Below are 60,948 nucleotides of genomic sequence, written 5' to 3' on the forward strand. Positions count from 1 at the left end.
CCAGTTAGAGTTATTAAAAATAAAGCTCTAAGAACAATTTGGGTATAAGTCTTTGTATGAACATAAGATTTTACTTCTCTTGTGTTAATAGCTAAGATTGGGATGACTGGATCATACAGTAGGTGTTGTTTAAGTAACCACCAAACTTTTGGGGGGTTTTCTGGGGCTTTTTCAGTGGTTGTACCATTTTACATTTCTACCAGCTGTGCATGAGAGTTCTGGTTGTTCCACATTCACACCAACACATGGTAGAATCAGTCATTTTATATTTACACATTCTAATAAACAATGTAATGGTATCTCAATGTAATTTTAATTTGTATTTTCCTAAGACTAACGGTGTTGAGCACATTGTCATGTGCTTATTTGTCATCCATATATCTTTTTTGGTGAAACGAGTGTCCAAGTCTTTTACTCATTTTTTAACCCAGTTGTTTGTTTTCTTATTATTTTTTCTTATTATTAAGAGAGTTCTTTATATAGATCTTCCTCAACTTATAATGTGGTTATGTTCTGATAAACCCATCCTAAGTTGAAAATACTGTTAAATTGAAAATGCATTTAAAACGGATTTTGCTAAGCTTTCTTAGCCCAGCTGCCTTAAACATTCTCAGAACACTTATATTGGCCTTCAGTTGAGAAAATCATTAAACACAAAGACTATTTTAAAATAAAGTATTGAATTTCATGTAATTTATTAAATACTGTACTGAAAGTGAAAAATAGGATGGTTGTCTGGGTACAGACTGGTTGTAAGTTTATCAGTTGTTGACCCTGGTGATCATGTGGTTGACAGAGCTGTAGCTCACTGCACTTCCCAGCATCATGAGGGAGTATCATCACTAGCAAGCAAAAAATCAAAACTCAAAATTCAAAGTATAGTTTCAGCTGAATACATATCTCTTCATACCATCATAAAGTGGAAACATTGAAAGTCAAACCATCCTAAGTCTGGGACCATCTGTACATTCTTGATACATACAAATCCTTTGTCAGATATATAATTTGCAATTATTTCCTCCCAATAATTGGTTTGTCTTTTCATTCTCTTAACATTGTCTTTTGAAGAGCAGAAGTTCTTAATTCTAATCCAGTACATTTTCATTTGCTCTCTTATGAATCATGTTTTTGATGTTGTCTCTAAGAAGTCTTTGCCTATCTTAAGGCCAGAAAGATTTTTGTCCCATGTTTTCTTCTAGAAGTTTTTTTTTCAGTTTTAGGTTTTACATTAATGTCTGTTGTCCATTTTGATCCAATTAATTGAATAAATTTTTATATAGGATGTCACGGCTTTCTTTTTCATATTCTATTGTGACAAAATCATTTGTTAAAAGGAGTACCTTTCTGGGGGTGCATGGGTGGCTCAGTAGGCTGAGCGTCAGACCTTGGCTCAGGTCATGATCTCATGGTTCATGGGTTTGAGTCCCACATCGGGCTCTGTGCTGACAGCTCAGAGCCTGGAGGCTGCTTCTGATTCTGTGTCTCCCTCTCTCTCTGCCCCTCCCTGGCTCACACTGTCTCTTTCTGTCTCCCAGAAATAAATAAACATAAATTTTATTTTTTTAAAAAGGAGTTCCTTTCTCCATTGAAATGTCTTTGCTACCTTCTCAAAAGTCAGTTGACTCTATATCTATGGGTCAATTTCTGGACTCTCTAGTATGTTCCATTGATTTATTTGTCCATTTTTATGCCAATACCACTATTGACCTGATTACCGTAGCTGTATAGTAAGTCTTAAAATCAGGTAGCATTAGCCTCCAACTTAATTCTTTTGGAAGTTGTTTGGCTATTCTAGTCCCTTTGCATTTTCATATGAATTTTAGAACCAGCTTATCAATTTATATTTAAAACCTATGGGAATCTAGATTTGGGTTGCATTGAATCTATGAGTCAATTTGGGAAGAATTGAAATCTTTAAAATTGTGAGTCTTCCAATCCATGAAGACAGTGTATCTCTCCATGGTTTTGGTCATCTTTAATCCTTCTCATCAATATTTTGTAGTTTTCAATGCAGGGTCTCACCCATACTTTTGATGCTGTTGTAAATGGTATTTTTAAAATTCAATTTCACATTGCTTGCTGCTGGTATATAGAAATACAGTTCTATTTATATATTGATCTTGTAACCTACAACCTTGCAAGCTCACTTACTAGTTTTAACAGCTTTTTTGTACAGTCCATAGGATCGTCCGTAAGACTTGGAAATGTGAATAAATGTACAATCCAAAGGATTTTCCATGAGACATGATCTGTGAATAAAGGCAATTTTACTTCTTCTTTTTTAATCTAGATGTTTTTTATTTCTTATTCTTGCCTTATTGCACTGACTGGAACATCCAGTTGTAGAGAAGTGTGATCCAGTTGTGTAGAAGTAAGATAACAACTTTGTTGCTTATCTTAGAAAGAATTTTGCATTTTTGTATATAAGTATGATATTAGTTCTATATTGTTCATAAATGTCCTTAATTGGTTGAGGAAGTTCCTCTTCTATACCTACTTTGCTAACAGGCTATTTTTATTGTTGTTGTTATTGTTACTGTTTTTAATCAGGAATGGACATTGAACTTTGTCAAAGCTTTTTCTGCATCTTTTGAAATGATTGTATGGTTATTTTTTTAATTTTTTAAAAATGTTTATTTCTGAAATAGAGAAAGAGTGGGGTAGGGGCAGAAACAGAGTCAAACGCTCACCTGGTTACTGCAGGGGCGCCTGGATGGCTCAGTCAGGTGAGCGTTTGACTTCGACTCAGGTCATGATCTGGCAGTCTGTGGCTTCTAGCCCCGCATCGGGCTCTGTGCTGACAGTTCAGAGCCTGGAGCCTGCTTTGGATTCTGGATTCTGTGTCTCCCTCTATCAAAAGATGCAGAAAAAGCTTGGACAAAATTCAATGTCCATTCCTGAATAAAAGCAACAACAACAAAAATAACTAGTTTGCATCTGGGAGTAGTTTGCATCTGGGTGCCCCTTATATGGTTAATTTTAAGGTTGTTATTATAGTAAAATATATTGATTATATTAGTGTTCAAATATTAAACTTACTTTGCATTCCTGATATGATGTATAATCATTTTTTATATTGCAGGGTTTGATTTGCTAAAATTCTGTTAAGAATCTGCATCTATGTTCATGAAGGATATTAGTTTTAAGAGCTGAACTGAGCTGGAGGGAGCTTAGCTGCCAGGTGTCAACTAAGAAAAGCCAGAATGAAAGTCATAGTCAAGCCTGTAAATCAATTACTGTTAGCAAACGGCTAAACAGGAGAAAATGCCAGCTTCTTCAGTGTTCCACTTTTTTCCCCAGGAACATGGCCAGTGAGGGTCAGATTTATCAGCACAAACTGAGAGAATGGTCTCACTGCTGAGGGAGCCCCATACAAAAGACTGCTGCCATTTTATGGACCCAGAGAGTGGGGTTGAGGGAGGAGGGAAGGGCCAGGAGTGGAAAAGTACGGAGTACTAAGTCAGAGTGGAGAAAAAATTCCTTAAGTCTTCCCCTTCCTCTTTCCATCCCAGTAAAAAGAGTGATGTTGGCAGAGATACCTGAAGAAGGCCTTGGCCAAAGGACCCTAATAAAGAGGCCCTAAGTGGAGGCACCTGGGTTAGGAACGCATCTATGATTAAGAGTTTGGTCAGCGAGGGGAGTCTGAGTCCTTGATTGCAACTTCCTTCAGGGACTGCCGTGTCCTGTGGAGGTGGCAGCTTGTTTCCATAATGCCTGTGAGGTAAAGCCTTTGTAATTACCTATGGTCAGAGCTGGAAGATCTGGAATTCTGGTCAGGAGCCAAACCTTAGGTTTGTGATTTTTTTTTTCTTGTAATATTTTTGCTAGATTTTGATGTCAGAGCAATGCTGGTCCCATGAAATGAGTGGAAATATTCTCTCCTTTTCAATGTTCTGGAAGAGTTTGTGTAGGTTTGGACTGTTTTTGTCTTAAATGTTTGGTAGAATTTACCAGTGAGGTTATCTGGGCCTGGAGTTTTCTTTCTGAGATTTATATACTACAGACCTGATTTTAGTGGCTTATAGGGATATTAGGCTATCTATTGTTTTCTTGAGGGAACTTTGATAATTTGTGTTTTTTAAGAAATTTGTCCATGTAATCTATTGTTGACTTTACTGTCAAAAACCTATTCATGCTTTTCCCTTATCCTTTTACTGTTTCTACAATCTGTAGTGATGTCGCCTCTCTCAATCCTGATCACTCTGGCTGTACGGTTATCAATTTTATTGATGCTAATCAGGTTTTTGCTTCATTCATTTTTCTCTATTATTTTTCTCTTTTTTTTCTTGTCATTTCGTTTACTCTTGTTTTACAAGATTCTTAAGGTGGACATTAAGGTCATTGATATGAGACCTTTCTTCTGTTCTAACATAGTTAATTAGTGCTATATATTTCCTTTTGAATCCTGCTTAAACTGCATCCCACAGATTTCGATATGTCATATTTTCATTTTCTTCAGTTGAAAATGCTTTGTAGTTTCTTTTTTAATTTCTTCTTCTTGTTATGGCTTCAAATTCATTACTTCTGTAGTAGCTAATCTGCCATTAATATGATCTAGTATATTTTTCATATTATTGGTTTTTTCACCTCTAGAATTTCAATTTGGGTCTTTTTAAATATATTTCATGTTTCTACTTAATATGTTCAATCTTTCACTTAGCCTTTTGAATATATAGCATATAGCTATTGCTATTTTAATGTCCTTTTCTACCAGTTCCATTATTTGTGCCATTTTTGGTCCATTTCTTTTGATAAATTTTTTATGGGTATTTTATTTTATTTTATTTTCAATATATGAAATTTATTGTCAAATTGGTTTCCATACAACACCCAGTGCTCATCCCAAAAGGTGCCCTCCTCAGTACCCATCACCCACCCTCCCCTCCCTCCCACCCCCCTTGATAAATTTTTTAACCTTATGAGTTGTATTTCCCTCCTTCTTTGATGCTCTTGTTACCAGATGCCAAGTATTTACCATGTTGTTTAGCTTTGCTCTGGAATGTAGTCCAGTTACTTGTACACTTCAGGTCTTACTTTAAGGTTTTATTAGGCAGGACCAAACCAACATTTAGAACAGAACTAATTTTGTTCTGCTACTGAGAGAAAACGTCTCTGAGTACTTCATCTGATGCCCCAGGAATTACGTTTTCTACCCCTACTGGTGAAAACAGGCATGATTCCCTATGCTGGGTGAGCCAGAGAGATTGCTGCCTCTACCTGTTTTGAGTGGTTCTTCCCTCCATCACAATTGGTTTGTACATCTGCATGGGTGGGCCAGTACTCCACTAATCCTCAAGGAGACCCTGAGCAGACCTCTAAATTTCTGTGTGCATCTCCCGCTTTTCTGGTACTCTGTCCCTTGAATTCTTAACCATCTGGCCTTCCTGGACTTCTGTATTCAGCCCCTTATATTCAGGGAGTCTGCTCACCTCTGGTCTGGGTTCCCCTCCCTGCACCATACATAACCTAGAAACTATCTTAAGACGCTAAGTTGGGCCAATTATAGGACTCATGTTGCTTCTGTATCATCTCTCAGAGATAACTGTTTTTCATTATCTAATGTCTAGTATCTTGATAACCATTCTTTCATGTATTTTGTTCCGCTTGTCAGTTATTTCAGGTAAGAGGGTAAATCTAATCATTATCACCCCATTTGGGCCAGAAACAAAGGTCCAAAAAATAGGTAAATATCGTAATATCAGCAAAATAGCTTTTTTTTTTAAGTTAAAGTATTTAAAAATAAACTTCCATTACACAAACATTTACTTTTTCCTCCAAGATGGCAGGTAAACCAGATTTTAATATAAATTGTCATTCATCATGAAATTGTCCAGCTGTAAACACCAGGAAATAATGGACTTTGCACTAAGAGTTTTATAGATCGTGATGCACATTTTCAAGGAGCAACAGGAAGAGATCAATAAACAATTAACTTATTTGAGAAGTCAACCTTTGAGATGTTACCAGACTGTTGAGCTTTGAATGTCTTCTCTAGATGGTGCCTAATAAACACGAAGGAAGCCTCCGCACCTGGACGCACACCCCTTGTGAGCACCTCCTTGTGAGGTGCCTTTCACCTATTCAATAAATATTTACTGAGTTCCTTCTATCTGTCAGCGACTTTTCAAGGCTATGAAGATAAAGTAGGGAACAAAACAAAGGTCTCAACCTTCATGGAACTTGGTAGATAAAACAGACTCTACACCAACAAAAAATAGTTCCATTGAGAAAAATGAAATCGGGGTAAGGGGTTAGAGAGCTTCAGTTTTAGCTTGGGTTGTCAGGGAAAGCCTCTCTGAGCAGGTTACATTGGATGTGAATGAAGTGAGAGGATGCCATGTGAAACTCTACAGAAGAACATTCTGGAGAAAGGGAACAAGTGTAAATATCCTGAGGTACAAATGAGTTGGGCTGATTTAAGGATTCTGGTAGTAACCTAATCTAAAATCAGCACAAGGAGGAATCCCTTAGTTTTGTTTACCCACATCTATTCATTCATTTATACATATAAACTACATATCAAGCACTCTGCTGTATGTTTGAATGCAAGGATGAGCTTCCAAAAAAAATCATAAACACAACTTAATAGGAGATAATCTGATACATAAATAACAAGAATGGTCATAATAATTGATGTAATTGGGCTTCAAGTTTAAGGGTCTAAAATGTATACTAATTGTAAGAGATCTGCCTACTTGGCTATGTGTGACTGTCCCACAGGGCCCTATTTTCATGAAATGCAAAAGTGTGTGCTAAGCATGGGAGATTTGGAGGACATGATCTGTGTAAAGACGAGAAGCAGCTGTTCAAAGAGAAGAACAATTTTGACCAGAGCAAAGGGCATGCTAGTCAGAGCCCTTTGCCTCTCTGGGTCCATGCCCAAGTTCTTGAGAAGAGAGATAAAGAGCTTTATTGCTGAAATCTCTGTAAGAAACCAGAGCATGAAGCCATGCTGCATGAGGAATAGTTCACACTGGACCCCCTTCACTGGAGTGGCTGCTTCAGAAATGGGGACAGGGATGAGGCAGCCAGAACCACCATGGACAGAGACCCATACCAGCCAGGGCCAAGAGTCAGAGCAGCCCCATGGGGCCACTATCTGGGAGAGGAAATGCTTTTGTAGCCAGTAGGGCTGTGCTTCTGAGGATCAGAGGACATTCCTGGGGACTCCTTAAATTAGTCCCTGAATTTTTCCTGATGCAAATATGTGACTTTGGGATTATAAAATCTTTGGTTATAATCTTACAACAGCCACTTCTCACTTATTAGCTGTGTTATCTTGGACAAATTACTAACCATCTCCAGACTGCATTTTTTCATTTGTTAAGTATGGATAATAGTATCTGTTAGGTGTTAGGATTGCTATGAGGTTTAAAAAGCATGTGGTTGGGGTGCCTGGCTGGCTACGTCAGTAGGGCACACGATTCTTGATCGCGTTGAAAATTCAAGCTCAGTGTTAGGTGTAGAGATTACTTAAAAATAATAAAAAATTCTTAAAAATAAAATAAAAAGCATGTGGTAAGTGTTAAAATAATGTTGGCTGTGCTTTTATTATAATTGCTATTATTAGTAGTAGTATTAGTATTACTAAATTTTAGGAAACCTGGAATCCCCAAAAGTTGGTGAGTAAAGATTAAATTAATACTACTTAAAGACTACTATTAGGATCCAGTTCTCCCCTCAGGCTCTTGTGCCCTGGGAAGCATGGGATAACATTACAAGTAAGTACATGGCTTGGGCAATTTATTTAAGCCCCTTGAGCTCACTTTCTATGTAACAGAGTATTAGTAATATCTGCCCTTTGTCCCTCCTGGGGTTGTTGTGAGGTCCCCTTCCAACAATGGGCACGGAAAGCATTTTGTAAAGAGCTGTTCAAATATCACTGATGTCCAGCTGTCGTCTCTCTCACCAGCTCTGCCTTATGTAGCTCTTGGGACAGAGAAAACTCATTTTCAGGCTATTTTCAGGTCTGCAAGCTGCAGCTGCTCAGAGTCAATCACTATATGGCTAGAAGGTTCTATAAGCCACCTGTTAAGGCTGCTGCATGCAGAAGCCTTGGGACAATCTTCCCTTAGCTCCTGACTCGTGTTGCTCAAGGGACCAAAGGTAAATATCTTTTTCCTACTGTTTTGTTGTATTTACTTCTTGTTGCCTGACTACTTGCCTCTAGCATCAGTAATAGCCTCTAGGCCCTTGAGTATATTTATTTTCCATCCTCTCCTTCCTTGCTAGCAGCAGCATTAAGGTGCCCCTAAAGATCCACATTCTGGAAATTATAGCCCAGAAAAGCACTCAAAATACTAGAGTGATAATTTTCTCCCTTGGGTTCTCATACACTGAATAGTGTGACTCCAGCCCTCAGGACCCAGAAAAACCAACTTGATATCACTGGGCTCACTTTTCTTGCTCAGATGCATACATGCAAAAGGGACAATACTGATTCCCTGAGAAGAAAATTAAATCCAAGTCAAAGGAAAAAAAAAAACACTTGAACTTTAAATAACATTTAAATTTTGAATTTGTAGAAGAAGGAACATGTGAAGAAGTAAAAAATGCAAGAAGGGAGGTTGTAAGAACTTACAAAATTTGAAATATGAGTTAGGGAACAGTAAACCAAAAAAGATGTGTGTTTATATAATTAGAAGGAAACACTGAAGATGATGCATAGCTATTCGAGGGCTTAAAAAAATTACAAGAAGGAAGAACCAGAATGATAGAAATCGTGGTCAGAGGTGCTGAGAATAGCTGAGAATTTGGAATGGAATACAGATTTGGGACAGGGAGGGCAGACTCAGAAGTTCCTTCCAATCTTTCATGAAACTGAAAGAAACAGCAGACAGCTGGTGTCCACGCAAGGAGGGGCTTAACTTTCAATAGGAGGGATTTAGGATAGACGTTAGAAAATATCTGGGTATAAGAATTGTGAGAAAAATGTGAAAACTCCATCTCTGAGGGTGTTAAGAATTAATAAGGGTAGCCACTGTCTTTTAGTATTGGCTTAAGGGCAAACCTGGATACCTGAGCTTTCACCGATACCTCCATCCATATGCAACCATGATTCTGTGTTAGGTTTTCTGCACTCCAGTTCCTTCTTTATCATAGTATAATATAAGGAGAGTCTCTTAGAAGTCTTTGCTATTTTCTGAGTTTATCTGTCCTGAATCAGCTTTTAAGTCTAGTCTGCTTCGCTGACCATCATCTCAAGTTCTCCTTAAAAATGTTTCCCATAGATCTTCAAGGGCAAGAGTCTGTATTTCACTCTGTATCCCTGGTCCACACTGTGCCTGGCACACAGATAGTACTTGATAAAGAGCCCCCAAACAACTTTCGACTCTGAGAAGTAAAGAAAATCACTACAATAAAATAAAATAAGGGTCATGGAAACAACAGCAACAGCAAAGAGAAATGGATTGATTCCTGCCTCCTCCACAGAAAGTTGGCTGAAAAGAGCCCTTGACTTTCACCCATAAAAAGGCTGCAGGGCAGAGATCCCAGTAATTCTGCCTAAGTCTTTATGACTGCCCATCCTGAAGGGGAGAACTGACACATCAGGGGCCCGGTTTTCTGATTCAGACAACTTTATTGCATTCTTGAACACTCCAATCTGGAATAACTGAAGTTGCAAGAAGACTGCTAAAGTCCCAGAAAGTGAGTGAGCACTGATCCAACAATAATTGGCACAGACCAGCACATACCTCTGGCCTTACCTCTAGACCTCAGGCCCGGCAGGGACCCCGTCTCCCCAGTGCCAACTGCTCACATATCATCTTCAAGATTTTGTCTTTTCTTGGGGTGCCTGGGTAACTCAGTTGGTTGAGTGTCCGACTCTTGATTTCGACTCAGCTCATGATCCCAGGATTGTGGGATTGACCCCATGTCAGGTTCCACGCTGAGTATGGAGCCTGCTTGAGATTCTCTCTCTCTCTCTCTGTCTCTCTGTCTCTCTGTCTCTCTCTCTCTGCCTCTCCTCCTGCTCACACGCTTTCTCTAAATAAATAAATAAGATTTTGCCTTATCTTCATAATACCTGTTCCTGTTCCTTACTCCATATTCATTACTTAACATTTGTCTTTACATTGTCTTTAAGTCAATCACCTCTGGGTTTTGGCTTCTACTGATCCTATGTAATAAGAAATTGTGGCTTTATATACTGATCACAGTTTTTTTTTTAATGTACCTTAAATTAAACACATAATTTTTAAAATAAAAATATATATGAATGCACTACCCAGTATTTTCCCCAGTGGTAGGAAATTCAAACAGGGCTAAATTTTACACTATAGCCTAGCCCTTCTCAATTCTTTTTTCCCACCAAGATATCCGTAGGTGCTATTCACAAGCCCACCATACTCCCACATGAGTGCCTGAACTTCTGGGTAACTTCTAACAGAAAATCTGGAGCACCACTCTATTTTTCTCTCATTCAAGGAAGTGTATTAGAATGCAAGTGAATAAAACACAATTATACAGATAACCATGAAATCACAAGTGTCTTCCTCACAGAGCTGTTGAGAGGCTAGAATAGAACAATGAGCATTTAGCATTGTGCTTAGCACATAGTAGATACTCAATAATTTGTTCCTATTTGTTTACATGAATTATTCATCAATTTTGATGATTTTTATTCAATTAAAAAAAATTGAGATGACCTCATTGTTCATGGTCACCGTGTCTGAACCCTGGCCACCACTCACACCAACAGGAGTTGCTCCAAAACGAGTGGTCACAACCCCTGTAAAGAGCACTTTCTGCTAGTCTCCAGGAAATTATTTTTCTATTAATTCATGAGCATCATGAATCCAGATTTATTTTCTGCTTACATTTGAGTTGAGAAAATTGAGATCCTTATAGTATCTTTTCCTTCTAGAACTTTATCTTATGTCTCCATGTAGAATTATTCTGGCTCTGACATGCTAGTGGTTTCTTTTTCTTTTTTAAAAAATGTTTATTTATTCTGAGGGCTCGAACCCCACAAACCATGAGACCATGATGTGAGCAGAAGTCAAGAGTTGGACGATCAACCGGCTGAGCCACCCAGGTGCCCCAGACATTGCTAGTGGTTTCTAAAGAAATCAACAATCACATCATTAAGAAAAATAGGTGCTTATGTTGGAGATTTACAAGGGATAAAATAGTTACCTCAGCTGCTATTACCACTTGTAATATATGGAATAGGGAAAGATAAACCCCAAAATTGTTATTGTAAATGAAGCTGCTCTGAGACACAAGCAAACTGTGACCAAGTCTAAAATAGTCATTGTATTCCAAAAGAATATCCATTTATTCTTTTACTAGTTCATTTGTTGAATATGTCATTTTTGGACCAATATGTATTAAAGGCACTGTGATAAAAGCAATAGGGAATACAGAAACATTCTTTTTTATCAAATCATTTACAATTAGCAGGGAAGACAATACGTGTGTAATATGAAGCAACATTAGATAAATGTCTTAACATCTGGCTTCTAACATCCCATCATGAAGATACCCTCAGAGCTTTGGGTTTCTGTGTTTGTGCACCCCCTAGGAATTTTTACTGACTGCTCTAAAGTACCCATGGTTAAGTACTAGTGAGCCAATTAAATTTTGTCTTGGCACAAGGCATCTTCAGACATAAAGCCAACATATCTCACCTGAGTTTTTTTTACAATTTTAAATATGTTGAAGAAAAACAAAATTAAAGAAAATAACATAACAGGCACCCATATTGCCATATTTGCATTAGACTTGTCTTTTCAAAAATAATTAAATAAAACATTACCGATACAGCTAAAGCCTCCCTCTGAACCTTCTCCATCCCTTTCTCTCTCCCCACAGGAGGTAACTACTACAGGGCAGCTGGAATCATTCTCATGTATTTTTCATATTTGTGCCACATATGCCTAAATCTATAAACAATCTGTGCTATTGTTTTAAGCTTCAATTTTTACGTGAGGGATATCGTACCTTGCATATCATTTTGCACCTTGATTTTTTTCTCAACAATATTTAAGTTTTATGCAGGTAGACCCCAGTTCATTTGTTATAATTACTTCAGATTATTCCACCATATGAAAAACCGTAGTTTATTCAGCCATTTCCCTACCAAGGGACAGCTGTTTCCACTTTTGTTCTGTACAAGCATTGCTCCCTGAATGTCCATGTGCTTTTCTCCTGACACACGTGTGCATGTGTTTCTCTAGAGTAGCTACACCACAGTGGGTGCTGTATTACAGGACATAAACATCTTCAAATATACCCAGTATTGCCAAAGTTGCCGCCCAAGGTGACCCTAGCAATTTATACTCCCACTTACAATATAAATAGTAACAATAATAACTCTTTCCTTACATTCTTGCTAACATTAGTGCTATCAGGGTAATTCATTTCTGTGAGTCAGTGGGTGTGAAATAAATTTTGTAATTTTACTTTGCATTGCCCTATTGCAGAGATGGGCATCATCTTTTTATATGCTCATTACCTTTTGGGAATTTCTTCTATGAATCGCCTGATCATACCATTTGCCCATCTATCCAACAGGCTATTGTTTTAAAACCTGATTTACAGGAAGCCTTTTTTTTTTTTTTTACATATTCTGATTACTTATTTTTATATTAGTTACATACTTAACAAATATCTTCTCCAAGTCTGTGGCTTGTCATTTAATCTTGTTTACGGTCTCATTTATCATAGACTTAGTCCTTAAGTCTAATATAGGCAGAAAGGTCAACCTTTTCCTTTATGATTTGTGCTTTTCCTCCTGATTGTAACCCCTTCCCTAATCCCAAGTTCCTTAAAAATATTCTTTTACTTGTACCAAAAGCAGCTGAGTTTTTAAACCCTGCTTGTTAATGGTTACCATTCTTGGATTGCAGTAGTCCATCATATGAAGGGCTTGGTCTAGAAAGGGGGGAAAGAATAATTCTATATTTCTTGACACGAGCCTCCGCCAGAACCTGGAAATGTAGGGGGTGCTGCACAGCCCACCCTAGCCCATAGGATTCCCCCTGCCCATGTCTCTTTGAGTTGTGTTCCTAGACTCACGATCATTACAAAGAATGTGCAGCAGAAAACAGAGCCAGGCTCATGTGAGCAGTATTTATTGGGGGGGGGGGGGGAGGTACTTCACAGATTCTTACAAAAAACAAGGACCTGCTCAACTCCAGGAAGAGACTGTCCAAGGAACCCTGCTAAATCCACTAAGGCTGCAGCATGGGCATGTGCTTTGTTACAGTAGCATAATCAGTGGAAATTTCTAGACTCAGCTTTACCAGACTCCTAGGTATCTGCCTTTGTAGCAAGGGGCATAATGTCTCCAAATGAAATTTCATCTGTTAAGCAGTTGGGCTACACTGCCTACATCAATGGTTGTTGGGGAAATGGAAGGAGACGGCGTTTAAAACTTCTTTCCATTTGGTGGCCTCAACTTCCTCAAGATGATTAGATTCTCAACAGTGAAGATAAAATGCCATGAAGGCAAGATGTTTCCTGAATTTGCAGGTCTGTTGGAAGCACCACTCAGGGAAGGACATTATTATTTCAGGTTCCTCAGTTATATCACAACCTTCCTCATCTGCACAGCTGAGAAACAGTAGTACTGCTAAGGTGTGTTCCATTGACCAGAGACACGTGGTACCAATATTCTCTGGTTCCGAGACAAGCCCACATGAGCAAGATGTCCTCTCAACCCGCCTTGTGGAAAAACCATCCATTCTCCTACGAGAGAGAAGAGGTACCTCATCAGGGAAACTGAGCAGGCCCACTAAAGAATATTATTCTTTGAATTCCTAAATTCCTGATACTTTGGAAAGTATAAAGTGCTCTGCAGGTGTGAGTCACATATTAGGATTTCAGGACACAACGGAATGGAGAGATCATGTCCTCAGAGGACAGCTTCCAGCATACTCCAGAGCAGGCTGGCCTCACTAACGCCATCATTCCTCCATCACTCCTCACTAATGCCATCATTCCTCCTCCATTCTGTAGTGACACAGCCTTGCCTAAAGAGATTAAGGACAGACTGTACTACACCCAAGGCTGGTCCTAAAATAAAACTCAGTGACAAAAGCATTGGAAACCAGTGCTGGTGTGAATGTCTTCAGTCTGAGTTGTTGAAAGACTTGTATTCTTTCACTGGGTTCGGGAGAGACAGTGGACTGGAGTATTGGGATTTGATTAATTTTAAGAACACTGGGGATTTTTTTCTCTGAGTATAACCAAGCAAGACTTTATTGCATCATTTAGGATGGGAAACAATTTTATGTACTTAAACAAAGAAACGTTGCAGGTCCTGCTTTCTTCTTCAGCTGTTTTGCAGTGAACATAATTTTCTTTTTTTTTTTTTTAATTTTTTTTTCAACGTTTTTTATTTATTTTTGGGACAGAGAGAGACAGAGCATGAATGGGGGAGGGGCAGAGAGAGAGGGAGACACAGAATCAGAAACAGGCTCCAGGCTCTGAGCCATCAGCCCAGAGCCTGACGCGGGGCTCGAACTCACGGACCGCGAGATCGTGACCTGGCTGAAGTCGGACGCTTAACCGACTGCGCCACCCAGGCGCCCCTACAGTGAACATAATTTTCTTGCTGTGCTTATCAGCCTCTAATTTTGTGCTGCTTGAGATGTGTCTTTCTGGCTTCTTTGTCTGGGAACCAGCTTGAAAGGGCGTCACAGGACAAGTGAAGAAGAGATGTTTTAAAACCTTATTAGGATTCTCTGAGTATAGTTGCCCTTCCTAAAATCCCTTTTTCCCAATTTAGAATCAATCATTGCTTCCCTCTAGGAGAAGGTGTGTTTTTTCATTCTGACCTGTCTAGAATGTAAAGCTTTATGACGGCTGTCAGAATCCTCCCCCTTGTTGAGGAAAGGAATGATTCCTTCTTCATGTACACCACAGCCTCAGGGCCTCTAATGAATGTAAGGTGAGAAAAGCAACTTCCTGAGAGTGCTTAATATCACATTTTTCATCCTAAATTCTAAAGTTACATCTTCTCCATTGCTCCAAATGTACTATTTTGGTTAATGAACTTTACTTTTTTTTTTTTTTTTTTTTTTTTTTTCCTGATAGTAATCGAGAGATGAGGCTTTGGCCAGAGCCCTGGAAGTGGAGTCAGAACATCTGGGTTCCAGCCTTGGTTCTTCCACTTATCTGTTGGCAACAGCCCAATTTACAGCGGTGAGGCAGGAGGTGCTGGTGTCCTGCCTGCTTGCCTGACTCTCCTGCAGGTGGAAAGTAGATGCAGTGGTCAAAAGCACGCAGCATGTAGAGCACCATACGTATAAGAGACGAGAGACGCAGGATGCTTGAGAGTGAGAAGCACGGGGCCTACAGCCAGGTGCTTGGGTTTGAATCCCATCCCGGCTACTCACCAGCTGTGTGATAGGACGCAACTTACATCCCTGCTCTGTGTCTTTGTTTCCTCGCCTGTGCCAAGGAGATGCCGATGATGACGGGATCCATACCATAGGGTTGTTGTGAGAACTCACTGAGTTAGTATCTGGGAAGTACTTTGAACTGTGCCTAGATACACAGTCGTTGCTCAGTAAAGGTCAGCATGATAGCAGAGGCTTCCTTCTCCTTTCTTCCGAGTAGTAAATCAATCATCAAATCTTACCAACTCTCTCAAAAATAGCTTTCTTCCCATTCCCACTACCCCCAGTTCAGACCTCTATTGTCCGATTCTTGGGCCATTGCAATGACAATGCTGGGCTCTCTCCTCTCCCTTGTTCTAATCTCTCCTGCACCTGGCACCAGATCACCTCTCCCCAAATGTCACTTTGAATCAATTATGCCATGTTTCAAATTCTCAGTGACTCTCAAATACTTACAGAATAATTTTAACACTTTAGACTGTAATTTAAGACATCGTACAAATGAAGCCCACCTTTCTGTCTCTTTCAGCACTCTTAGACATAACCCTCCACCTGAGCAAACCAGTTTTCTCTCATTCTTGGATAGAGCTCTGGATCCATGCCTCCATGGTGTTGCTTATCCCTTTTCTCTTGCATGAAACAGCCTCCCTCCTTGGCCAACTAATGAGAGGCCATGTGCTTGGTGGTTAAGAGCCCCAGCCTGGATGTCTGTCAGACCTCTCCTGGCTCCCCAAGTTCCTGGCCAGGTGACCTTGAGCAACTTTTATTCCTATTCTGCGTGTTTGGCAAGAGCACTCTTACTACCGTTAGAGGAAAATCCATTTTACAACGATAATCTATTGATTCAGGAGGTGTTTCATTACTTTTTACTTAATTGATGTTTTACTGTAATGTGCGAACCAGAACTCAAAACAGAATTAAAGTTTTTCTTATCTCTGTTGTCCCAATACATTTTCTGTTTTGTGCTAAAGAACATCAGACTCATCAGGAACTTCATCAGGAATTGACAACCTTCTTCTACTTACTTTCAAGGCTAATTACTTTATGCTCTTACTCTGCACAAAGCTAATCTAATTACTCTTCCTCAGGTCACCTGAGAACAATGACCCAGCTTTCAGATTAGCCAAAGCAGGACACAGGTGACTCCGCTATGGGAGGGCGAGGGCTCTGCACCAGTGAGGTTAGGAGTGTCAGCCTCAGGAAACCAGCAAAAGCAAAAGTAGAATAAAAGCAAAGAGAAATGACCTAGGCCAGAGAATTGTCAACAAATCAGTCAAGGGGAACATGGAAAGTTTGCTTTACTCCCCTTCGAATGGAAATGTAACACGGGTAAGACACCACAACAAAGTGGGCCTCAGCCTCGTTCCCCTGCTCTGTTCTCCCTGATAAGTTCCTTATGAGCACTGAAAGAGCTTTTTGGCAAAGTTAGCCTCAGTTTAAATGCACTGAAACATGTTTGCCTCAAAGTCTGCCTGTCTTCATGGCTCTGAACCTAGAGTCCCATGACAAGAGAACATGGGTCACCCTCAGAGACACTCTCCATCACCCATCGGTTCCTCCATTCACCTCTCTACTCACCCATATTCTCTACTCTCTTCCTCCAAACTGGTCCCCCCTTTTTTATGGTTACTACACGATGTTGTATTAGTTTCAGGTATATACAACATAGTGATTTGACAATTCTACGCATTACGAAATGTTCACCACAATAAGTATAGTCACCATCTGTGTCCATACAATGGTATTACAGTAGTATTGACTATATTCCCTATGAGGTACTACTCATCTCTGTAGATGGAATGGGAACTTTGTACTTTTGAATCCTCTTCATCTGTTTTACCCACCCCCCCCACCCACCCACCCACCTCCCTTCTGGCAACCACCAGTTCTCTGTATTTAAGAGCCTGTTTCTGTTTTGTTTTGGTTTTTTATTTGTTGGTTGGTTTTGTTTTTTAGATTCCACATATAAGTCAAATCCTATATTTGTCTTTCTCTGACTGATTTCACTTATAATACACTCCAGTCCAACCGTGTTGTTGCAAATGACAAGATCTCTTTCTTTTCGTGGCTAAGTAGTATTCCATTGTATATGCATACCACCTCGTCTTTATCCGTTCCTCTATCAAAGGACATTTAGGTGGCTTCCATATCTTGGCTCTTATAAGCCTTGTTGCAATAAAAATCAGGATGCATATATATTTTTGAATTAGTGTTCTTGTTTTCCTCACGTAAATACTTAGAAGTGGAATTGCTGGATCATATGGTACTTTTATTTTAGTTTTTTGAGGAGCCTCTGTACTGTTTTCCAGAGTGACTGTACCAATTTACATTCCCATCAACAGGGCACAAGGGTTGACTTGTCTCCACATCCTCACCAACACTTGTTTCTTGTCTTTTTGATACTAGCCATTCTGACTGGTGTGAGGTGGTACCTCATTTTGGTTTTGATTAGCATTTCCCTGATAGTCAGTGATAATGAGCACCTTTTTATGTGTCTGCTAGCCCTCTGTATGTCTTCTTTGGGAAAATGTCTTTCTAGGTTCTCTGCCCTTTTTTTATTGGGATGATTTGTGTTTTGGGGTATTGAGTTGTATGAGTTCTTTATGTATTTTGGATATGAATGTATTATCAGATTGAGTTGTATGAGTTCTTTATGTATTTTGGATATGAATGTATTATCAGATTGAGTTGTATGAGTTCTTTATGTATTTTGGATATGATGTACTATCAGATACATCACTTGCAAATATCTTCTCCCATTCGGTAAGTTTCCTTTTCATTTTATTGACAACTTCCTTTCACTGTGCAAAAGCTTTTTAGTTTGATGTAGTCCTAATTGTTTTGTGTTGCTTTTGTTTCCCTTGCCTAGGGTCACTTATCCAGAAAAATATTGCTAAGGTTGATTTCTGAGAGACTACTGTCTATTTTCGTTTAGGAGTTTTATTCTGTCAGATCTTACATTTAGATCTTTAATCTATTTTGATTTTATTTTTGTGCATGGTATAAGATAGTGGTCCAATGTCTTTCTTTTGCATGTAGCTGGCCAGTGTTCATGGGTTGAAAGAATTAATATGGTTAAAATGTCCACACTCCCAAAGCAATCTACAGATTCAATGCAATCCCTATCAAAATACTGATAGTATCTTTCACAGAACTAGAGAAAAAAAAATCAAAAAATCTGTATGGAACCACAAAGACCTGGAACAGCCAGATCTTGAGAAAGAAGAACAAAGCTGGATGTATCACAATCCCAGATTCTAAAATATATTCCAAAGCTGTAGTAATCAAAACAGTATGTTACTGGCACACAGAAGAGTACATCAATCAATGAAATGGAATTGGAAGCCCCAAAATGAACGATTATGGCTGATTAACCTATGAGAAAGGAGACGAAAATATACAATGGGGAAAAGATAGTCTCTTCAATAAACGGTATTGGGAAAACCGAGCTCCCCTTCTTTTTTCTCCCCTCCCTCTTAACCCTTGCCGTTATAACTCCCATTCCAGTGTCTACAAAACACTTCCCAACACCTTCAAATATTTTGCTCTATCTTAGCTCAACCAATGACTTTCAATCCTGGCTGCACATTAAAAGAACTTAAAAGAAAAAATGCCTGAACTTCACCCACTGCAGAGGCTGATTCAGTCAGTCTGGGGTCTAGCCCTGGAACAATTGGCATGTTTGTCATAATCTCCCTAGGTGACTTCAGTGTGCATCCAAGCTTGAGAATAAACAGCCTTAACTGAAACCTGGATCTTCCTCTGCACCCCTTTATCCCCACCCTTATCTGCCTGAATAACTTCCATTATCCATCAAGATTCAACTAAAACCACCACCTCCAAGAAGGCTGCCCTGGGAGGCTTAGTGATCTAGGTACCACCCTATCTTCCTACTATGCCCTGTGTATGCTCTGTCATAGCCTTTATGTCCCTGTTCATAGTAACTTCTTACTTTCATGTCTGTCTACCTCAATAAGCTCTGAATTCCTTACGAGTAGGAACTATATCTTCTTCATCTCTGTGTCCCCACAGTGTAACTTATGCAGTGCTTAGCACATGGTTGTCATCCAGAGATCCTTGTGAGAGAGCAGGCAGGAGGGAAGAGATTGAGAAGGGAATTTGAGAATGACGGTGGAAAGAAAAATCTCTCTCCCTGTACTGTCAGCCTCCGGCTTCCAAGGATAAAATTGATTTTATTTAGCATGCTTTGGGGACTATAAGGTAGAGGCAAAGCACACAAAGTAAAAATAGAAGACAACTTTCCATTTTTAGAAAAAAAGTAAATTACATGAAAGCTAGCCCATATATGGAAAGTATTTTTAAAATATATTTTTGGTGATCTACTAAGGACATTATCATTCATCCCCAATTTCTGTGCAGTTGGTGACCCAAATCTTCTTTGACATTCTCATTCTGTTTATGGTGGCTATATGGTGGGCATAATAATGCCTTAATAATGCCTCTCAAACCTGTGCGTATCCCCAAACCCCAACCTTTGAATATGTTACCTTACCTAGCAGAATGGAATGTGCAGATGAAATTAAGGATCTTGAGATGTGGAGAATATCCTGGATTATCCAGGTGGACCCAATGTAATCACAAGGGTCCTTATGAGTGAAAGAGGGAGTCAGGAGTCTCAGTTATCTGTGTCACTGATACAGCATGAGAATAACTTGACCATCTGTTACTGGCTTTGAAGTTAGAGGAAAAGCCAAGAAACACGTCTGCAGAAGCTGGAAAGGGCAAGAAAACAGATTTTTCCCTTAGAGCTTTTAGAAGGAACACAACCCTGTTGATACCTTGACTGTAGCCCAGTGAGGCCTGTTCAGACTGATACCACCGCCAGAATAGTAAGATAATTTGTGTTGTTATTTTAAGCTGCTAAATTTGTGGTGGTTTGTTACAGCAGCAATAGGAAACTAATACAGTGGATGTAAAATGTTTCCAGAATACACTCACACCTGTCTTGCATGTTTTCCGTTTTGAATTAATGTCACCTCTGCCACAGCTGTTGTGAAATAATCACTGCAAGTCTTGATGATGACCTTGAGTCATTACTAGACCATCAATCATAAGTGAAAGAATAAGCAGTTGTCACCCCAGAAGTCCACATGGCTCGTTCATGGAAGACATACAGCCCATGCCCCAAACAGACACTGTGATCTAGCACAAAACAGGAGCCTGGAAAAATTCACAAAATGGTTCCTAACTTTGGATTCCAGCTGCACTTGAGCAGCTCAGAGACCACAGACCCCAGACCTCCAGTACGTTGGTCATCACCCCTTTCACTCTCCCAGGTCTCCTGCCAAAAGGACATCAGGCTTTGTTCTAAGTGCAGACCTTGAGGGTGAGGGCAGAGGAGAAGGCGACAGAATGAGGATTTTCCAGTGCTCGTTCCCAGAGATAGATGCAAGATAATCAGATTTGCTCCATTGTCCAAATTGATCATCCAACAGGCATCTCCTGAAGGTCATTATGCTAAAAAGGTGTCTGTGCCTTGTTCCAGACTGTCTGGAGGAGGAGGAAGGGAGAAGGAAAAGAAAAACTCGCCTATCGGTGGTGAGCTCATACATATTTTAGAATGATTCATTAAATTTTAAAAGGGAATTTGGGTTAACCCTAAAGTAGCCAGAAATTTTATAGAATCAGTATTCCCCATTTTCTGAACCTTCTGATGGACCAGTATGTTAGCAGACATGCTGTCTGCTAACATCCTGTTTTGGTTTGAAAGACTTTTTCTTTTAGCTTCTGTAATACACCCTTCCTTCTCTTCATGCAGGCGCAGAACCGAGTGAGGGTCCTAGGGATTAAAATGTCACCTTTATTACTGATGAACTTTTCTGGAGGATAGCCTTTCTGAATGGGGCAACAGTAAGCTTTCTTTTATAGCACCTCTGAATTCAGCAAAATGACCTCCTCAGCTACAGCCAGCTAGTACGAATGATCCGGCCCCAGGAGCAGCGCTGCCCGCAGTCACAACCAGCAAGAGTCCAAAAGGGGCAGAGATAGGCTTGCCTGCCATCTCCCCCACTCAATGATTCCAAGGAGGGTTGTCCCAGGGAGGAGGAAGTGAGGGGCAGAGGGGCCAGGAGCGCTATGCTAGTAAGAGCTCTTCAGCACGGATTCGTGAAGAATAGGGAGTGAACACGCTCCACCTGATAGCTTCTTCTAAATGTTAGCAAGTAAGTTATGCTGTCATTAAGCTAACTAAGAAATTATATCTAGGGAAATCCCGAAAGCAAAATGAGCAAGAGCTGACGAGAGATCCATCACCGCAAAGCATGCGTGGAAGCAGCAGCCTTCCACTCAGTGTGGCACATAGTGTGAGGTGTGTTGCTGGTAATAAATTAAGTACGGACATGACACTGTCTTTAGAAATTAGAACCTGTTCAAAATGTTCCCTCTAAATGCCTGGGTGGCTCAGTAGGTCAAGCGTCCGACTTGAGCTCAGGTCATGATCTGGCACTCCATGAGTTCGAGCCCCGTGTGGGGCTCTGTGCTGACAGCTCAGAGCCTGGAGCCTGCTTCTGATTCTGTGTCTCCCTCTCTCTCTGCCCCTCCCCAGCTCGTGCTCTGTCTCTGTCTCTCAAAAATAAATAAACATTAAATTCTTTTTTTAATTTTGCCTATAATAATGTTATTCCCACTCACCTCATTTCAGATCTACTTTCTTGAATGACAGAAAAAGGTGAGGAGTTACAGATACCATTCCAGAAATTACACATAGCCTAGTCTATCTTATCTGTGAGGAAGCTTATAGTGAAGGATTTTTTATAGTAGCATTAATAGTTGTGCAGTTGTGAACTATTGAAATACCTGTGAGTTGCAATTTTTATAGTTGCTTCTGTTTATTTTTTGTTTTATCCAGGAATGAATTTGATTAAGAAGGTGAGATTTTTTTTTTAAGCACAAATATCAGCAGAACACATGAACAAGAGTGACCCTACACTTTTGGTTAACAATGACAGAAGAACTACAGTATCAGGTAAAGACCACAGCATGTACTTAAATGTGTGAAATTTTCAAGAATGTTATTAACATCATTATAAAAATTGAATGCACATTTTCACATATAATAATTTAAATCGTAAAATAGGGAAGTTTTTGTTTAATTTTTTTGTACTTAGTTGCTCATAAGGAGTTGGGAGTCAGATACATTTTAGTTAGGATTCATTTTTAAATTAATTTCTAAAAGGAGATTAGCTATACATATTTTTATTATACAATCATCACTTCAAGGTTTTTAATGGCTTATTGTTCATTTGCTTATAAAATGACTTAATGAAAACTTTTACAGAGATTCTCCCATAAAAGGCTCACGGTTCTTTTTCCTTTATTTCCCTGCTACCAACTCCCTGGTTTGATGAGATTTGTCCAATTCTGAAAATATTGTGTTATGCTTGTAAACTGCCAAGAAAAAACGTAGGAAAAATGAGCACTCTTTTCTGCCCTGAAGCCAACCTCAATCCTTCTCCAACACTCTGTCCTCTTAGGAAAGCTTTAGGTTGGCCAAGAACAAGATTTTCCCTTAACAACAAATCAGGCTGTTGCTAGGTGATTGTGACATAGGAAGAGTAACCTCCAATCAAAAAGCAGCCCCCAAAGTGTGATAGTGGCATATCAATATAAATATGAGAGCTCTCCCCAGCTCTTAGGCCCTTCTCCTCTCCACTCATAACTGATAAGGAGACCAACATCTGCAATGGCCAGATCCACCAGCAAAAAGAACAAGTGCTCCAGAGGACTTCAAAGCCCAATCTCCAGAAAGAAATTACATTCCAGCACCGACTTTGGCCATAGAAATTATTCACTCTACGTAAACAGGGTCCTAAAGGAAGTGATTCCCCAGAGGGGCATATCATCTCACACCTTGGACATCATGAACACCCTGATCAACGACATCTTTGAGCGCATTTCTATGGAAGCCTGCAGTGTGATGTGTTTCCGAAATCGCTGTACCCTCACCCTTGAAGATATCCAGAAGGCAGTGTACTTGCTGTTACCTGAGAAACTAGCTAAGTATGCAGTGACTTTTGGAAGTGAAGCTGTCCAAAGATATGTCCAGTCCTAAACTTTACATGCCTGCTTAATTAAATCTTGGGGAAAGTAAATCAAACTTACTACCCAAATGATCACTTCACTATAGAATTCGCTCTTTTTTATAGCATGGCAATATTTCCTGGTTATTTCCCCCATCCCTCTTATCTCTAGAGAAGAATTACTCTCTCACTATTTTATCTTTGAACAATTTGATTATTTAGGATTTCCCAAAACCTGCTCCCTGCCCAAGTCCCACCCACTCTTATTTTTCCTGTGACTGCGTAAATCTCATTATATAAATTCAACGTTTATTGTATTGTTAAGGTATCGTTAACTATGTATGGGATGATTTAAACTAGTTCTTCTGACCACCCCCCCCCCAGCTCACATGGACTAAATTTATGAAAACAAACATTTTACTCAGAAGTATACCGGCATTGATAAATTTTCATCAAAAAAGTATTTTCTAGACCCAACTACAACGAATTCAGTTCCTTAATGAAGTCTCTATACAGCATGTTAACGATTTCCTTTGCTTTAATTCTTATTTCTTGACTTTCAACAAGTTTGGTTCACATCCGTGTAAATTTTATCTTTATGTGTAATTGTCCTTCACATTCAGATTTGGTTCTCTAGGATTTACTGTTCTACATTTGTGCTGTAATAAGAACAATACCCAGGAAACTATACTCAATTTATAAACTTCAAGAACTTTACAAATGTCACTGGAGGTGTTTCCCATCTCCCTGTCCACTATCCCGAGTTTTGTTTCCTTCCTGTTCCCTTGCTTTTCTGTGTGCTTTTTGTAAACATCTCTACATTATAAGCTTAACTTTGCTTGTTTCATAACATGGGGGTATACTATCTGTGTTCTTCTGTGCCTGCCTCTTTCTTTTAAACTTATTTCTAAGGTATATACCTGTTGATATATGTATAGCTCCAACCCATTCTTTTCACTGATAGGTTGTATAATATTCAGTAATATGAATATACCATGGTGTACTTTGCTATGTCCCCAGCATTTTATGTAAGTCAACTTACTGAATCCCTACAACCTTGTGATCATTAATAATTATCCTGTTCTACAGATGAGGGAAATGGGGCACAGGGACAGAGAAACCAGCAACTTGTCTGTGGTCACACTGCTGTGTAAGTGGCAGAGCTGACCAGGTTAACAAGAGTCCACTGTGAGCACGTATTATCTGCTGTGAGCATTCTTTTTTTTTTTTAATTTTTTTTAATGTTTATTTATTTTTGAGACAGAGAGAGACAGAGCATGAACGGGGGAGGGGCAGAGAGAGAGGGAGACACAGAATCGGAAGCAGGCTCCAGGCTCTGAACCATCAGCCCAGAGCCCCACGCGGGGCTCAAACTCACGGATCGCGAGATCGTGACCTGAGCTGAAGTTGGACGCTTAACCGACTGAGCCACCCAGGCGCCCCTGCTGTGAGCATTCTTATGTACATATCTTCTGTTACAAACGTACGAGAATTTCTCTAGGTAAAATACCCAACCATGGAATTGCTGGGTCATTGATTTGCTTATATTCAACATTATTAGATATTACCAGACCGTCTTCCAAAGTGTTTGTACCAATTTACATTTGCAGTAAATGAGAGTAACTCAGGTTCTTCTGGTTACAAGGATCACTTAAATTTCGTCAAGGAAAGGGGATTTCTTGTATGTAAAGCTAGGATGGGAATAGTGAGACTATTCTCGGTGTCTTACTGTTAACACCCACTCTGTTTCTCCTAGGTTGCTCATTTCTAAATGCTTCCTTCTCAGAGTTCCCGCCAGGTCCGTTGGATTCCACTTACATGAAATACCACAGTAAGATTTTACCACAATAAAAAAATGGTTTTAAAAAAATTTAAGTGGGTATTTTATACACATGCATTTATATCATCAGACTTGAAACTACCCGGTTTGAGTTAGGCCCAGAAGGAAGTTGCTGACCTCGCTAAAGATTAGCTGACCATGATTATATAGCTGCCCACATCTGCCACTCTGCTCTGGGTTGGACCCAGAAGGACCTCAAAGGTCTACCACAGGTCAGCAAATTAGAGCCATTGGGCCAAGTCTGGAAGCAGCTCTTTTTGGTATGTCCTCACAAGCTAAGAAGGTTTTTAAAAATGTATAGGGATGTTTTAAAAGAAAAAAAAAAACACAAGATTATTCAACAAGCCTAATGTGCCCCACAAAGCCTAAAATACTTATTGTCTGGCTCTTTGTAGAAAAAGTCTCCACCTGTGGTCTGTACAGTGCTGCTTCTCTTGCAGGTTGTGATAAGGCAGGTTTTCTATGGCTTTGCTTGGGATGCGCTTGTCTGTATAAAAAAACTCACAAATATGAAAAGTTCATCGTTGGCTTTTCAAATCATTCCAGTAAGGATAGTACCTACAAATGGTACTCAACAACTGGGGCAAGGGAATAACCATTCACAGAAACAGTCTTCTAAATTGAGGTGTTTTAAAGATGGGTTAAGGGAACAAAAGTGTTCTTTATGTGTTATTCTCTTTGCCTCTGTATGTTTTTGAAATATTTTAAAATGATTTCAAAAGAAGGTCAAGATGCTTGGCAAAAACTCTCTGACACTGGTTTTAAGTCGCATTATATAAAGGCATGTACGTAAAAATACCCATATTTTCAAAAGACTTTAACCATCTTTATTGTGGCAAAAAATATATATAACATAAAACTGCCATTTTAATCACTTTTACGTGTACAGCCAGCCACACTAAGTCCATCCACGTTGTTATGTGGCCATCACCACCATCCATCTCTAGTACTTTTTCATCTTCCCAAACTGAAACTTTATAAACATTAAATAATAATTCCACATTTCCTCCTCCCCAACCCTTTCTTTTTTTTTTTTTTTAATTTTTTTAGCGTTTATTTATTTTTGAGACAGAGAGAGACAGAGCATGAACGGGGGAGGGTCAGAGACAGAGGGAGACACAGAATCCAAAACAGGCCCCAGGCTCTGAGCTGTCAGCACAGAGCTGGACACGGGGCTCGAACTCACGGACCGTGAGATCGTAACTCACGGACCGTGAGATCGTGACCTGAGCCGAAGTCGGACGCTTAACCGACTGAGCCACTCAGGCGCCCCTCCCCAACCCTTTCTAAGTGTGATTCTGCTTTCTGTCTCTTCTGTCTTAGAATGTGACTATTCTAAGCACTTCGTTTCAGTTGAGTTCAACAGTATTGGTCCTTTTGTGACTGGCTTATTTCACTTAGCATAAAGCCTTCAAGATTCGTCCATATCGTAACACGTGCCAGAATTTCCTCTTTTTAAGGCTGAATAATATTCAGTATATGAATTTATCACATTTCATTTATTCATTCATCCATTGGTGGTCACTGGGGTTGCTTCTACCTTTTAGCTATTGAAAATAATGCCACTATGAACATGGGTATACAAATATCTCTTCAAGTCCATGCTTTCAATTCTTTCAGGCATATATCCAGATGTGGAATTGCTGGATCATATGGTAATTCTAATTTTTTGAGAAACCACCATATCATTTTCCACAGTGACTGTTCCATTTTACTGCCTCACCAGCAATGCACAAAAGTTCCAATGTCTCCACATCCTCATCAACCTTTGTTATTTTCTGTTTTATGTTATACATGTGTATATATATATGTATATATATATATATATATGTGAGATATATATCATATGTTATATACATATATGATATATATGTATGATATATGGTAGCCATCCTAATAGATATAATGTGGTTTTGATTTGTGTTTCCTCAATGATTAGAGATGTTGAGCATCTTTTCATGTGTTCACTGACTGTTTGTACTTTTTCCTTAGATGAATGTCTTTTGTCTATTTTTAAATTGTTTTTTGTTGCTGTTGAGTTGAAGGAGTTATTTACATATTCTGGATATTAATCCCTTCCTCCAGATATATGATTTGTAAATATTTTTCTCCCATTCCATGGGTTGTCTCCTCGATGTGTTGATAGTGTCCTTTGACACACAGAAGTTACTAATTTTGATAAATCCAATTTGTCTATTTTGTGTCATATGCCACTTAATATTTTTATTGTTCCTTTATGAGAAAGTTATTTGCAACATTATACATATATGTATATATACATATACATGTATGTATTATATGTATATATGTAATGTTTATTTGTTTATTTTGAAAGAGAGAAAGTCAGCCAGGGAGGGGCAGAGTGAGAGGGAAAGAGAGAGAGAATCCCAGCAGGCTCTGTGCTGTCAGTGGAGAGCCTGAAATCAAGAGTCAAATGCTTAACCGACTGAGCCACCCAGGCACCCCTCTATATATTCTTAATTTTGGAGTCAATTCATAGTGTCAACATGGCTTCTAAAATTTGAAAATAGTCTCAAACTAGCTAACACATTAAAAAGGGTTAAAAATATCTCAAGGCATAATTTTGCCATCAATAGGACCATTTTACCAGTTTTTCAGTCTTGTGCCCTAGTTACCTGAGACAGTTAAATGACAGTAAGACAAAAAGTAGTACACACTGCTGGTAGTCCTCAATATATATTTACCCCTTCTTCTCTGAAATAGGGCCCCAATTTTTAGCTGAGCTCATAGCCACCCTGTACAAAGGCTACATTTCCAACCCTTCCTTTGGCGAATGTGTCCATGTGACCAAGTGCCGATGAATGGGAGTGTATACACAACCTCTGAAAAGTTACCTTAAGTATCATCAAAGTGCTCTTTTCCCTTTTCCTCTCTCCTGCTGACTGGACTGAGGATGTGGAAGCCGGGGCTGGAGCGGCCACCTCAAACTAGGAGCTGAAACCTGTATATTAAGGATAATAGAGCAGAAAAGTGAAAGAGCTTTGGTCTCTGATGATTGAACTCCTGGGCAGCCTAGCACTGCCTGTGTTTATGTGAGAGCGAAATCAATTTCTAATTTGTTTCAGCCAGTATTATTTTGGTTTTCTATCATTCATAGTCAAATCTAATTCTAATGTAGACATCCAGAAGATAACTGGCTGCTACACAATGTGGTTAGTCTCAAAATGATTGTACACTTATTAAATAAAAACATAATAAACTATAAATGGAGGATGACGAATGCCTTGTGTATTTACCAGAAGGTGTTTCTGTGCAATGAAATCTCATGCGATGTAGCAGCCCTTTCTTAGAAATGTGTAATGCAGATGGCAAAAGCTTGCCTGTTGTTAGTCTGTTGGACACATGATGTGATTTTGAAACACTACTTAAAATACAAAAACAGTAAGATATTCAAAGAAGATAGGAAAAGCATTTCCCACTAAGCCAACAACATGACCAACCTACCAATTCTGTGGTAATTTCCGGATAGTGATATACAGTATCATAAAAGATGTCTCCCACCCCCAAGAAAGAATAGTGCTGATTTTGTAATACAAATTACCCAAATGATAAATTCCTAGCAAACTTAGATTATTCTTCTCTGAGTTTAGAAACCTTGTTTTGGAATTGAATAGTGTAATCTCATACAAACATATATTGTCCCTATAATTATTTAAAGTCTTGCTGTGCACACCGCTAGCTTGTTCCCATAGGAACTAAATGTGTTGGAAATTACCAGAGGATAGAAAAATACCATTAAGTGTAATACCTTGCATGTGGCACTTATAGTTCATTTATATGTTCACAGAAATCCCTTCTTTGCAATAGATGCTGAGAAAACAAAGGTGAGGTCCATCCCATTAAAAACTTAAAATCTTATGGAATAATCCAAAACTAAAACTATTGGGAACAGCTGACAACAATAAGTCTAAGCTGTGAACTAGGCATTACTCTAAATACACCATCTATGTCAACTCAATACAAAAAGCCAAGACAACATGAGAGAGGCACTGTTACCATTTTAGTCAGGGAAACTGAGGCATTAAATAGGCTAAAAAACTTGCCAGAGGTCACATACCTAGTAAGAAAAGAAATGTGATGAGTATGGTACTGACACAAAAACAGACACTCAGACCAATGGAACAGAATAAAGAACCCAGAAATGGACCCACAAATGTATGGCCAACTAATCTTTGACAAAGCAGGAAAGAATATCCAATGGAATAAAGACAGTCTCTTCAGCAAGTGGTGCTGGGAAAACTGGACAGCAACATGCAGAAGAATGAACCTGGACCACTTTTTTACACCATACACAAAAATAAGCTCAAAATGGATGAAAGACCTAAATGTAAGACTGAAGCCATCAAAATCCTTGAGGAGAAAGCAGGAAAAAAACCTCTTTGGCCTTGGCCGCAGCAACTTCTTACTCAACACGTCTCTGGAGGCAAGGGAAACAAAAGCAAAATTGAACTATTGGGACCTCATCAAAATAAAAAGCTTCTGCACAGCGAAGGAAACAATCAGCAAAACTAAAAGGCAACCGACAGAATGGGAGAAGATATTTGCAAGTGACATATCAGATAAAGGCTTAGTATCCAAAATCTATAAAGAACTTATCAAACTCAACACCCAAAAAACAAATAATCCAGTGAAGAAATGGGCAAAAGACATGAATAGACGCTTCTCCAAAGAAGACATCCAGATGGCCAACCGACACATGAGAAAATGCTCCACATCACTCATCACCTGGGAAATACAAATCAAAACCACAATGAGATACCACCTCACACCTGTCAGAATGGCCAAAATGAACAACTCAGGTGACAACAGATGTTGGCGAGGCTGCGGAGAAAGAGGATCTCTTTTGCATTCCTGGTGGGAATGCAAGCTGGTGCAGCCACTCTGGAAAACAGTACGGAGGTTCCTCAAAAAACTGAAAATAGAACTACCCTACGACCCAGCAATTGCACTACTAGGAGACATGCCTGTATCCCTAGGCATTACAAGGGATACAGGTGTGCTGTTTTGAAGGGACACATGCACCCCCATGTTTATAGCAGCACTATCAACAATAGCCAAAGTATGGAAAGAGCCCAAATGTCCATCGATGGATGAATGGATAAAGAAGATGTGGTGTATATATATGGAGTATTACTCAGCGATCAAAAAGAATGAAATCTTGCCATTTGCAACTAAGTGGATGGAACTGGAGGGTATTATGCTAAGTGAAATTAGAGAAAGACAAATATATGACTTCACTCATATGAGGACTTTAAAACACAGAACAGATTAAAATAAGGGAAGAGAAGCAAAAATAATATAAAAACAGGGAGGGGGACAAAACATAAGAGACTCTTAAATATAGAGAACAGAGGGTTACTGGAGGGGTTGTGGGAGGGGGGATGGGCTAAATGGGTAAGAGGCATTAAAGAATCTACCTACTCCTGAAATCACTATTGCAGCATATACTAACTAATTTGGATGTAAACTTGAAAAAAAAAAAAGAGAGAGAGAAAAAGGAAACAAATGTGATGAAACCCACTTATTCTGGCTCCAGAGTCTATAACTTAAAGCACAATGCATACTGCATCTCACATGGAGAAAGACATGTGGAATATCATGTGGAACATGGGAGGGGCATCTAATCCAGAACAGAAAGGGGTCTTACAGGAGATAAAACCTGCCTGGGTCTTGAAGTATGAATAGGAAATGCACATAACATAGAAGGAATGATACTTGCAAAAGCACAGGGCATCAAACAGTATACATTTAAGATAACTGCAAGTTGAATGACGGCCAAGAGCACAGGAGGAGGGATGGTGGAAATGAGGTCAGAGAGAATGGCAAAAATCTGTGGGCTGACTTATAACCTGAATGTGATGCTAGAACCTGTGAGGAGACCCATGGAGAAACTTTTATTTTATTTTATTTTATTTTATTTTATTTTATTTTATTTTATATTTTATTTTATTTTTAGAGAGAGATAGCCTGAGTGGGGGAGAGGGGCAGAGGGAGGGAGAGAGAGCGAGAGAGAAAGAGAGGGAGGGAGAATCCCAAGCAGGCTCCATGCTTAGCTCAGAGCCCAACACAGGGCTCAATCCCACAACCCTGGGATCACGACCTAAGCCGAAGTCAAGAGTTGGACACTCAATCAATTGAGCCACCCAGGCACCCTGGAGAGATACGTACCCAGGAGAAAGATACGCTAGCATTTGTATTTAGAAAGATTATCCTACCAGCAGAGATGAGGAGAATGGATTAAAACAGGGAAAGACACATTTACATATTGATTGGAGTGATCCATGAAAGACATGTTGAGGAGTTGAACAGAGTCCGTGGCAGTGGAGAAAAGGAAGAAGCGATGGATGCAGAAAGTACTTAGGAGACAGAATTCTCAGAAGATATGTGGGATTTCCAGGGCCCTGGCCCAGGAGACTTGATATAGCCAAGACATGAAGCTCAGTTAATTTAGTACTGACACATAAAACATCTAGATAATACGTTAAGTGCTTGCTGTAAATGGTGCCATATGTGGGGCATCACAAGAATGCTCAAAGTGCAGAGGATCTAGCAAAAGTCAAAACAACCTTGGGAAGGATGTTTAGCACTTGTTTAAAGCTTAGCTAGAAGAGGACAGCTTAAATTTTAATACTTGAGATCAGTTTTTATCACAACCTTGCGCTATGCCACACATCATGTGTTGACAGATTTGCTTAGCTCTGACAGCTGATTTTTTGGAAGACATTTGGCAATACGGGGAGAACCCAGCAGACTATGTAAATCATGGGGAGACAGTAGCAGCCTGTAAATACAAGGTGAAAGGTTAATTATATTCAAGATGAAGAGAGCAGAAGAATAAAACTGCTGCTTGTCCTTGTGTGCGCTTGGAGGAGAATTACTCTGAGGCAAAGAGGACCTGTTTTCATGAAAGACTCTGTGATGGTCAGGGTACAGGCTGTGGGGCCACAGGGCCCTGGCAATGCATTGGGACATAACAGGTAGAGAAAAGGCCGTTCCTCCCCCCCACGCCGCCACCCCCTGCCCTGGGACCAGAATCCCAAAGTGGAAGCTGCAGATAGAGCCTGCAAGAAGCTTGTGGGGAATAAGGAGAATAAAGCAGGGTCCTGTGAAGCTTATTCCCAATAGGCTGGTTTGTGGGCACGTGTGAAGCCAGGCCTCCTTGTAAGAATCACAGACATTTCTGTGGGGAACTTTGCCAAAGGGTGAGTCACAGGAACTTTGAGTTACTAAGGTGTTAACTGAAGAGAACTTAGGGTTTTACCCCACATAACTCCTTCCAAGGGCCATCTCTTTTTTTTTTTTTTTTTTTTTTTGGTCATCTTGTGGTGGTTGCAGCAGAGAAGGCAGAAAAGTCACTTGACATCAAATGAATCTTTGCAGAGTTGTATGCTGATTCCCAATGAAGTCACCCTTTTAGAATATTATTATTAAAGCGAGTATACCTTGTCCCAGTCTGATATATTTTCATTTGGGCTACTCCACAGTTAAAAGACTTTCAAGAAAAATAACCAGCACTACTTAATGTGTCAGTCAGTCTCCAAGATGGCTCCTTACTGATTCTCTTCTGATGCGCATGCTCTGTACAGTCCCCTCCCACAGTCTATTAGAGTTGGTCTGTGTCACCAATAGAATACAGTAAGTGACAGTGTGTGACTTTCAGTGCTGCTTCATTAAAAAAAAAAAAAAAGGAAAACAGTGCCGCTTCAATGTTTTCTCTTGGATTACTCACTCTGGGGAAACCAGCTACCCTGTCATGACGACATCAAAGCAGCCCCATGGAAAAATGCAAGTGGTAAGGAACTCAGGTCTCCCTCCAACAGCCAGCGTTGACTTGCCAGCCATCTGAGCATGCTACCTTTAAAGTAAATCTTCCCGCCCCAGTCAAACTTTCTGAGGATGACAGCTCTGGCCAATCTCTTCACTGAAAACTCCCAAGAGATTCTGAGGCAGAAACACTCAACTTAGCTGCTCCAAAATTCCTGAGCCTCAAAAATGTTAGGAAGTAAAAATTGGTATTATTGCTTCAAGTTTGGGATAATTTGTTAAGCAGCAATATTTAACCCACAGACTTAATTTATGCCCACGTGAACAAGACACCTCACCAAGGTAATCCCACCAAAACAAAGAGATTGCCCCAACAACAGGATTTACCTTCTACCTTTAGGCAACTAAAGCAAATTTCTGGTATTTTTCAAATACAGTCATGTTTTTGTCTCCACTTAGAGACAATAATGTTCAGAAATATTAAAGCGTAAGTCCAAACCACCCATTATAGCACCATGTGGATAGCTACCTAGGCTGCAGAGTCTGCTAAATCAGTTTCAAAAAAGCCGGCAAAAAATTAGTCTAGACAGTATCTATGGATAAACAACATCATTGCATTCAATTATCTGACTGGAGAGAAAAGGAAAAAAAAAATTCTGACAGTAATTTGATTTTAGGAAAAGGGAACTATGATAAAATGCTATTATTAAAGAAAAACTGAATGGTGCATTTTCCAAAGCAAAGTCCCTACAGCAACATGAACACATTCAAAATCTGTGATTGAAACCCCAAGGAAAATGCTGGCCTCTACATAAGGTGAGGAGGAACTCTGATCTCAGAGGCCTACTTGTAATGTTGTAAGCAAATTCAAGCAAAAATTCAAGCAAAACAAATCCAGACATTTCAATTAGCACAAAAAATAATAATAATAACCATAACTGGAGACAACTACCCAAGTTTGGGAAGATCTCAAAGATGAGATTGTATGTTGTTGTGCACAGCTTTGTACTGTGGTTCATGCTTTCTGTATCAGTCTCTTGACCTGAACTGTAAGTTCCTAGAAGGTATGGGCTCAGTAACTCTCTCAAGTCACTGCCTAGAGTTAGCGCATTAGTCTGAGTTCCCTAGGAAAAAAAATTTATTCTGAAGCAAGGCTTCCTTGGCAAGTTCAATCACTGAGAAGCGAGAGTGAAAGAAAAGACAATTGAGTCAGAGGAGTATGGGAAGGAAAAGCAAGGTAATGCACTGACCACGCTGGCTACTGTTCCATAACAAGCAATTGCCTGACTGGTGTTGCAGCGTGACCATGCAGGACATGTCTGGACAGATTAAATGGAAAAACCATGACTCAGAACAGTCTCTGGTCGTGGAGAAAAAATGGAGAAGGAATTTATCCCCTGGCTTCACTTTTTACTAATCAAAGTTTGTTCCATGAGGAGTTTATGCCTCTAAACACCAAGGCTGTGGCCCCTTCAGCAACCAGTAGGGAAACTACATCCTATGACCTCTGGCATAGGACTTCGTACAAATCTGGAAAGGTAAGAGGGACCGGAGATCCTGGGCATTCGTCTTGGGTAACAGAAAGGCAAGACCCCACAGAAAGTCCTTCATCACAGTGGCTGTGGTGAAGACATACAACCCTGAGGTGTCAGGGGTCAGGTGAGCTGGAAACATGTATTCGATATAGCCAGTGTTGGTCGATACTCGTGGATAAAAACTTCTTGTAGTCTGAAGGACAAACGGGAGAGTAACAAGTATCCATTAGAGCTATAAAATCAGCGTCACCCAATTTCGTATGTAAATTTAGCTTATCTCTTCAGCCCTAGCCTTTTTCCTCCAACACCAGCAAAGCACTGTTGTCTCAGAGACAGGGCTAGGCAATGAAGGGTTCTTACTGTCAGTGCTCCTTCTAGGCTGATCTCTGCAGGAAGAATTATTAGGTTTGGGCCAAACTGCTCTTCTTAAGCCTTCCTCATGATCCACGCTGGCCTCAGAATCCCCAAACTGCAGTCCTCTTTTGGGTAGCAGCCCGGGTTAATTCATTTGCTTCTATTTTATACAAATTTCAAGTACGTGACTTTGAAAAATAAATAAGGGAAAACTTTGTGCATAAAATCTGAAATAGTTCAAATGTACTGATTGTTGATAATTGCCTACTTTTGAAGCTGGTGAACTATGCTTATACTATCGTCACTTATTGGAACTACTTTAGGGTCATAAACAAGCAAGCGCATGATCATTTTTCAGAATGAGTCATGGACTATGTGAGATCTTTCAGGAAAAAATACTCACAAAAGGCATCTGCCTGGTCCTTTTACCAGTGTTATTATTATTTTGCAGATGAGGAAACTGAGTCATTACATGATTGAATTTGGGGACTCAAAGCCAAGTCCTCAGTCTTCAATCCCCATATCCTTTCCATTGTTCTAGCCCTCCCAACTTTGTGTTACCATCAAATGTAATAAGAAAACTTTACTTTCATGCATGGTGTCAGTAAAAATATTGGCTGAGCCCACTATACTGTACCTAACATGTTCCTTTAGGTTGACATAAAGCTTTTAATGGATATTCTTTTTACAGTGTGGTTCGATCACCCATCCACTTAGCTACTTTAAATGCAACAAGCCACAATTGACCATTTATCCCCAAGAAAGTAGTAATAGCAGTAACAACCACAAGAATACTAATATTTACCATTTTCTAGCACCAGGTACTGTCTGAGAGTCTTCACATATGTTATTTCACATCATTCTCACAGTAGCCCTGTCAGGCACTACTGTCATTTTTCTTATTATACAAATAAGGAAACTAGGCTCCTAACAATAGGAGAAAATGGTATTTAACTCCTGTTAGTCAGATGTTAACTAATTTGGCCAAAGTTACACAGCTAGCAAGTACACACTTAGTTCTGAGCCCAGATTGTTTTCCACTGACCCGAAATCCTTTACATTGGCAAAGTACACTATAAAGCTGACAGAGACATGTTCTTTTTACGTGTGCATTAGCACTTTTCGTCTTGATCACTACTTACTTTATAGATAAGGAAATTGAGGCTCAAGAAGTTGAGATATTTTTCCAAGTTCACATAGCTATTAACTGTCAGAGCTGGGAGTCAAAGCTTAGTTGGAGTTTTTTCTATTCTCTGCTTCTCACGGGAGACTATCAGATGCTTGATTAAATTGACAACTGCCTGCATTCAATTGGTGTTTGCTAATTTATCATCATAGACACACTAAAAATTAGTTTCCACAAATCCTATTAAATAAAAAAAAATCACTTAGAACAATTGTTGTCGTGAGTTCCTACCCTCTGAATTAATGAGAAACTTCTATGTTCATTGATGGAAGTGTAATTTGACGCTGGGGCCTCATGAGGACTTCAGAGAAGAGACAGAGGAGAACTAAGGAAATTGTAATACCCATACAAAGATACTGAAAATAGGAGTATAGCGAAACAAAAGAAAAGAAAACAAAACAAAAAAAGAGCCTCAAAGCAGCTCTCATCTTAACAGGGAACCTAAAAGATTATCGAAGGAGGGAAGATAGGACCAAAAAGCCGGAGATGAACAGCAACAAAACGCCACACAATGGAAGTACCTTAATACATGGATAGATAGAGTTTTCTTGAAAAGTTTCTGTTACTTTCTTAGAATACTTCTTAGAATTGGGCTTGGCTGCGTATAACGAAGATGCAAACTGACAGCAGAAATAAGGAAAAAGTTTTCATCTCTTTCATGTAATGACCAGAAATTGGCCATTCAAGACTACTATGGAGGCTGTACATTGTTAGGGACCCAGTCTCTTTTTTTGTAGCTGCTTTGCCATTCATAGCTTCCATTTGCAAAGCCACCTCACAGCCCAAACCAGCTGCTGGAGCTCCAGCGTTTGTATTTGCATTCCAGGCTACAGGAAGAAGGAAGAGGGGGCAAATGGGGTCTCCTTCCTCCCTCTTAATGAGATTTTCCAGAAATAACTCACGACACTTCCACTTCTATATCATTGAGCAGAATTTCATCACATAATCACACTGACACCTAGTTGCAAGGAAGGCTCTTTTAGCTGGGTATATTGTTCCCATCTAAATGCAGAGTTCTGTTACTGAGGTGGAGACAGAATAGATATTGGGGTGTGCCATGAGCAGATTCTGCCACAAATGGATAAATGATTAATATAATTATAACAACAACAACAATAAAAGTAATAAACTCTTTCACTCTACCTCCTCAAAGACACCCACAACAGGATATTCCAAATGCCTTAGGTAAGTTGGCACCATTGGACAATTTTCTATTTAGAAAATTTTTAAAGCGAAATCAATTTAGATACTTTTATAGCAAGAACAATGGGAATGGATTGACTATAAAGCCAAAAGTGAGAAAGCTTGAGTTTTGTATTATACTAAAATCATAATATTCCTCTAATCTGGCGGTTGGCTTTTGTCCTTAGGCTGTGATGGCTGGAAGCCTATGATAAGAAACCCTTTTACATTCAATGTCATCTATATTCTCACGTTGTTACACTGCAGATTGCTTACATTGAATTTGCAGCAGCCCTGTATCCTGCTTAACTATATTCATATTTCAAGCAAACACCACTCACATTTCAAAGGAAAATTCTATCGAAAATGGTATTTAACTCCTATACATTCAAAATACTCTGGGGGTGCCTGGATGGCTCAGTCTGTTGAGTGTCCCACTTTGGCTACAGTCATGATCTCATGGCTTGTGAGTTAGAGCCCTGCGTCCAGCTCTGTACCGACAGCTCAAAGTCTGGAGCCTGCTTCAGATTTTGTGTGTCCCTCTCTCTGCCCCTCCCCCACTTGTGCTCTGCCTCTCTGTCTCTCTGTCTCTCTGTCTCTCTCTCAAAAATAAAACATTAAAAAAAATACCACAGAGAAACTAAATGCTCACCTCTTTCTAAAACTGTATAGAAATAAGCAATCAAAGTAAAGGACATTATGAAAAAAATAAGATGTCTGATGCATTCCTGTGCAAAAATAAGTGTTCTCTTAAATGTATTTTTATTTCCAGTAATGATAATAATAGCTAACATTTACTGAGTAATTATTATGTGTCACAAGCAGAGGTGAGTACATTATTTTATTCATTCATACACTGTAAGAAAAGCGTCAGTGTATTTTCTTAAACTTTGGCTCCTTAGGCACTATCATTCATTCATCCTTCCATTAACATTTGCCAAACATTTGTTATATATCTAGCACTATGCTAAAAGATAGGGAGACAGAGATTTAAAAAATACAGATACTATCCTAAGGAAATTCACATTTTTAAAAAGTGAACAAAGGGAGAAGTAAAATGAGTACATTTTAATTCCTACGTGCACGGATTCTGGAACAGGCCTTTGGGATTCACATCCTGACTCTGAACGCCTAGCTGTGGGACTTCAAGCAAATCATATAACTTCTCCAAGTTTGAGTTTCCTCACCTGAAAAATGGGAATACCAAAGTACTGAATGAGATAAACCATTTAAGTACTTAATTCACTGTTTGGCACACTGTAAGCAGTCAATAAATGTTATTATTATTTGTGTAATAGCACCCAGGGTGTCGAAGGAACAGTAAGAAAGATGCTGAACTCAGACACCAGGCTGAGCAAGCCTTATGAAGATACCTGAGTTGAGTGTTTAAGACTATACAACTCAGGGGTACCTGGGTGGCTCTGTCAGTTAAGGTCTGACTCTTGATCTCAGCTCAGGTCTTGATCTCAGAGTCATGAGTTCAAGCCCTGCACTGAGTTCCATGCTGGTGTGGAGCCTACTTAAAAATAAAAAATAAAAAAAGACTATACAACTCAGACACTCTCCTAAATTCTCAGCTCTTTGGGGTCAAACTTCTCTTATGCCCAAATAACTCTGACACACATGCCTATAAAAGCAGAAAGTCTCATCTTTCACTGGGCTACCCCTCAGGGGTAGCAGTGAAAACTTGAGGAATAAAGACATATTCCACAAATCCTCAGGCTCCCCCAGCCAAACACTCTCTCTAGACTATTGCTCTACTTTGTGCACAGGTTATCTGCTCACACCTAACCATCTTCCCCCCCCCCCCCCCGCCCTGGGCAGTTTCTGCTTTCAGGTTTTACTTCCTCCCTAAGTGTGGACAGAGCTGCCTCCATCAATGTTTCAAAGCACATCTCAAAGAAGCTGTCCCTTTAAATAAGCCTTCGCTGAAAGATGAGGGAGAACAGAAATACAGTAAAACCTTGGGTTACAAGCAACTTGTTTTATAAGTGTTGCACAAGATGAGCAAACCTTCTAATAACTTTTAATTTGATAAATGAGCAATGTCTTGAAATAAGAGTAGTACCTGACACCGTAGGTCACATAATCACAAGTGAGACACTGGTTATTGAAATTCACTTTGATGTACAAGTCCTTTGGATTACAAGCATGTTTCCAGAATGAATTAGGCTCACAAAGCAAGGTTTTACTTACCCCAAAAGATAGCCCACAACTAGGACTACAGATGGTTGCCCTGAAAGTCACAGCCCAAACCTAAGTTGACTATCCCTGCCTTGCTGGCCCCCACAGGTCTTTTCCCGATGTGGGGAGGAGCCAGCTGCACCCTTTCCGCAGGAATTTTCGGGTACCTCTATATTCCAGCATCCAAGCTCAATCCCCTTTTTGCCCCCAGGGAAGATGCAAAGCCTCTCTTCCCAGGCTAAGCTCCTCTTTCCCACCTCAAGATGGCAGGTGCACACTCAAGGTGCTGAGGCTCTCATCTCTGGGACAATCATGTGAATCCTCAAACGTTGCCCCAAATCAAGGTTATCCATCTTAACTCTTGGGTAGGACACCAGTGGTCCAGTCCATCTAGTGCTGCTTCTTGCTGATCTACACCCACATCATAGACTTCCCTTGGCCTTCAGGTGAAAGAAGGTCCAGGCCTGCATGACCTTCCTGGTGGTTCCCAGGCTTGAATGGACACTGCTTGGATAAAAATACACATAACTTCACCAAGGCATCATTTCTAGGCAAAGGACAGTACAAGTTCACATTTAGGAATGTTTTCATTATCTTGCAAATATACTACATTTACATTATTAAACAGAACATTTAGTAAGTTACTCTGAAGGTTTTGCATTTGGGGTTATTACACTACTTTCTGGGCTTCCCTAAGAAAAAATGGATAGGTATTTGCCTTACAAATACATTACTAAAAGGATTCATTCAACTGGTCCATTCTCAAACAAAGGGAAGTCTCACCCCAAAGACAAATGTTTACCTGTCAGATGTCTCATTTCCTCAGAGTTCTGCTCTCAACCCGATTATCTGTTAGGTATACTTTGCTTTATATAAGTGTATTCCATCGTTCAGAATGGAAATAGCCCAGAGCACTTTACAAGCAATAAAGAAATGTCTTATTAAAAGGCATTTTAGTGTTCTATGACTATTGAACATAATAATACCTCTTGGCCAGACACTCTTTTAGGGATATTAGACCTATAAGGTAAAGTCCCTATCTAGAAACCAAGGAGAACGACTTTTTAAATAGTCAAGAATCCTTTGGCATTTGAACATGTACACAAAAAGATTTTTATTAATATTACTCAAGCAATCACTTAAAAGTTAGTGACTCTAGGGGCGCCTGGGTGGCTCAGTTGGTTAAGTGTCTGACTTCAGCTCAGGTCATGATCTTGTGGTTCGTGGGTTCGAGCCCTGCATCAGGCTCTGCACTGATGGCTCAGAGCCTGGAGCCTGCTTGGGATTCTGTGTCTCCCTCTCTCTTTCTGCCCCTCTCCGACTTGTATTCTGTCTCTCTCTCTCTCTCTCAAAAATAAATAAATATTAAAACATAACTTAAAAAATAATAATAAAAGTTAGTGACTCTTACATTCCTAGAATCATAGCACCCAGGGCACAATTCAAACTGTCTTCCATCGTCTGTTCCCTGACATCTCCCCTCTGCTTTACACAGGCAAGTTTAGACAAGCTTAGCCTTTCCCACCAATCTGTCCAGTTTCTGTCTTTCCTTTCTGCAGAAGGGAATTTTAAAAATATTTTTGTTACTATTAAGTGTTACTATTTAACAGAAATTTTAAAAAGAGTGTTTTGCCAGGTATTTCAATGGATTGTTGGAAAAATCAGCTTAAGGAATAGGGTAACGCATAGAACAATTTTTCAGAAACTGTAGACCATGTATAAATAATTATCATTATTGCTGTGTTAAGTTAGGAGGAGGGTAGATAAGTCTTAATTGTACAGATGGCATTTAATACATGGCCTAGAGAGATGAAAGGAAGAGGAGCTAACTCATACCTAGACCAACTTTGTAATCACTTAGTCTTTCTTAATCCTCACAACCAATCTCTGAATTAAATATTTCTATTTTACTATAAAGGAAACTGAGAATAAGAGGGGTTAAGTGATTTGCCACACAACTAGTAAAAGCCTGAGTGGGACTTAAACTCAAAAGGGAAGTCTCACAAAGTGTTAACAGAAAAGTAGCAAGAATGGAATTGTCCAACCTGAGTCTCACTATTGCCAGGTCCAACCTCACCTGATTTCCCTCGTAAGTGAGGAATGTGATGGCCTTCCTTCTCCAGCCTTTCCTGCTTAGCCTCAGCCCCTAAGATCACCCAACCAGTCAACAGTGAGAGGAGGACCAGCACATGGAATTGGCGTGTGGAGTGTCTGGTGGGCTTGTTCTCAAACCCCGAGCATCCACAAACCCTATATTGCTATAGTTGTCTCCTGCTTCCACCATATTGTCCAGGTTGTAGAACTGAGGTTCTTCCAGACTTTCCTACCTTCCCATTTCCCTGCTGAGGTTAGAATCTCGTCCTGAGTTTCAGTACCCTAACTTCTCACAGGTTGAGAACTTTTCCTTTGGGTTCCAAGGCAAGTAGATGGGCCATCTTGAACCCATGCATGGCCCCTTACCAGATTTTTAATACTGCCACCAACCAGAAACTCCCGTTATGCTGCCTTATCCATTACAGCATTTCTCTGGGCAAGGATTCCTGGTTATATCAGTTCTGAATTGTTTGCTTTGGCTTTTTCGATGTTGCATGTTGGCCAACAGCTAACTCCTTGGGGTCCAGGCCAACCCTGCCCTTCCTTTACTCTCTCCCCCGGCTCAAGAAGACTCAATGTGCCTCATGGCTAAGCCATCTGAGTTAGGGAAGGATGAGGCATTGCCTCACCATGACGTCCCTATAAGGCTTTGCCATAAATGAAAAGTGCCCAAGCTGAAAACAGGTGACCTGCTGAAAACACCCAGGAGTGTCACAATTTGTCCAGACATAGCTTGACTGGAGAGTCACAGATTAAGAACAGACATCTGAAAACAAGTAGGAATGAGAAGTTTGTTCCACTTACAAGCTCTGTGACCTTTAGCCCGTGTCATTAATGTCACTGTGCCTTGTTTTCTTTATAACATAAGGGCAAGGATACCTGAGTCAGTAGGTTTTTATAAGGATTAATTGAGAAGGGTCCCTGAGTGGCTCTGTCAGTTAAGTGTCTGACTTCGGCTCAGGTCATGATCTTGCAGTCTGTGGGTTTGAGCCCCACATCGGGCTCTGCACTGATGGTGTTGAGTCTCCTTGCGATTCTCTCTCTCTCTCTCTCTCTCTCTCTCTCTCTCTCTCTCCCCCTCCCCCACTTGTGTGTGTGTGTGCACTCTCTCTCTCTCTCTTAATAAATAAATAAACTTAAAAAAAAAGAATTAATTGAGAAAATGTTTGTCAAGGCGGGAATAGAACCTGGTATACAGTAGACACTCAATAAAGGCCATATGCAATCTACTCTAAAATGCACATTCAGTTTCACATTTTAACAGTCTGAAACTGGAATGAACCTTATATTGTGTCACAGTTTAATCAACAGGGGCTTTTGTCTTCTTTTTTAATGGTACATAAAATAACAGTACGTCTTACAGTCAATGACATCTTAAGTTCTATGAAATGCAGTACAGATGGTTCCCAACTTACAATGGTTCAGCTTACAATTTTTTGACTTCATAATGGTGTGAAAGCAATACGCATTCAGTAGAAACTGTACTTTGAATTCTGAGTTTTGATCTGTCCCCTGGCTGGCAACAGGCAGGGAAACTCTCCCGTGATGCTAGGTGGCCGCAGCTCTGTCAGCCCGAGAGCACAGTGACAGCCACTCTGTTTCTCACTTTCAGCGCAGTATTCAGTGAATTACATGAGATACTCAATACTTGATTATAAAATAGGCCTTGTGTTAGATGATTTGCCTAACTGTAGGCTAACGTAAGTGCTCTGCCTGTTAGTAAGGCAGGCCAAGCTAAGCTGTGATGTTCCGTAGGTTAGATGTAGTAAGCGCATTTTCAACTTACCTTGGGTTTATCAGGATGGAACCCCATCACACGCTAAGGAAGATCTGCAATATCTCTCTCTTACCACAGTATCCACAACCACATTTTACTCCTTCCCAGACCTGACAAGTCACGTAGCAAAAATAAAAGCAGGGCTGTAATGGATGGTGCCTTATAACCATTGAGAACAATTTTTTCCCCATTTCGCCTGGCAATTCCACTGTGAAAAGAGTAACTGAAATTTTTGTGAAATAACACGATCTTTAAAGAGGGCTCTTCATTTTTGCGTTTTTCACAGACAGGCTTTGGTTTTCCAAAAGTTTTAATTGCTACCTCTGGATAATGTAACTCTATGAGACGAAATACGCTCTCCTTGTTTAAAAATGTTGCACTTAGACTGTCCTGGTAGGTTCTGTCAAATCATCAAACATTTCTAAACAGATCGAATTGTTTTTGTCCAAGTTCTGGTTTTAAAACTGATTCAGCCATGAGCAAATGAGCCCCGCAAATGCACCCACTCTCTCACTGGTTACCGATCCCTTTCTTCTTGGGAAGCCCTTTCTCCTTGCCTCCCCTTCTGCTGAATTCATACTCAGAGCCAACTAATGAAATAAGAAACCACAGAACTTTAGAGTTGAACTGAAGCATTCGCAGCTATCCCCAACTCAAAGCCAACTGTTCTTCTACTGGGTTTCCTAAACACTTCAGCCTTATTTCCACACCACTACTTATCTGCCACAATTATATTTTTAGGAAGTCTGTGTCTCTTTTCGTTTCTCCTCATTGGCTTTGAAAGTCTTCAAGGGCAGGGGCGCCTGGGTGGCTTAGTCGGCTAAGCATCTGACTTAGGCTCAGGTCATTATCTCACAGTTCGTGGGTTCAAGCCCCAGAAGCAGAGCCTGTTTTGAGTTCTGTGCTTCCCTTTCCCTCTTTCTCTTCCCCTCCCCCACTTACACTCTGTCTCTCTTTCTCTCTCAAAAATAAATAAACATTAAAAAAATTTTTTTCTCCACATCCTCACCAGCATCTGTAGTCTCCTGATTTGTTCATTTTAGCCACTCTGACTGGCTTGAGGTGGTATTTCAGTGTGGTTTTGATTTGTATTTCCCTGATGAAGAGTGATGTTGAGCATCTTTTCATGTGTCTGTTGGCCATCTGGATGTCTTCTTTAGAAAAGTGTCGATTCATGTCTTCTGCCCACTTCTTTGCTGGATTATTTGTTTTTCGGGTGTGGGTTTGGTGAGTTCTTTATAGATTTTAGATACTAGCCCTTTATCTGATATGTCATTTGCAAACATCTTTTCCCATTCCATCGGTTGCTTTTAGTTTTGTTGATTGTTTCCTTTGCAGTGCAGAAGCTTTTTATCTTCATGAGGTCCCAATGGTTCATTTTTGCTTTTAATTTTCTTGCCTTTGGGGCTGTGTCGAGTAAGAAATTGCTGCAGCTGAAGTCAAAGAGGTTTTTTCCTGCTTTCTCCTCTAGGGTTTTGATGGTTTCCTGTCTCACATTCAGGTCCTTTATCCATTTTGAGTTTATTTTTGTGAATGGTGTAAGAAAATGGTCTAGTTTCATTCTTCTACATGTTGCTGTCCAGTTCTTCCAGCACCATTTGTTAAAGAGACTGTCTTTTTTCCATTGGATGTTCTTTCCTGCCTTGTCAAAGATTAGTTGGCCATACATTTGTGGGCCCAATTCTGGGGTCTCTATTCTATTCTATTGGTCTATGTGTCTGTTTTTATGCCAATGCCATACTGTCTTGATGATTACAGCCTTGTACTAGAGGCTAAAGTCTGGATTGTGATGCCTCCCGCTTTGGTTTTCTTCTTCAATATTACTTTGGCTATTCGGGGTCTTGTTTGGTTCCATACAAATTTTAGGATTGCTTGTTCTAGCTTCGAGAACAATGCTGGTACAATTTTGATTGGGATTGCATTGAATGTGTAGATTGCTTTGGGTAGTATTAACATTTTAACAATATTCTTCTAATCCATGAGCATGGAATGTTTTTCCATTTCTTTGTATCTTCTTCAATTTCCTTCATAAGCTTTCTATAGTTTTCAGCATACAGATCTTTTACATCTTTGGTTAGATTTATTCCTAGGTATTTTATGGTTGTTGGTGCAATTGTAAATGGGATCAATTGCTTTATTTCTCTTTCTGTTGTTTCATTATTGGTGTATAAAAATGCAACCTATTTCTGTACATTAATTTTGTACCCTGTGACTTTGCTGAATTCTTGTATCAGTTCTAGAAGACTTTTGGTGGAGTCTCTCGGGTTTTCCATGTAGAGTATCATGTCATCTGCGAAACCCCTCTTGCACTGTTGGGAATGCAAACTGGTGCAGCTGCTCTGGAAAACAGTGTGGTTGTTCCTCAATAAATTAAAAACAGATCTACCCTATGACCCAGCAATAGCACTGCTAGGAATTTACCCAAGGGATACAGGAGTGCTGATGCATAGGGACACATGTACCCCAATGTTTACAGCAGCACTTTCAACAATAGCCAAATTATGGAAAGAGCCTAAATGTCCATCAACTGACAAATGGATAAAGAAGATGTGGTTTATTTATACAATGAAATACTACTTGGCAATGAGAAAGAATGAAATCTGGCCATTTGCAGCAATGTGGATGGAACTGGAGGGTATTATGCTAAGTGAAACAAGTCAGGCAGAGAAAGATACCATATGTTTTCACCCATGTGTGGATCTTGAGAAACTTAACAGAAGACCATGGGGGAGGGTAAGGGGGAAGAAAAAGTTACAGAGAGGGAGGGAGGCCAACCATAGAGACTCTTAAGGACTGAGAACAAACTGAGGGTTGATGGGGGTCAGGGGAGAGGGGAAAGTGGGTGATGGGCATGGAGGAGGGCACTTGTAGGGATGAGCACTGGGTGTTGTATGGAAACCAATTAGACAATAAATTATATTTTTTTAATTTTAAAAATTAAAAATTTTGGCATACTCTTAAAAAAGTTTTTTAAGTTAAAAAAAAAAGAAAGTCTTGAAGGGCAGGGCATATCGATTGCATGTCTGTATCCCCACAGTAACTTATAAAGTATCTTAAATATATTAGTTGATCTATTTTGGCTGAAATGTATTGAATTGAAATGGACTATGTACAAGTGCTTTTCACCAAATACAATGGACTTTTGTCAGTATCCTTATAATATGAATAATATCAGGGAGCTCACATGATCACAAACGACTGTGTATCCTGATTAAGGAACTGGACCTTCCTTGAAACTTGGTTGGTCTTACCTGCAAGACTATTCCCAGAAAACCCGAGACCCTCCATAAATATTGAATGAAGGAGCATCTACTCTGCCTTGCTTCTCACTGTCATCCTATTTTTCCAAATATTCTTCCAGGTAGTTATAGCATTTTCCTTTGTCTACTCAAGCGAGAGCAGACTTTCTTTAATCTCCACATCATAACCACTGTTGCTATAACTGTCTGAGCCCGACACCTGTCTGCAGTCCTCCTTTTTCCTTCTCACCCCCAGGTTCTACAGCTTCAGGTTGTCACAGCTACTTAAAAATTTTCCTAATGACCTTGACCAAGCTATACATAGGTAGATGACAGATGATGATAGATGATAGATAAATGATAGGTAGATAGATAAATAGATAGATAGATAGATAGATAAGATACATATCTTTTAAAACACTGTAACTAGGAAAAACTGGAATAATAAACCCCAAACTAACATTTTTTAAAAATGATCTATGGGAGGGGCACCAGGGTGGCTCAGTTAAACATCCAACTCTGGATTTCGGCTCAGGTCATGATCTCACAGGTTCATGAGATCAAGCCCCATGTCAGGTTCTTCACTGACAGTGCTGAACCTGCTTGGGATTTTCTCTCTCCCTCTCTCTGCTCTTCTCCCACTCACACTCGCATGCACTCTCCCTCTGCCTCTCTCTCAAAATAAATAAATAAACATTTTTTAAAAAAATTATCTATGGGAGAGGGAGAAAATAGAGACAGGAGCAAAAGTTACACTAATCCAAATATATTTTATTTTGTATATTAGAATCTGAGGTCCTGTATTTTCTGTAATTATAAAACAGTATTAAATTTTAAAACTCCTAAAAACAAAGACAAAATTTAAAACTTAATCAAAAATTATTTCAAGTGAGGGGCACCTGGGTGGCTCAGTGGGTTAAACATCCAAGTTCGGCTCAGGTCATGACCTCATGGTTTGTGGGTTCGAGTCCCACATGGGGCTCTGTGCTGACAGCTCAGAGCCTGGAGCCTGCTTCAGATTCTGTGTCTCCCTTGGTCTCTACCCCTCCCCCGCTCACACTATCTCTCTTAAAAAATGAATCAACATTAAAAAAAATTTTTTTTTAATTATTTCAAGTGATTTTACAACAAATAATTTGATTGTGCAACCTGAGTAGGATAAAGCCTAGAGACGAAAAAGACCTATACAAACAATTGTAAAATTGTTTACAGTAAACATATTTTTGGTATAGTGGTGATACCGTTACTGTGTTAAGTATGTTTTGTGGGACAGAACGGATGGGTAATGATGTTGGTATCACTGGGAGCCAATCAATTGTGGCATGGGAGAAAGGAGATAGAGGTGATGTGAGATTGACAGTGTTAAATAAAAACTCTGTAATCCTGAGTTTGAATTGTAAGTATCAGCATGAAGTCACCATGTATGTTATCTTAAAAAAAGTTTTTTCCTAGTTCTGTCCACCGAAAAAGACTAGAAACCTGATAGTAGTTCAGGAACACCATTTCACTTAAAAGCACAGAGCTTCTTGTAGAAATGGCTGATTCCTGGTGTAGGGCAGAAAATGTGCCAAATGAAGCTGGACTATCACATCGTACCACAAGCAAGGAAGTCATAAGAGAGTAATAGGGTCCTGTCAAAAGGACTCAGAGCCAACCCGAAGATGCTCCCACTGGCCAAAGATGGGACATTTCAGCATCATCGGCAAGGATGGAAACACATCAAATAAGTTTGAATCCAGAAATTCAAAATGATGCTTTACTCACTGGTCACTTTGGAAGGATGCTGGCTAAACAATTTATTATTTTGAAAACTGCAAAATACAGGGAAAGAATCAAGCACAAATTTTCTATTTTACACATATCGTATCTCAGACTATGAGAATCATCTTTTATATAGAGAAATAAGTAAAGAATGATATAATGTAAATGTAACCATTTTATAACCCCTCATGAAATAATGGGCCTGAAAAAATGTTATTAATGACTGTTAACATCATGCAAAAAAGAGACATTACTGTGCCCATTTGGAAGTACCCAAGACCACTTACGAAGCAGCCACATACCAAATAATCAAACCTAAATCTCTCAAACCTCTATACTCAAATACCAGATTACAAGAATACAAGGAACAGCAGAACATGTTAAACAACACCTAGGGAAGCAACTACCAAAATCCAGACCACAGATATTTCTACAAGACAAAAAGACCCAACTTCTTCAATAGATCAGTTGCAAAGGACAAAAGGGGAAGTGGGGTGATTCTATATTAAGAGGCTTACGAGGCATACCAGCCAGTGAGTAGTACATGGACCTTGTTTGGAGAGAGATTCGAACAAATTCTGAAAAAAATTTGAGATAGAGAAATTGAAATAACTATTTTATAATGTTGAGAATTGTGGCTAGATTTTTAGGTGAAAGAAGGGTACCCAAACTTTTAACCATACGTATTGAAATATTTGCAGATAAAATGATATAATGTCTGGGATTTGTTTCAAAAGAATCTAGGACTGAGGAAAGTGGGTGGAGGTACAGATAAAACTCGGTAGTGAAATTATTGAAGCTGAGTAATAGTTACATAAGGAGAGGTTCATTATACTATTCTCTCCACTTTTGTATAGATTGGAAATTTTCCGTAAGAAAGCATGCTTCTAACCTACCCCTGGAAAAAGTGCTACAACTTATTTCACACCTAAGGTGAATGAATCGTGTAGAGGCTTCAAGAAGTACTCGAGATGGCATGCCTGCATATCAGTAAACTCCTGTTTCTTCAAGGAGGTCAGATATTTCTAGATAAAGGACACCACAGCCTGAAGGAAGTACACATTTAGGTCAACATAAACTCATTCAGCTCGACTTTTTATCCAAAAATGCACCTTTGGATACATGTGGCTCCAAACACACCAGTTCTCGTGCATGATCACTTCCAGAAGATTATCGGTCATCTCGAACACTAATTATGTCATTGCAACATCTTGGAAACAATCACGGGTCTCCTGGCACTACTAAGGTTTTTCATCAGCGTCTGTAGCCTCAAATGTGAGGCTGCAAACATTTCTTAGGTAATCTCATAAAGAAGATAAATATCTCTGGACCCTCCTCTCTAGTATTTTGCTCATCTTTTCAAGGCCTTAGGCACACAAAATTATTTTCTTCACCCAACCGAGTCGGCTTGACCGGCACACGGTACCGAACTGGCAGCAGTGATGGTCCCTGCACAGAAGCAGTGGCGACAGCAGCAACGGCTGCAGTCGCCGGAGGCAGGAGGGGCTCTCGAGGCCGGCACCGTGGGCACCCAGGGTGGGAGGCTGGCTTGCCCATCAGTCCCGGGAGCCTGGCTGTGGCGTCTGCACAAATATTAACTCTGGCCAGATGACAACCGACCGGACAGGAACTGCTGGAATGCGGGCAGTAAACTTGGTCAGTAAATTATTACAAAATAAAAGTTTCCACATCGACACTGCAAGAAAACATGTCACGCGTTCGTAATCCTTTGAAGACTTTAGGATCTCAGTTTTTAAAACTGCTTCAACGTTGCAAAGCACATATCCACAGACTTAGAAACAGAAAATAAATATAAAGACAGAAATTTAAAGAAAGAGAAAATAAATTTAAAGACATTTGCCAGTAAACCGTGCTACATTCATCTTACCAATTACAATTACTAATGTGGAATAATAATTTTACATTATTTTTTCCTTGTAGCTGAAAATTCATTGATAGAATGCATAAACCAGGGTTTTGAATTCTATACAAATCACGAAGGCACGTTTGATTTCTTGTATAACCTCCACAAGTTACAGGAAATGTCGGAGGAAACATTAAAATACCATTGCATAAATTTACATTTAAAATTAAATTTTAACTTACACAAAACTGATTTGTATGAAGAATGAAATATTTTTAGAAAAGTTGTTCCGTGAGAATTATCAGCTCTACATGTACTAAAATTTTTATTTCAAAATAATTTATCAGACATGTATCCCGATGTTGTCACAGCCTATGAAATACTCTTAACAGCTTTGATAACAATTGCATCAGCAGAAAGATCCTTGTCAAAATTTAAAATTATCAAAAATTATTTGCAATCTTTCATGTTTCAGGAGCAACTAATGTCTTTTTCAATTGCATCAACTAAAAATAAAATTGCTAAAAGTATATATTTTAATGATCTAGTACATAAATTTGAAGAAAAGCAAGCCACAGAATAGTGATTAATCAAGATATCACATTAATAGTCTTATTTACTTACTATATTCTACAGAATTATGACACCAAAAATATTTTTCACACTTTGTACGTTGTATTGTTACTCATAAATCACTATTACCTCTGTTGTATTTTATAAGTAAAATAGTTTAAAAGGAAAAGCTTTATTTCTAATACTCTTAATGGCACTGTTTTCCTGCTTTTTCAGCAAGGACCCTGCATTTTCATTTTGACTGCGCTGCTCAAGTTATGTAGCTTGCCCTGTGCATAAAAAATGGTGATTTTATATGTTTCATTTGGTTGGTGGGGGGCAGCTATATTTATAAATGTAAACATGGCCTTTAAGGCAGTTTCTAAGCACTATTACGTGGGAGAAGGGAAAGGTTATAACTGTTACAAATGTTCAACCAATTCTTGCTGAGTGCAGTATTACAGAAGGTGGGCAGGGTGGGGAGACCTTAAATATCAACAATTCCATCATATCTAGCAAAACTGAGGCACCAAACTGTGATTGTTTTGAAGTCACAAGTGATTTAGAAGCAGAGTTGGAGGGGACCCTCGGTGGCTCAGTCGGTTGAGTGTCTGATTCTTGGTTTCAGCTCAGGTCCTGATCTCATGGTTCGTGGGTTTGAGCCTCACTCTCAGCACAGAGCCTGCTTGGGATTCTCTCTCTCCCTCTCTCTCAGCCCTTCCCCTGCCCTGCTTGTGTGCGCTCTCTCTCTCTCTCTCTCTCAAAATAAATAAACTTAAAAAAGCAGACTTGGAACTAAATCTCAAATCTCTCAAGTCTACATGGTACAGTTTGTACCACCAGTTCTTTCTGATTGTATCATTAAGGGTTCAGGAAATCAGAAAGCACTCTAGGTATTTCAAATAGAATAATATGAGTGGTGACCACCAAGAAGTATGGCGTGTTCAAAGGGGCCAGAACAACAAAAGGAAATACAGTTATTTCCAGAGCCACCACCAGCAGAAAGAAGAGAGGTACTCTGCCTTCTCCCTTCCTCTCTCCCTGCCGTTCATCTTTCCCTACACATTCCCATTAGTGGAACTGAACTGGAAGCCTGCAGACAGAAGAGCCTGGAAAACTCAGTCTGTAGGAGTCAGCCTCCCGTGATTGAGCAGTGAAGGGCAAGGGTGAGAAGCGGATTTGCAAGCCAACAAGCAAATGACTGACACTCTGAATAAGCCAGGGAGAGTAACTTCTTCAGGTCTGAATGCCACCTGAAAATCTGAAAAGTGTTGGTAGCCAAATGTCCCTGGCAGGTCTCAACGCTGACGATAATGTACATAAAGCCCTTAGCACAGTGCATGGTACATGGTGAGTGGGGGTTAAACTTGTCATTCTTGTTGTCATCATCATCATTGCTGTCACTATTAGGACTATTAAATGGGAAGAAGCTTAAAAAATGATAAAAAGAATCAGGAAAGTTTGTCAAACAGTGATGAGACCACCATTCAATGTCTGAAATAAAAAGTTGCAAAGCTTGATTTATTGATTACTATAGCAAGGGGAGCTGTGCTAGTCAGGCACAGTCTTTCCAAGCAGAGCAAACTGCTGACCTTATAAAAGGTCTTCTTTGTGTGGGGAAAGCATGGAGTGCCAGGAATTGACAGACTTTCAGAGGTGTAAGTGGATTGACATCATCTGTAGCCCATGGTTACTCAGGTGAGACTGTGGTTGATTAGTCGGCCCTCAGAGAGGCGTTTATTGGAGCGAATCTGCCCCTGATTGGCTAACTTACACGAGGGGCTTACTGAGGCAGTAATCTTGATCAACTGAAAGGGTTTAAAATTGGTTCTCATGGCTATTTGTTGCCTTTGCTACAGCAAAAATCAGGCTTTTTCTAAGTTCATGGGAACTTCTTTATTTCCATTTTTTTCTTTTGGTCCTTATCCAATCAAAGCTGCAGGAAGGGGGGCACCCGGGTGGCTCAGTGAGTTAAGTGTCAGACTTCGGCTCAGGTGATGATATCATGGTTTGTGGGTTGAGCCGCGCGCGCCGGGGTCTGGTGCTGACAGCTCAGAGCCTGGAGCCTGCCTCGGATTCGGATTCCGTGTCTCCCTCGCTTTCTGACCCTCCGCTGCTCATGCTCTCTCAAAAATGAGTAAGAGTTAAAAAAAAATCTTTTTTTTTTTAAAGCTGCAGGAGAGACCTTCAAGGGTTGTGCAGATCTTTACCACTGTTGATTTTCCTTGAAGGGAGGTTTCATCGAGTTTACAAGTCTATTGGCCTGATTCTTTCTGGGCTCGTTTTTTGTGTGCTTATGTCTGTTTTGTTTTGTTTCTATATTTAAATCATTGTTGACTCATCCATCAGGACAGTGGCTGCACAAAAGCACTTAAGACTGGGAAGCACGCATTGAACAACAGTAAGATAAGTAAGTATAATGCAAGGAAGTAGAAGATATTTTAGAACCCTGACCCCAAACCTCCCAGACCTGGTAATGAAACAAGTCTCAAAGGTTCTGTGAGTCTCTTTTTATAGCTAAGTCGCCTTTTCTTTTAGCTTACATATAGATTATCCCAATTCACTTGTAATGTGTAGGTATAATACATAGTGTTAGCAATGGTTCAGAATCCTCCGATTGGCAAAAATAAAAATAAATAAATAAATAAATCCAAGGCCATTTTATCTATAACTACTTGGCTTAAGGAATTATAACTGATCTGTTGTACACCAGCGTTTAAGCTGCATTGTTTACAGTGTCAGCCAAAGCAATGGTACAGATTTTTGATGAATGCCTCTCCTAGTTTAACTACTATGGGTAGGATCGTTATCCAGAAGGGTTCTCTTTCCCATAAAAGCTGTATAATTTTGTGCTCTCTGAAAGGAGATCTAGTCCATTTAGGATGTTAGGGAATTTTATTATCTGTTGTCCGTAAAAAATTATCTCAAACCCGGGTAGGTTGAAAACAAGAATACTGAGTATCTCACATGGGTTCTGAGGGACAAGAATCTGGGAGCAGCTTAGCCAGGTGGCTCTGGTTCAGTATTTCTCTTGAGGTTGCAGTCACGATGTCAGCCAAGGCTGCAGGTCTCTGAAGTCTTGAATGGGGGCGGGGGGGTAGCGTCTGCTCCCCAGAGGGCTCATTCACACAGTTGTTGACTGGACGCTTCAGTCTCTCACTGGCTGTTGGGAGGATGTCTGAGTTCCTTGCCACGTGGACCTCTCCATAGGGTTGCACACAACATAGCAGCTAACTTCCCCTAGAGTGAACGATACGAGGGTAAGGCAGAAAGCACAGTGTCTTTTTTAACCTAAACTTGGAAATGACATACCCTATTACTACATTCTATTGGCCACACAGATCTATGCTGATAAAATGTGGAGAGGTGCTGTGCAAAAGGGCATGAATACCAAAAGGCAAGAATCATTAGAATCTATCTTGGAGACTACTCATAATTCAACAGAATAATTCACCTTGGTCCCAGATTGGCATTGAAAAGCCTGATTCCTTTACAGGAAAAGAGCAAAAAGCTGTACATGAGACACTTCAGTTTTGATGGAGCTGCAAATATATGGTCTCTAACTATTGTGTGATAAACCATTATTATTTGCATTTTGTAATTTCCCTGGTGCAAGGACATTTTCTTTCAGTTATGTATTATATGCAAAGAGTATCATTACTGGTCAAGTTTTTGCCAGGTCTTATTTTCATGGATCCCATAACAGATCATTCCTAGTGTTCCTTTTAAGAATTTCAGGATCCAGGGGCACCTGGCTGGCTCAGTCAGTTAAGCATCAGACTTCAGCTCAGGTCATGATCTCACAGACCATGAGTTCAAGCTCTGCATCAGGCTCTGTGCTGACAGCTCAGAGCCTGGAGCCTGCTTTGGATTCTGTGTCCCTGCCTGTCTCTGCCCCTTCCCCATTCATGCTCTGTCTCGCTCTCTCAAAAATAAATGTTAAAAGAATTTCAGGATCCAGGTTTTGTGTATCCATCATGGAATTCTTGAACTTTCCCAAAGCACAATAGTGTGCTATTTTGCTAAAATATTTCAGTAGTATTTTTAAAGATCTATGGCATGCTGTACTAGCTTCTAGAGTACTTCTTTTACTGTGAGTCTCGACTTTTATCACAGCAGTTATTTCAGATATCAAGAAGCCATCTCGTAATTAATGTATTTATTGTTTATTTGCTTTTTTAAAAAAAGTAACTAAGATCTTAAAATCTCTTGTTTATAGCAATTTTTTTTCATTTTTTTAAATTTATTTTATTTTATTTTTAAATGTTTTATTTTATTTCTGAGAGAAAGAGAGAGACAGAGCATGAGCAGGGGAGGGGCAGAGAGAGGGAGACACAGAATCCGAAGCAGGCTCCAGGCTCTGATCTGTCGGCACAGAGCCTGACATGGGCTCGAACTCATGGACAGCAAGATCATGACCTGAGCCAAAGTTGGACGCTCAACCGAATGAGCCACCCAGTCGCACCAAAAAGAATACCAGCTATTAAGTTATATGTTACTTTATTTTAGTCGTTTGAAATGCCTTAGAAAAGACCACAGTTTAGTCATTTGCACAATTTGAACAATTGGTAAGGAATGGGATTTTATAAGACAGCATGATCTACTTATTCTTTGTGGTAACAAATGCATAACCTAGACTTTATCATCTTAACCATTTTTAAATATATAGTTCAGTGGTGTTAAGTACATCCACATTGTTGTGAAACAGATCTTTAGAACTTTCTCGTGTTGCAAATCTGAAACTCTGTCCCATTGAACAATTCCCCACACCCCTCTCCCCACAGCCTCTAATAAACACCATGCTACTTTCTGTATAAATTTGAATCATACGTGAAATCATACCGTATTTGTCTTTTTGTGACTGGCCTATGTCATTTAGTGTAGATCCGCAAAGCTCATCCATGTTGTAGCGTGTGGTAGCATGCTGAATAATATTCCATTGTATGTACTTCTTTTTTAAGGCCGAATAATATTCCATTGTATGTACACACTGCATTTTGTTTATTCGTTCATCCCTCAGCGGACCCCTGGGTTGCTTCTACTTTTTGGCTATTGTGAATACTGCTGCTATGGAAATGAAGATACAACTATCTCTGTGAGATCCCGCCTGCAATTCTTTTGGATATATACCCAGGAGTGAAACTACGGGATCATATGGTAATTCTATTTTTAATTTTTTGGGAAATCTTTATATTATTTTCCTTAGCACTTGTGCCATTTTACAGTCCACCAACAATACGCAAGTTTCAATTTCTCTACCTTCTCACCAACACTTGTCATTACATATTTATATAAATTATATATATTTAGTATCATATATATTATCATAATGGATGTAAGGTAATATCATGTTGTGGTTTTGATTTGCATTTCTCTGTGCTAATTGTAAAATTATTTCATGTGCTTGTTGGCCATTTGTGTATCATCTTTGGAGAAATGTCTGAGTCCTTTCCAATTTTTTTAAGTTTATTAATGTATTTTGAGAGAAGGGGGGAGGGGCAGAGGGAGAGGGAGAGAGAGAGTCCCAAGCAGACCCCACACTCAGTGTGGAGCCCGACCCAGGGATCATTCCCACAACTGTGAGATCATGACCTGAGCTGAAATTAAGAGTCAAACACTTAACCAACTGCCCGTCTTTTCACGAGGTTATTTGATTTTTTGTTGTTGAATCGGAGTTCTTTACATATTCTGGATATTAGCTCCTTATCAGGTATACAACTTGCAAAACTTTTCTACCTTTTTACTCTGTGCTCTTTGATTCATAGAAGTTTTTAGGTTTTTTGTTACTCATTTGTCTATTTTTTCTTTCGTTGCCTGTGGTTTTTTTTTTTTTTTTTTGCATCATATCTGAGAAACTATTGCCGAATCCAATGTTATAAGGTTTCTTCCCTGTGTTTTCTTCTAAGAGTTTTATGGTTTTAGCTCTTACAGTAAAATCATCAACTCATTTTGTGTTAATTTCTGTATGTGGCATTAGGCTTCATTCTTTTGCAATATGGGTAGTCAGTTTTCCCAACACCATTTGCTGAAGAGGCTGTACTTCCCCTATTAAGTAGTGTTAGCAACGTAGTTGAGTATCGTTTGACCATATACCTGAAAGTTTGTTTCTGAGGTGTCCGTTCTAGTCCATTGGTCTGTTTGCTGGCTTTCTTTTTTAGACCCATCAACAAACAATAGTGTCAGCATTTACTATTAGAGCAACGAAGAATACTAAGGGAGCAGTTAGTAGTGGAGGGTTCAAATATTCTATTCTAAGCATGAAATTAATTATCCTCTATTGGATAACGGTAATAGAGGTGCTGAAATAAGAGTATTCCACTGGTGGCTGATAATAGGAGAAAAAAGCATTCACATCTTATAATTAGTGAATTGACTAGCATAAAAATGCTGAGTGTTTTTCATTAGCAATAAGGACTTACTATATATAGTATGACATATGCAGGTTATCACGGTACAAGATCTGAAGATGTTTTAACGTATTTAGTTAAGGCCCATAATTGTTCTGAGGCAACTAAGCTAAGCTTTGGCTACTGAATTAAGGGATCAGCTTTCATAGGCAATAGGTCTTCACCGTGTGCCATGTGGGTGAGTTAAGACCTTTAGATCATGGCCTAACTTTCTCATGTTTGTACCAAAAAACGACGAGTTTATATAATCCGGGAAGACTTTTAAGGACTCTGTTCTAATTACTCTGCCTGTGTTCATGGAATCTTTTTCCCATTGGCATTCTGGACCATAGTTATTTCTTCAGTGATTTCTTGAATCATACATAATATAGATATATTATTAGCCATGTAAGCTATAATTTTATTGGATGTGAGAAAATTTCCGAGATTTGAAAAACGTTATCTTTTCGCAGTACATTTTACGTAGGCAGTTCCACTTGCAAAGTGAATCCCTAGCCATGAAATTTGCAGGACTTGTTTCACGGGGAGGAAAGGAATGTCCCGATAATGATTTCAAAGTGTCCGCTACACGTTGGGACCTGGGAAATGACTTCGGATTTTTAGAAATTTTCATTATTTTAGTGCTTCCATGAAATCGAGGCAAAAAAAGTCTTGTTTTTCCTGAAATCTTCCTCGATGTACCATATACCTTCAAATTTGTCTTTTGTTATCTTCTTCTACCATCTGGCACGACCGGTCATTTTTACTGTAAGATGAAATTTCGCTCTTTCTTCTTACTGAAAGTCTTTCTCAGTTTTTAAACACCTTTAAAATTTTGCTCTGAGGGATCTGATGTTCTATAGTAAAGAGATTAATAGTAGAGTTAGTGACTCCCATAGCAACAGGGAAGCCACATTTGCTCCCCCGAAAGTTGAGAAGGAGAAAAGGGGGGTGTCGGAGCTTAATGTCACACTCATAGCAGCATTAAGGGATACGCGCGGATAATTGTCCTCCTGTTTCTTAGCCAGCATGGAACATCAATTCTTTCAATTATCATTCTATTTAAATATCCACAGGTATCCTTATCCATAGGCTCCCAATTTTTAGAGGACAGAATTTTTTAGTTACTTTTTTTAACTAGAGAGACAAACAGTCTTTTGAGTTTCAGCTTCTGTACCTCCAAAGGCTCTGGAAATATCCAGCCACACACTGAATATATTCTAACTTGACAATTTTACATTTCAATTTCTTTTTTATCATCAAATTTTCTTTTTCAGATTTGATCCCATTTACAAGAGAAGACACATCTCCACTTTAGCTGTGGTTTTACTCCAGCTTCTAGAATATTTACTAAAGTCTATTTTTCATCCTTGTTTTATTTGCAATTTGAACCTTTTCACAATCTTTCTCTTAAAATAATTGTCTCTGAAATTGTCTTATCTTGCCTTAAGTCAAGTTTTTAAGACGTTACGTAACTGAGTGCTTTAAATCTTTTCTTTCCTTTCTTTCTGCTTAAATCCTTAAATTTAAATCCTTAAATTTAAATCCCCTTAAGGATTTTTCCTATCTGAGAGGCTAAGTGTTAGCTGAACAGATCTGCAGTACAGGAAATTAAGTATACAACAAAATATTAAAATCTGTAACAAAATTCTGCCTGTATTGTGAAGGTTTAGGAAAATCCTTAAGTATGTCCCCTAACTTGGCTCTAGACAAGAATTCAAATTCAACCTTCTGGTCTAGAAATTTTACAATATCATTGTTCCCCAAATAAAACCCTGAAAAAAGAATCGCTCATTTAGAAGTTCAAGTAAAGCTGAGTAAAAAACAAAATGCAAAGTGAACAGTTTTCAAAAGATTAAAAAAGTCTTTGAGAGAAACTGTCTTGAGTTAGAATTTTTGGAGGGCCCTTGCATATCAGTTAAAGAAACTGACTACTGATTATTTGGTATTTTGTCTCCTATTATTTTTAGTGTTTCTCTTAAAGATAGTAATGTAGAGATTTGGACACTTCCTCAGAAAAGTACAAGCGTTAGAATTGCAACACTTCTTTTTTTTTTTAATTAAAAAAATTTTTTTTAATCTTTCTTTATTTTTGAGAGAGAGACAGAATGCAAGCAGGGGTGGAACAGAGAGAGAGGGAGACGCAGAATCCAAAGCAGGCTCCAGGCTCCGAACTGTCAACACAGAGCCCGACGTGAGCCTCAAAGTCACGAACTGTGAGATCATGACCTGAGCTGAAGTTGGCCCCTTAACAGACGGAGCCACCCAGGTGCTCCAGAGTTGTAGCACTTCTTAAAGGGGATAGAATGCGTTAGCGCTTTGGGGCTTTTGAAGGGCTCTGGGTTCCCCAAGCAGGCAGAAACTAGAAAGGGACTATCCGCTCAATAACTTGACAATCCCTGAGGCTTGAGTATGGACAAAACAAAGTGAGCTTCTTTCACAAATTAATGAGAAAGCGGGCACCCTCATGAAGGTTTGGTGGAGGACCCTACACAATGGTTGACAAACCTTTTTGCGCAAATGGATTTCTGATCTATCAGACCTCCAGTCATCAGCCTTCAACACTGGCCTGCCTTGAGCCAGAAACTTTTCAGGCTTATGTTTCAATCTGTTGCCTTATACATTCAAAAGAAAGAAACCAAGCCAGGACAAAACAAAAACACGTGAAAGAATAATCTGTACATATAGACGAGCAGCAGCAAAAACAAGGTAGGCAGCGGAATACACAGGTTAATGGCAAAAACATTCCTCAAATGGCATACCTCCAAAACAAAGGCCTAAGGATCTTGTACGAAGAGGTAGGTCTAATCAGTCACCGAATAGTTTACCTATAAGCCAAATGGTGTGATTGCTCAGCCTAAAGATCTAGGCCAACACAAAGAGCTATTTGGTTACAAATCCTAGACTAACAAAAACCGTTTAGGAATATGAACTCAATAAAACTAGCCAGAGATCATATTGTTATTGAGACTGACTCACTTGAAAACACATCTGAAGAGTAAGGAGAATTTTGGCACAAGATGCCAGTGAGTGCACCTGGAATGCTGGAATCCAGGCTTCCCCAGAATGCCACCAAATGAGGGTCTTTAAAACAATCTTGGTGAAACCTCCAAAAATGTCCAATGAGACCATCACTCAACACATGAAATGAAAAGGCTAAACTATTTGCTTCTTATGGTAAGAGATGCCAGTTAGTCTATTCAAGTGGAACAGATTGCCGGTCTTAGGTAAGAGGGTCAGGAATGGGTAGACTCTCAGAGGCGTAAATGAGTTGCCATCATCTGTAGAAACATGCCTATTCCGGGGAGGCTTTTGTTGGTTGGGTACCCCTCAGAGGTGTGCTGTTGGAGTGAGTCTGTCCTTGACTGGCTGAGTTTCAGGAGTGAGAGACTGACAGAGTGGTTGGCTTATGAAAGTGTGTTTACCAAAGTGACTTGTTTGATGCAACAGGTTTAAAAGCAGTGTGATGGGGACTTGTTACATGACTTCAGGATCATCAGCCTTTCCTACATTTGTAAGAACTTTCTTAGTCTCAAGTTAACAAACGAGATAAAAGAAGGAAGAGAAAGTAAGAGAAATACTGGAATCTACTCATGATATCAAAAATGGTCCAGTTTACCACTGTTGAACAGGTGCCAGACTTGGAGTTAGACAGCGAAGTCTTTGGTATGAGCAATACTGCTGTGTTTGGGTACTTTATGTGGTTGAGCTAGTAGAAGGGAAAAAAGGGGGTGCTTCTGGAAAAAGAGTTGCGATTTAAATTGGCACATATTTACATAATTTCAAAATTCGATTCCCTACTGTCATCAATGCTTATTAT

The 60,948-nt window shown here is 39.5% G+C and overlaps 1 protein-coding gene and 1 long non-coding RNA gene across 3 annotated transcripts; both read left to right on the forward strand.

The window, feature by feature from the left end:
- The first annotated feature begins 19,099 nt into the window (after positions 1–19,099).
- On the forward strand, positions 19,100–50,061 carry LOC122231386. Of its 2 annotated transcripts, none has more exons than XR_006208608.1 (3): positions 19,100–19,224; positions 22,219–22,335; positions 49,184–50,061. It is a non-coding gene; the product is annotated as an uncharacterized LOC122231386 (long non-coding RNA). The 2 variants fall into 2 exon arrangements; XR_006208606.1 differs by lacking the exon at positions 49,184–50,061 and adding an exon at positions 22,719–22,833.
- On the forward strand, positions 22,952–23,490 carry LOC102968465 (histone H2B subacrosomal variant-like). Its single transcript, XM_007079855.2, has one exon. The coding sequence runs from the start codon at positions 23,053–23,055 to the stop codon at positions 23,419–23,421; it is 369 nt and encodes a 122-aa protein (XP_007079917.1). The 5' UTR covers positions 22,952–23,052; the 3' UTR covers positions 23,422–23,490.
- Positions 50,062–60,948: the final 10,887 nt, after the last annotated feature.

This window comes from Panthera tigris, chromosome A1 (genome assembly GCF_018350195.1).
Source record: "Panthera tigris isolate Pti1 chromosome A1, P.tigris_Pti1_mat1.1, whole genome shotgun sequence".
NCBI classification, from domain to species: Eukaryota; Metazoa; Chordata; class Mammalia; order Carnivora; family Felidae; genus Panthera; species Panthera tigris.

What these genes read in the sequence shown, in the direction of transcription:
- LOC102968465 (XM_007079855.2), top strand. Translation starts at nt 23,053, where the DNA reads ATGGCCAGATCCACCAGCAAAAAGAACAAGTGCTCCAGAGGACTTCAA.